Raw genomic sequence first — 69,183 nt, forward strand, 5'->3', positions numbered from 1 at the left:
CCTCCCCCTGGCAGCGTTAGTCATGGAGAGCCAGGGATGCCCTGTGGTGCTTTAGTCGTGCAGATGGCACTTGGTTCATGGAATTTGGTTGTCACTCTCATTCACCGTTTTGTACCCTGCGATGGTCTAATAAACCTCTGGAACCCTTGTTATGACGTGTCGCTTGGCCACCTGTGTCGAAGCAGTGGGGACTGCGTGGCGCTGTGTAGCTGCTCTAAGGGACCCTGGGCGGGTATCCAGATTCTTACCGCCATCATCCGTCTTATGTAGGAGTCGTCTTGACTTGTAAAAAGCATTGTATTGTCCTTTTGAAACATAGGGCTCCTCTGGAATCTCAGCTCCTCTGTAACAGACCAGTGCAGGGCAGCTTCGGCTTGGCACGTACTGCAGACAGCCAGGGCCACGCTTCACTTCCAGCCAGTGGGCAGCACATGGGACTCGGCAGCAGCTTCCTGCTGGTCTGGAATCATCCATCCTGATCGGCTCAGTGGCCAGTGTAAGCACAGAGATGAGAGGGCTCCTTAAAATGTATTTACTTAAACTGGGCATGGTGGCGTGTTTGTAATCCCAGCATTTGGGAGAGAGGCTAAGACAGGAGGATCAGGATTCACGGACAGCCTCAGCTATTTAGTAGGGCCCTTAGCAACTCAGTGAGACCCTGTTTCAAAATATAGAATAAAAAATAGGGCTGGGGCCGGGCATGGTGGCGCACGCTTGTAATCCCCACGCTTGGGAGGCTGAGACAGGAGGATCCCACGGGTTCGAAGCCAGCCTCAGCTACTTAGTGAGGCTCTTGGCAACTTAGTGAGACCCTGTTTCCAAATAAAATGTAAAAAAGGTCTGGGAGTATAGCCCGGAGGTAGAAAGCCTCTGGGTTCCACCCCAGTAGCACCAAAAAAAAAAAAAAAAAAATAGGGCTGGGGGTGTAGTTTGGAGGTAGAATGCCACTGGGCTCCATCCCCAGTACTGCCAAAAAAAAAACCCAAAAACGTGTTAACTTGAGCTGGATGTGGTGGCTTCAAGTTGTAATCCCAGTACTTGGGAGGCGAGGCAGGAAGATCTCAGATTTAAAGCTAGCTTCAGCAACCTAGTGAGACCCTGTTTCCAAATAAATAAGACTGGGCTGGGGATGTAGCTTAAAATGTATTTACTTAATAAGTGTGCAAATTCTAAGGACTTACAATCCCAGCATTTGGGAGGCCGAGACAGGAGGATCGCAGTTTGCAGACAGCCTCAGCTACTTAGTGAGGCCCTCTGCAACTCTGTGAAACCTGGATTCAAAATAAAGAATAAAAAGCCAGGATTATAAGCATGTGCCACCACGCCCGGCCCTTATTCTTTATTTTGAAACGGGGTTCACTAAGTTGTGGAGGGCCTCACTAAGTAGCCAAGGATGGAAGTGAACCTGTGATCCTCCTGTGTCAGCCTTCCAAGTACTGAGGCTCTATACTTATGCCGCCATGCCCGGCTGGATCCTTGCATTCTAAACTTGATGTGATGTCATTTCCTTAACCTCTCTACATCTTTGACCCACTTGCTGAAAGTTTGCCTGAGGGACCAATGCCATAATTTGCTCTCCTGAAGTGAGCCTGCTGCCCGCTGCTTCTCCATGACAACACCACAGCCCCTCGAGCGTGGCCTGGGGAGCCCCACACCCCAAGCTTTCCTTTCTGGCAGTCAGGGGCCTCGCCTCCGCAGACCCTTCAGCTCCTGGCTGAGGCTGTAAGGAGGCCAGGAATGCTGTGGGGGGTGTGTGAATGGGCCCTTTGAGCCACCCTGCAGGGAGCCAGCCGTTTCCCGGAGCTCTTGAATGAACATCTGCTGGGCTGCTCAGTCGCAGGAGGCCCCCTTGACCAGCAGGCCTTGTGACCATCAGTGGCACAGGCCCCGCCTGCAGCCTGGCACTGTTGAGGCCTGTACCCTGGAGGCAGGGCCTGCATCATCGCAGAGCTGCTTGTGAGCTTTTCTGAGTCCCTGCACTGTCTTGAAGATCACCCATCTTTTTTTCTTTTTGCAGTAGGAACCCAGGGACATTCTACCTTTGAGCTACATCCCCAGCCCTATTTTTTATTTTGAAATAGGGTCTTACTGAGTTGCAAAGGGCCTCCCTAAGTAGCTGAGGCTGGCTTTGAACCTGCGCGATCCTCCTGTCTCAGCCTCCCAAATGCTGGGATTACAAGCTTGTGCCACCATGCCACCACCATGCCCAGCTCCTCACTTATATATTTATTTTTATTTTATTTTATTTTTAGTGGTACTGGGGGTGGAACCCAGAGGCTTTCTACCTCCGGGCTATACTCCCAGCCCTATTTTATACTTTATTTGGAAACAGGGTCTCACTAAGTTGCCGAGAGCCTCACTAAGTAGCTGAGGCTGGCTTCGAACCTGTGTGATCCTCCTGTCTCAGCATCCCAAACGCAAGGATTACAGGCGTGTGCCACCACAACCGGCTTCACTTATGTATTTTTAAAGAGCAGTTAAGCAGGGCGTGGTGGTGCACTCCTGTGATCCCAGTACTTAAGAGAGGAGGATCACAGGTTTGAAGCCAGCATCAGGAACTTTGTGAGGCTATCAGCAACTTAGGAAAACTGTCTGTGGCCTGGAGGGAGATGGCCCATGGGTTCCATCCCCAGTACCACAAAAAAATAAAATAAGGCTGGATGGGCACGGTGGTGCACGTTTGTAATCCCAGCATTCGGGAAGCTGAGACCAGGTGCTCACAGTTCATGGACAGCCTCAGCTGCTTAGGCACTCCTCAACTTAGTGAGACACTGTTTCAAAATAAAGAATAAAAAATAGGGCAGAGAGTGTAGCTCGGAAGTCAAATGCCCCTGGATTCCATCCCCAAATCCTCAAAATAAATAAATAAATAAATAAATAAATAAGGCTGGGGATGTAGCTCAGAAGTAGAATAACCCTGAGTTCAATCCTCAGTGCCAAAAATAAAAAAAGCAGTTAAGCAAATAGTTTTAGGTACTCCTGACCCTACAACCTGGGGGTCATGTAAGAGAAAGTGGTCATATTACAAAGAATGAGCTGATTTGCTGTCCGTGGAGCTAGGTGGGCAATGTCCGTTGTCCCTGAGTGGTGGTGACTAGATGGGGTAATGTGGTGTGCTATAATGGCCCACGCGTGAGGGATGCGGCCTCCTTGGGACAGACTTTACTAGATGATCCTGCGGATGCCTGCCTGAAGGTAGATGTGAAGCCTGGAGGTGTTGCCTTGAGGGGCTCCAGATTGACGACTAAGTGGTCACAGGAGGGAGGTGAAAGAGATACAGGGAGAAAGGGGATAATGTCTGGATCAAACTGCTTAGCTGGCTGTGGGGGCCCACACTTGGAATCCCACCAATTTGGGAGGCTGAGACAGGAGGATTGCAGGTTTGCCAGCTTCAGCCACTTACTGAGACCTTATTTCAGAATAAAGAATAAAATAGGAGGTGTAGCTCAGAAGAATTCCCCTGGGTCAATCTCTAGTACCACCAAAAAAAAAAAAAAAACAACAACAACAAAACAAAACCCTGAAACCTATTTAACCTATGATTTTTTTTTCTTATTTCTTTGTGGTACTGCAGATGGAACCCACACCCCAGCCCTATTTTTTGTTCTTTATTTGAAACAGGGTCTCACTGAGTTGCAAGGGCTGAGGCTGGCCATGAACCCTGATTCTTCTGTCTCAGCCTCCCGAATGCTGGGATTATAAAGCGAGTGCCACCACGCCTAGCTAACCTATGAGTTTTTTTTAAGCCGTGGGACCGACTAAGTTCAGTTTTGGTTTAAACCTAATATCTTAGCTGTATTTTCTGACACTTGTACCGAGATTCTCAACTGTTGTCCTCCAGTGCTAGGATAAATAAGCTTTAGGGTTTGCCTGTTCTTCACAGGCAACCAGGCACCAGCTGCCCGCCGAGTCCGCTCACCTGGACTTGTGCTCCTGACCCGTGCCAACAGATTTCAGGAGCACCTGCAGACCACGCATCCAGGAGCCAGGAGGACGGGCCTCTGTGAGCGCCGCGGGCCCGGCTCGGGAGTGACCCCGGGACAGCAACACGTTCCTGTAGCCCCAGGGTCTCATCCTGCAAAGAACGCCCATAGCACGGGTACACGGGTTTGCCGCACGTCCCAGGCCTTTGTACTTTGTACTCTAGTGAACTGTGTGCATCTGTGGTGCTCTCCTTTTATTTAATTAATTGTATTTTGAGACATGATCTCGCCATGCTCCCCCAGCTAGCCTCCAACTCCTGGGCTCGAGTGGTCCTCCTGCCTCAGCCTCCCGAATGGCTGGAATCCAGGCAGGGTGCCGTGGCTCTGGGCTTGGAGCCCTCCCTTTTGATATAATCACTTGTTCACTCTTGGTGCCTTCATTGCAGTCCAACCACCTGAGCTGCCTCTCCAAGGAGAGGCTTGGCACTGCTGCCGACTTTGCTCACTCTGCTCCCAGATTCCACAGAGGGATGCTCTCATTCCCATCCTCCCATCCCCACCTTGCCCCAGCACATTCAGAGAGGGGGGGGGGAGTGTGTGTGTGTGTGTGTGTGTGTTCTACTGGGGATCTAACCCAGCGGCATTCTACTCTGAGCTACACCTTTGGCCTTATTTATTTATGTATTCATTTATTGTAGGACTGGGAATTGAACTCAGGGGCATTCTACCTCCAAGCTACTCCACACCTTATTTTTGGTTATTTTCAAACAGGGTCTTACTGACTCGCAAAGGGCCTCACTGAGTAGCTGAGGCTGTCCTTGAACCATGATCTTTCCTGTCACAGCCTCCCAAATGCTGGGATTACAAGCGTGCGCCACCATTGCCCGGCTTCTATTGTATTTTTTAATTTGGAAACAGGTCTCACTAAACTGGAGGACCTCGCTAAGTTGCTGAGGCTGCCCATGAACCTTTGATCATCCTGCCTCGGCCTCCCAAGTATGGGGACTAGAGGTTGGTGCCACCACGCCTGGCTGAGCCGACAGTCTCTACACTTGGGTTTCCTTCAGGTACTGCCTGACAAATACTCTGTGCTTGCTCACGGTCTCCATTCACTGGAGGCTCTCTGGGCCAGGACAGCATCTCTCTCTAGGGCTGGAGATGGAGTCTAGGGCTTCCATCCTTGAGCTGCATCCCCAGCCCTTCATCTTTCTTGCTCACTAGAGTAAAGCCCGGCCCGTTGTAGGTATATTAAATAAAGAGCTCTAGAGTTTGATGGAAGTAAAGAAACCAACATATATGCGTGGCTACTGAGGCTTCAGAGACAGCTCACCGACTCAAGCTATCGACATTCCTAGTTTTCAGAAGAGAAAAGCAGGGTCCTGAAAAGTTGGGCAGTTTTGCACCACAGAACCCCAGTTAGTGGGGAGCATGGCCCTGAAGCAGTCTTCAGCCGCGTGCCATCGAGGACACCGAGTTAACTCCCCTGCTAAGCTCAGGCCTTGGTGGGACGACACGGTGAAGTTCCGGGTGCTTACACTGAGTTAACTCCCCTGCTAAGCTCAGGCCTTGGTGGGACGACACGGCGAAGTTCCAGGTGCTTTGCAGGCTGCAAATGCCCTCGCTCCAGCCGCTGCTCACTGCGCATTCTCATGATCCAGATGTTTGGCATGTGGCACCCTGAGGTTCCAGAACAACTCCTCCAAGTGGGTATTTTTTTTCCAGCATTTGATTTTGCAGATAAGAAAAGGGTTTTAGAGAAACCAGGCATAGTAGTGCATACCTGTAGTCCCGGCTACTGGGAGACTGAGGCAGGAGGATCTCTTGAGCCTAGCAGTTCAAGGCCAGTCTGGGCAACAAAGAGAGACCCTGACTCAAAAACAAAAAAAAAGAAAAAATACCTCAAGTGATTTGTTCAAAGGTATAGAGCACAAATTTGAATCCTGGGTGGGCTGATGTAAGACAGTTAAGAGCTGGGAGCCAAGCATTGTGGTGCACACCTGTAATGCCAGTGCCTGGGACACTGAGACAGGAGATTGCGGGTTCCAGGCCAGTGCGTGGTAATTGAGCAAGGCTCTGCTTTAAAATAAGTAAAAAGGAGCCTGGTGTGGTGGCGCACGCTTGTAATCCCAGCATTTGGGAGGCTGAGACAGGAGGATCAGGGTTCACGGACAGCCTCAGCTACTTAGCGAGGACCTTTGCAACTCAGTTTCAAAATAAAGACTAAAAAATAGGACTGGGGATGTAGCTTGAGGTAGAATGCCCCTGGGTGCCATCTTCAGCACCTTGGGGAAAAAACAAAAAAGTAAAAAGGGTAAAAAGGTTGGAGGTGTCGCTCAGTACCAGAGCACTCCTGGGTTTAGTCCCCAGTTGAAAAAAAAAAAAGGAAGGCCTCAACTGGAGTAGTGTCATCCAGTCTCCCGAAGATGGACACCCAGGTGTGTCTAGCCTGCCGCTGCCCACACCCACATACCCCTGAACGAACATCCATGCATATGTGCCCTTCAAGGGCTGAATGTGCTTCTAGCCTGGCATGGTGGTATATGCCTACAATCCTCAAACTTGGGAAGCTGAGACAGGAGGATTGCAGGTTTGAGAACAGCCTCAGCAAGTAGTGAGTCTCAGTGGCCTAGGGAGAACCTGTTTCAAAACTAACAAAAAAGGGCTCGCGGGGTACTGTCACGTGGAGGTAGAATGCCCCGGTAACACACACAGGCACACACAGACACGTGTTTGAGGGGTCATAGGTCCTTGGACACTTGAGGCTCCAATCTGCTTCAGGTAAGTCTGGCTCCTGTCTCCCTTCTGTAGGTCAGGCCCACTCGGCCCACCTGGGAGCTGGAGCCAGGGCCCACTGCTCTGGAGTCACTAGAAAAGATGTCTTCCGCCAGGTGTGGTGGCGCACGCTTGTAATCCCGCTTGTAATCCCCACGCTTGGGAGGCGGAGACAGGAGGACCGCGCAGGTTCGAAGCCAGCCGCACGCACTGGCTTAGGAGACCCTGTTTCCAAAAAATAAAATAGGTCTGGGAGTGTAGCCCAGAGGTAGGAGGGCTTGCAGGAACCCCAGTACCACCAAAAAAAAGGATGTCTTCCAAGACAGAGTTTAAGATGGAAATAGCCTGTACCCCTTCCCATGTCTGCTGCTGCTGCTGCTTATGGAAAACCAGAATGCCATGGAATGTGAAGACTGCAGAGAAATCTCTAAGAACGTCCAGGCCACGTGGCCTCAGGAAATGAACAGCCGGTGAAGTCACTCAAGGCTTAGGACCCCCCGCCCCAGAGCTTGCTTTGGGGCCCTTTGCTGCTTCTCAGGCCCTGTACTTTTCTAGTCCCTTCCTTTTTTTTGGGGGGGGGGGGTGGAACCCAGGACCCAGGGGCTTTTCTACCTCCGGGCTATCCTCCCAGACCTGTTTATGCTTTATTTGGAAATAGGGTCTCACTAAATTGCTGAGCGCCTCACTGAGGTGGGATTCGAACCTGTGCGATCCTCCTGTCAGCCTTCCCCAAGTGCGGGGATTACAAGCGTGCGCCACCACACCCGGCATCCCTTCCCTTTTCTGGGACTGTCTCCCCCATAGACTGTAGAGTCATATCATCCCTTCCCTTTTCTGGGACTGTCTCCCCCATAGACTGTAAAGTCATATGCCACCATGCTTATGACTTAAACCATACAGCATCAGTCTTAAATGATGAACTATAGTTATAGCCCTGTGGGGTTCGAAGTTGGCTGATGGAGGCCGGCGGTAGAATTGGCCTGTCCTTCCTAATGCCATCAGAGAACTGGATCCAGATCCTGCCTCTGCCACAAGCTAGTTCTGGGAACTTAGGCATCTACTTGGAGACGCTCAGTCCCCATACTTGTAAAATAGGATTAATAAAAGTAAGTGTCTCATTACTAAAAGATTATACATGATGGTGAAACCAATTTGGAAAGCAGTTTGCCAGTTTCTCTAAAGGTTATTTATTTATTTATTTATTTATTTATTTATTTATTTATTGCGGTACTGGGGATGGAACCCAGAGCCATTCTACCTCTGAGCTGCACCCCCAGCCTGATTTTTTATTCTTTTTTTTTTTTTTTTTTTTTTTTTTCGGTTCTGGGGATGGAACCCAGGGGCATTCTAACTCCGAGTGACACCCCCAGCCCTATTTTTATATTCTTTATTTTAAAACAGGGTCTCATGCCGGGCGTGGTGGCGCATGCTTGTAATTCCCACGCTTGGGAGGCAGAGGCAGGAGGATCGAGGCCAGCCGTGCTGGTTTAAGAGACCCTGTTTCAAAAATACAGAAAATAGGTCTGGGAGTGTAGCCCAGAGGTAGAAGGGCTTCCAGGAACCCCAGTACCACCAAAAAAAAAAAAAAAAAAGATACCCTGTTTCCAAAAATAAAAAATAGGTCTGGGAGTGTGGCTTGGAGGTAGAAGGGCTTTCAGGAACCCCAGTACCACCAAAAAATAAAAATAAATAAATAAATAAATAAATAAAACAGGGTCTTACTGAGTCGCCTCACTAGGTAGGGCCACAAACCATGATCCTCCAGTCTCAGCCTCTCCCAATGCTGAAATTAGGGTGCCAGGCATCTCAAAAGGTTAAACAGTTACTATTATGACCCAGAAATGCCACTCAGGAAATTCCACCCAAGAGAAATGAAAATATAACTCTGATGAGTGCTACAATGTGGTTAAACCTTACAAACATTAAAGAGAAAGAAGCTGGAGCAAACACTACATAGTATATGATTCTTTTTTTTTTTTTTTTGCATGTATGTCTTCTATATATAGAATCATGTCATCTGCAAACAATTCTTTTGCTATTTGAATTTCTTTGATGTCATTCTCTTTTCTTGTTGCTCTGGCAAGAGTCTGAGGACTGTTGAAAAGGAGTGGCGATAGTGGGAATCCTCGTCTCTTCCGAATTTTAGAGGGAATTCTTGCAGTTTTTCCCTGTTCAATATGATGTTGGCTTTGGGTTAATTGTATATTGCCTTAATGATGTTGAGATACATTCTTTCTAGTCCTATTTTCTGCAATGTTTTTTTTTTAAACATGAATGGGTGTTGGATTTTGTTACTGGCTTATAAATCTGTAAGTGGAGAGTACATTAGTTCTTGCTAAGACAGAGGACGGGGAAAGACAGGATGACTGCTAGAGGACAGGAGCTTTTGTGTGTGTGTGTGTGTGTGTGTGTGTGTGTGTGTGTGTGTGTGTGTGGTACTGGGGATGGAACCCAGGGGCTTCTTTCTACCTCCGGGCTATACTCCCAGACCTATGTTACACTTTATTTGGAAACAGAGTCTCACTTAGTTGCTGAGAGCCTCACTAAGTAGCTGAGGCTGGCTTTGAACCTGTGTGATCCTCCTGCCTCAGCCTCCCAAGCGCAGGGATTACAAGCGTGCGCCACCACGCCTGGGTTGGACAGGAGTTTCTTTTTGGAAAAATGAAGATGTTCTCAATTTAAATTATGGTGATGAGGCCAGGCGTGGTGGCGCAGGCTTGTAATCCCCATGCTTGGGAGGCAGAGACAGGAGGATAGCGCTGGTTCGAAGCCATCCTTGCTGGCTTAAGAGACCCTGTTTCCAAATAAAAATATACAATAGGTCTGGGAGTGTAGCCCAGTGGTAGAAGGGCTTCCAGGAACCCCAGTACCACCAAAAAAAAAAAAAAATAGGGCTTGGGGTGTAGCTCAGAGGTCAGATGCCTCTGGGTTCCATCCCCAGACCTGCAAAAAAAAAAAAAAAAAAAAAAGAGAGGCCGGGTGTGGCGGCGCAGGTTTGTAATCCCTGTGCTTGGGAAGCGGAGTCAGCCGGGCTGGTTTAAGAGACTCTATTTCCAAATAAAAAGTATAAAATAAGCCGGGCGTGGTGGCGCACGCTTGTAATCCCCGCGCTTGGGAGGCAGAGACAGGAGGATCACGCAGGTTCGAAGCCAGCCGTGCGTGCTGGCTTAGGAGACCCTGTTTCTAAATAAAAATGTAAAAATAGGTCTGGGAGTGTAGCCCGGAGGTAGAAGGGCTTCCAGGGACCCCAGTACCACCAAAAAAAAAAAAAAAAAAAAAAAAAAAAAGTATAAAATAGGTATGGAAGTGTAGCCTGGAGGTAGAAGGGCTTCCAGGATCCCCAATACCACCAAAAAAGAAAAAGAAAAATAATAAAGAGAAAGTAGGTATTGTGTAGCTTAATAAATGTAAGTCATTATTATTATTTTTTGCAGTACTGGGGATGGAACCCAGGGACCTTCTACCTCCTAGATACACTCTCAACTTTATTTATTTATTTGTTTGTTTGTTTATTTATTTATTTATTTATATATTTATACATACTGGGGATGGAACCCAGGGCATTCTACCTCTGAGCTACACCCCCGGTCCCATATTTTAGTCTTTTTATTTTTTGAAACAGGGTCTCACTGAGTTTCGAAAGGAGTCACTAAGTAGCTGAGGCTGTCCGCAAACTGTAATCCTCTGGTCTCAGCCTCCTGAATGCTGGGATTACAAGCTTGCGCCACCACGCCCGGCCAGCCCAGTCTTTTATTTTATTTTATTTTATTTTATTTATTTTTATTTTTTGTGGGTCTGGGGATGGAACCCAGAAGCATTTGACCTCCGAGCTACACCCCCTGCCCTATTTTGAAACCGGGTCTCACTAAGTTGCAGAGGACCTCACTAAGTAGCTGAGGCTGTCAGCCAACTGCGACCCTCCGGCCTCAGCTTCCAGAATGCTGAGATTACAAGTGTGTGCCACCAACGCCGGCTTGTCTTTTTATTTTTGAAGCAGGGTCTCACTGAGTTGCAGAGGGCCTCACCAAGTAGCTGAGGCTGTCCACGAACGGTGATCCTCTGGTCTCAGACTCCAAATGCTGGGATGACAAGCGTGCGCCACCACGCCTGGCTCTATTTATTTTTTAATTTTGAAACAAGGCCTCACTAAGTTCCTAAAGTTAGAGATCTTCCAGTCTCAGCCTCCCAAGTACTGGGATTACAAGCGCGTCCGCCTATCATTCTTAATAAATAGGTCTCCCAAGAGCTTGTTTAAAGCCCCAGAAGCCGGCAAGCTGAGGGAAGGAGCTGCTAAACTGTCTCTGGGAGAGCCCCTGAATCCCTTTGGGTCTTCCCAAGAGATCTTCATAAATGACTCGGTGAAGCAGTCCCCACCCACGCCCCCGGGGTATCGCCAGAAGCGGGCCCCAGGATGCCGATGCGGGTTAGAATCCCGGGGTTAGAGCTGGGCCTTCCGCCCAGGGCGGCTGCAGGTGACAGGCCCAGCTCCGCCAACCCGGAAAGGCCAGAGGAACTCCTTCAGGTGAGTCCCGGTGATTGGCAGCCGGAGGGGCGGGCTCCTGGTGACGGCTGCCCCGCCCCCTCACGTTGGGCCTGTTGGCGCCCGCTGGGGAACAGGGGCGGGGCCCGGCGTCCGCGGCGCCCATTGGGCGTGGGGGGAGCTCCGCGGCGGGCCCAAGGCCCCGCCCCCGGCCCTGCGGCGGCCAATGGGCGCGGCGCGGGGGCGGGGCGGCGTCGGCGGAGGCCGGGCGGCGGGCGGCTGAGGTGGCCGCTGGAGCTCGGGCGGCGGGCGCGGCCGCGATGGCGAAGAGCAGCGGGGAGAACGGGCCGCGCGCGCCCGCGGCCGGCGGCGGCCTGTCGGGGACCCGGGAGAGCCTGGCCCCGGGCCCCGACGCCGCCACCGCCGACGAGCTCAGCTCCCTGGGCTCCGACTCGGAGGCCAACGGCTTCGCCGAGCGCCGCATCGACAAGTTCGGCTTCATCGTGGGCTCGCAGGGCGCCGAGGGCGCGTGAGTCGCGCGGGGCCCGCGGGGCGGGCGGGCGGGCGGGCGCGAGCACACCCCGTCCCCGGGCCGCCCCGCGCGGACCCCGCGTCCTCCTCCCAGCACGGCCTGCGGGGACCCCTGCCCCCAGCCCCCGCTGCCACCCTGGGCGAGGGCTGCTTGACTTTGCCAGCCCCCGACGGGCGCACAGATGGCGCTTCCCCCACACCAAAAAAATAGTCTCCATCCTTACCCCAAAGAGCCCTGTCTCACCACCCTACCACCCCCACCCCAGGAAGCCCTGGGCAGACTCCAGAAGGACCACTGCCCTGCCCCCATCCCCTTCCAGGACAGACTGCCTCTTTGCTTAAGATACACAGGCCCCTGGTGAACAGACACTGGCCAGCTCCCTCGCAGGCCCATCCTGGGACAGACAGTCCCTTCTCTCCATGGACGGGTCAGAGAGTGTGCCCCTCCCCTGCAGAGGCAGCCTTCTCCTGTGGCTGGCAACAGGTGGGCAGACACTCCCCCTTTCCAGTACCTACAGGATGACAGCACCTCACCTCCAGGACACTCCAGGAGCCAGTAGGCAGACTCCGTGGTTACTGTGGGCACCTGCACCTCCTCCCAGACCCCAGATCTGGGTGGGAGTAGGCAAGGAGAAAGCAGGGTCCCAGCTCGTGTAGCACACCCAGCTGCTCCACCCTAGGGCACCTAGGCACCCAGCTGGCAGGCGGAGAGAGGTGAGGAAGTGGAGCAGCACCCTCCCTTCAGGCTGGGCAGGCTGGGCAGCCACACTTTGCCCCACAGAACCCCGAGCCCAGTCCTCTCAGAGATGATACGTGCAGGCCGGCGGTCTCTGCTCCGTGTCCCACAAGACCAGTGCCATGCGTAGAGCTTACAGACCCCTCCTGATGGTGTGCCCACCACTCAGTAGAGACGGCCCTTCCTAGCCACCAGTGGGGCCCAGAGCTTACAGACCCTTCCTGATGGTGTAGAGACACCCACTCAGTAGAGACAGCCCTTCCTAGCCGCAGTGGCCCCGCTGCAGCCATGGCCTGCTCCAGTCGTCTCCCTTCTCTGACCGGCTGTGACTGCCCAAGACGCCTTAGCCTTTCTCATGCGTATGACGTGTCTCAGCTACCTAAACCCACCCACACAAACAACCCCATAAAGTCACTTCCTGGATTTTCCCCAGCCCCAGAACCTCTTATTGCCAGGCCTTCTCCCTAGGGAAAGTCCAGGCACCTCCCCAAAGGGGAGTTTGCCCCTACCCCTCGATGTCTCCTCTACCTCTTGTTCAGTTCCTCCCAACAAGCCAACCTGGTCCAGTCTAGGCCTCAGAGATTGCCCCTCATTCCCATCCCTCATCTTCACTTGATGGCCCGTTCCAGTTTCCCCAGAATTCGTCTATGAGACCCCAGAGGGACTTAGGGTGTGGTTCTGAGTTGGGTATCAGTTGCTAGGAATTGGGACTCAGGGAGGGGTAGGGTCTTGAGGTCTGGGAAAGAAGTTTGAATTTCATTTGTGGGGTCTTGGAAGGAAGAACTCGGATTTGTTGTTGAATTCTAGGGCATTGAGAATTATTCCTACTACCTGCTTACCAGACTATTACCAGATCTCAGGATACAGAGCAGTGTGACGTCATGGGGAATGCTGGACTTGGGAGCCGGCTGCGAGAACATAGCACCTACTTCCAGCATTACTGAGGGGATTAAACGAGAACCAAGTATACCAAGGTGCCTGGCACAGTGTCTGGTACAAGAAGGGCCTGGAAAATGTTTCCCTTTCCTTCTAAGGGTATGAGAAATGAAGAGAAAAATGAGGGCGTACCTCTGGTATTTGCGGGCAGAGAAAGGTCCCAGTGGGAGCACCTCCCTTTGGCTGTAGTCCCCAATGAGGCCGCCAGACATCTGTCTTCCCCACCCCCCAACCACAGGCCCGGGATGTGGCGCGGCAGACGCCCTCTGCATCTCTGGTGTCTGGGGTTGGGGCTGAGATCAGATCCCAGGTCTTTTCTCTCTCTGCCTTGCTTTTGCTTTTTGAACTTGTTGGTCAATAAAATTTCTGATATCAGAAACCTTGGCTGTTCCTTCTTTAGTTTATATTGTGATTCCAAAAAGCCAAGAGTTAAGACCTTGCCGTACCCCATGAGAGGGGAAGTTAGGGGAGTTTCAGGGTGAGCGCCCAGAACCGTCTCGTGGTTGAGGGCTAGGAGTCCATGTGCCGCCCCAGAGAAGTGAAACATTAGCACTGAGGGCCGCCGTGGAGATGGTGGAGACTCTGGCTCCAGATTAAAGGTCTGTTTCAGCCACTCTGGGCCAAAGGTTGTCTCAAGTCAGCTTTTGGTAGTTGCAGTGACTGAGGGGAATGGGGAGACAGCAGATGAGAGGCTACCTCGCTCAGGTGGCTGCTAGGCACCTGGCACGAGTACTTCACAGGAACTGTTTGAACTGGAAAGGATCGTAGAGATTAATCGGCTTAGCCCTCGCTGTTATGAAGAAGAGGAACCTGAGGCCCAGAGAGGAAAATAACAGGAATATTAATGGCAGAACCAGGACTTGAATCCAAGGCTTGTGATTCCTAAGAACAGTATCTATCCTGATTCAGCATCCATCAATGTGCCGGTGACACCAGCATGAAAACAGGTTTCAGACAGGTAGAACTGCAGGAAGCGGCCTGCCCTCACCCTTGACTCAGCTCAGCACTATTTCCTACATCAGTAGTGTGGGCTTATAGGAGGCTTATGGGATGGCCCTGAGGGTAAGAGTGCATCGTCATTATTAACCTGATTAACTTAGGGCTGGGATCCGGCTAGTCACCTTTTCCTCTCTGGACTGCAATGGAGTAAATGCTCAGTTTTTATTTACTGAATGATTTACTTGTAGATATTAAGTCATAAAGCTAAAAGCGAGCATGGAGATGGCCACCATCATATGGATAGGGAAACTGAGGTCTGAGAGAAGCCATCACTCTCTACTTCACCTTGTCTTTTGAGCCTCCTATGCAGGGAGCTTTTTTTATTTTTTGGTACTGGGGAATGAACCCAGGGCCATTCTACCTCTGAGCTGCACTCCCAGCCCTATGTTTTGTGTTTTTTTTTTTTTTTTTTTTGAAACAGGGTCTCACTAAGTGTTGAGAGTCTCATTAAGTTGAGGTGTTCCCAACTTCTCTCGAGCAGTTGCCAGAAGTAGGGAAGCAGCCAGCAGAGTGAGGGACCCTGTAGGTGCATAGGTGCAGACAGAGGTGCTGGGCAGTGTTAAGTCTTGTGGGTTGGCTGGGCATTGAAGCTGAGGAAGGACCCAAGTGTTCTCAGCAGGGAAAGGTAGGGGATGTTATCTTCCCTATCGTTTGGGAATGGGAAGGACAAACCTGTTTTGTGTCCTTTCCACAGCCTAGAGGAAGTGGTCAGGAATGGAAAGGACACAGATTGAATTACAGGTCTCCTGGCCTGAGGGAGAGGGCTTGAGAGGTGAGTCCATGGCTTTCCCTCCTTCCGGCTGGCGGAGGCTAGAGCTTCCTACCCAGCTTCAGCCTGCTCAGTCTGCAGGCCAGATGAAGTAAGAGCTGTGCTCTCTGGGATCCCGTGGGTGTTGGCTTCCTGTTAGGAGAGCAGGGGATCTGAGCTGGGCTCCGGGCGTAACATCTGGAGCAGCAGTGTTGCCTTCTTCAATTCCTCTGTTCCCTGGGCCCTCAATTGCTAGCCAGCTGTGGCAGGCTGCCATTTTGGAAATCATAGAACTGGCCTAACTGGCATCCCTATAGATTGGTCTGTGCCAGTTTTTGTTGAGGTGGGGCCAGGGCCCTCCTGGCAAGCCAGAGCCTGCCTCTCTGCCTTCCCTAGTTTGTAAGCCAGAGCAGCCATTTTTCTTGAACCTGGTCAGGTCCCAGAAGAGCATGGAGCTGGCACGAGTGGTCACTGGGTGGCCAGTCTGGAAGGAGGCAGCCACATCTGTGGGCCCTGAACCACAGACCTTCGCATTTTTTCTCCTTCCCTTCTGTAAGCCTCAAAAGAAAATCCGGTTTGGTGGCCCTGTGGGTGTTCCAGGGCCTCAGACAAGACCTGACTTGGTAAAGGAGGGGCCGGCCCACCAGCTGCTGCCCTGGGAAGGTGCCTGTGTGTCCGCCTGCAGGGAAACCTTAAGCTGTGGGAAAGAGATAAGGTGGTAGGGCCTGCTTGATGTTTTGTCCTACCAGCATCTGGTCTGAAACAGGACCTCCAAGGGGCAGCGAGTCCTGGCTCCGGCCCAGCCGCCCAGGCCATTTACTCTGAGGTGGGGAGACAGGTGCCGGCGCTACCTCCTCTCCCGTGCGCGGGAGCCTGGCTGGGTGACCTTGGACTTGCTGCCTCACTTCTGAGCCTCGTTTTCTCACCTGCAAAATGTTCCAGATATTGGCTTTGCAGGACTGTGGTGAGGTTTAAATGAACCGATAAGTTGGGCAAGAGCTGGTGATCAGTGAATGTTTTTACCCCTTTGAAAGACTCGAGTAGCAGGTGGTTCTGTGTTCTTTTTTTTTTTTTTTGTGGTACTGGGGGTGGAACCCAGAGGCTTTCTACCTCTGGGCTGTACTCCCAGACCTGTTTTATGCTTTATTTGGAAACAGGGTCTCACTAAGTTTCTGAGAGCCTCACTGAGTAGCTGAGGCTGGCTTTGAACCCGTGCGATCCTCCTATCTCAGCCTCCCAAGTGCAGGGATGACAAGCGTGCGCCACCACACCCGGCTGGTTCTGACTTTATTTTCTACTCTCCACCTCTGGTGTGATGACCAATGAGGCGCAGCTCCCAGTGGGCAGAAGTGAACCCAGATGGCCCCTTGCTTCCCTGAGAAGGGTTGGGAGCACACTGACCACCTGAGAAAAAGTGCCCACATCTGCCAGCTGATAAATAACAGAACTGGGACCAGAACCTGTTTCTTGAGACTAAGTTGTGCGACTAAACCTTGCTAAGATGGAAGGGTGGCGGGTCCTCTTCATCCCTGGTGGCAACCTCCCCACCCCATGGGCAGGGCAAGGCAGGCTTGGTGCAGTGAAAGTGCATGGTTATCCAAGCAGGAGGAAGGCCAAGAGAGGAAGAGCCCTGGGGAGCCCCAGAAGCGTGGCCCTGGGAGCCAGAGACCACACTGTATTGACCTCGACCCCCAGTGCTACAAAATGGCCCTATGACTTTGATATCCAGTCTGTTCCTTTGGAAGAAGTACCTATTGCTGGGCGTGGTGGCACATGTCTGTAATCCCAGCATTTGGGAGGCTAAGATAAGAGGATTGCAGGTTTGAGGCCAGTCTCAGCAGCTTAGTAGACCCTGTTTCAAAATAAAAAATAGAAAAAAGGTTGGGGGTATAGCTCAGAGGTTGAATGCCCCTGGGTTTAATTCCCATTATCCATCCTAAAAAAAAAAAAAAAAAAAAACTTGTAGGGAGAACCCTTACAATTAGTTAAGAGTGGAGCCAGATTAGAGAGGGGTCCCAGGGCTTCTCAGCCTCCACTGTCTTCCTCACTGTGGGGCCTGTTGAGCCTCCGGGGGCTGCATTACCACGAGAACAGGCTCTTCTGTGGTTTATCTGTTGTCAGTACCCTGGCTGATCACTTTCTCTATCCTGCGGCAGTACACCTGAGGAGGGGCAGGAGGCCTCCTGTAGCTGATTAGTCTGCCCTTGGCAAATCTGCTACTATTCTGGGCTCAGGGAGAAAACTGGCCTGGCTGCCCCACTGGCACTTCTGATACTTAGCCTGTCGTAGCAGGTTTGGGGGCAGCTGCCAGCTTTGGCTTCCTCTGTCTCATCTTCCCCTTCCCCGTCTCTCCTGCCCCCCACACCTACTCCATTCCATGCTGTGTGCAGCACCCCAGAGGCCCTTGAGCATACTCTTTGCGCCTTGTCCGGTGGGGAAGCAGGCAGCAGACGCAGCAGCCTGGGAGAGCAAGCCGAGGGTTACTTTGCTGCTTAGCCATTTCAGTGAGCTCACTTACCAACAGTTTTTGAGTGCTGATTCTGCCAGACCCTGTGACCAGGACAAGAACATACAGAACTGAACAAGACACCTCTGTCTTGTTGCCCTCAAGGACTTCACAGACTGGTTGGAGAACAGAACCACAAACAAATCTTTACAATGTGAGTGATAAAGGCTGTAATTGAGGTGTGTAGCTGCCTGGGAGTATATTGGAGGAAGCAGCCAGCTCCGCCTACAAGAGCCCAGAAAGAAGTGGTGGCTGATCCGGCCTTCAGAAGGGGCACGCCAGGGCAGTTCCCTGGATGGGAGGGAACCCACGTGCAGTGTCGTCCCATCTCCCCTAAAACTTGCAGTTCTAGAAGTGTAGTGTGCCAGGAGCAGGGGCACTGAGAGAGGGGCAGGCAGGCGGCTAGAAGCAGGAGGAGGCTAGGAAAGGAGGGGCGACAGATGAGGCTAGCCTTGAACGTCAGGCCGAGCTCTCCTGTGTTTCACCAAGGTTAGACTGGGTCTGGCATGGAAGATGGCACAGAAGAGGAGCTGGACTGACCGTAGGCAGTGAGCCCTGTTGGGAGAATTCAGGACAGAGCAGAAGAGCTCTGGTGAGACCTGGAAGAAGCCTGGCGCTATGGGGAGAAGAGGCTGGCAAATCCCCAGCTGGCTCCTTGCTGGCCTGTGGACTGGTGAGGGGGGGAAGCCTCCTGAAGAGCCCGTCCCGGAGTCTCCCGGTCTCGGGGAGACAAGGCCAGTTGCATCTTTCTCCCCAGTGGCCAGTGGGTTGCTGCTGACTCAGCTTTGTCACAGTACTGGGTTCCCCAAGGTGCCTGTCCTGGCTGGCCTGCCCAGGACACACCAAGGGGCTCTTTGTCTCCCTACAGCAGAATTGCTGGCTGACCTGGTTGGGAAGCTTTGTGGTCTCTACCTGGTAAACATATTGGATGGCAAGGAAAACTCCAAGGAGAGCCAGGCTCCTCAAGACGAGAGGCGGAAGGCCTGAGGACAGCGACAGCCTACTCAGGCCTGTGGGAATTGTGCCCCAGTCAGTGGCAGCATAGAACAGCTGCGGTCGGGCTTGACATCACCTAGCGTTCCCATTTCTGTCCCGGAGTCTGCCTTGGCTGGGACACGTAGAAGCAGGTTCCACAACCATGAGAAATTTAAAGTCCTTGGCACTCAGGGGCACCACCAGTGGCTCTGAGATGAGAGATTCTGTCTGGAAATACGGATTCAAGCTAAGATGTAGGGGGCGCTCTGTACTAGGCACAGGGGTCAGGGTGCCAGTGCCCACCCCCCACTCACCCTTTTGGTTTGTGACAGGCACATTTCCTCATCTGACCAAGGGGCTAATGCTCCCTGCTTTTCACCCAGCCCTTACCATGCTTGGAGCCCTCTGCCAGGCTCAGGATAGAGACCGGCCTGCTCCCTCAGGACTTCCAGCCCAGCAGGAAAGTCAGACAGTAGACCAGTAGTTACAGGCTGGCTGTGTCCCAAGGATCCTGAGGATCAAACAAGGTAACTGGATTAGGAGCAAGGTGTAAACATAGACTGCTGAGCAGGGATCAGGAGAGCCAGTGTTGGGACTGTGAGCCCTTAACTGGCCGTATGACCTTGAGAAGGTGCTTACTCTTTAAACCTCAGTTTCCCCACTGTAACGTAAGGCGTTGTTGGGGGATGGTATTGAAGATCGAGGCTGACCTTGAAGTGTATGGAAAGTGCTTTTAGCTGGGCATGGTCCACACACTTGTAATTCCAGTACTTGGGAAGCTAAGACAGAAATCACAGGTGTAAGACCAGCCTCAGCAACTTAATGAGGCTCTTCGTAACTCAGTGAGACCCTGTTTCCAAGTAAAAATAAAACAGGATTGGGAATGTATCTCAGAGGCAGAATGCCCTTCGATCCATTTTTAGTACTACAAAAAAACAGAAAAAGTGCTTTCCGAGTTCCTTCCGTGGTAGGCTCCCCAGTGCAAGGGGTCATCATAGCACATCCATAGAAACCAGTGCCTCCAGCATGCTCTGTTCCTCTGGGAAGAGGACCTCTCTTTCTGTGCAGAACCACTGTCCCTCTTGTCTTGGGAGGTATAATCAGATTGAAGACTGTCTTGACTTGTCTGGCTTCAATCCCATTGCCTTCCATGCCTCTGAATAGCCTTAGAGGAACAATGGGAAAAGGGTAGGTAAGGATTATTCTCACCTTGTTCACAGACAAGGAAATCAAGGGATGGAGCTGGGCCTGGAATTTGGACTCACCCTTCCCAAGCTGTGGCCACTGAAGGGCCTCTCCTCCCTCCCCGTCCCAGCCTTAAGTCCTCAGCCCAGCCACCTGCATCTGCACTTCCCCTGGCAGGCTTCTCGAGTTGTTTTTGTGGCTAAGTTGCTAGGAGAGGTGGCACAACTTCTGTCTTGGGTCTGCACACAGAGCCCCTTACACGGATCTCCAAATGAGGCCGGGAGGCTGGGTTGTGAGACGTAGTGTGGGAACTCTCATTCCTCCTCAGTGCACTCTGGGGCCTGGATCCTCTGTCCACAGTGGTCTTTCCTGGCCCACTGCCTTGGGAAGATGCTGCTGCTTCCCCTTCCCTTTCTGAGTTGACTTCATATGAACAGACTACCTAAGCCAGGTGTGGCGGTGCACTCCTGTGCTCCCAGTCCTTGGGAGCCTGAGGCAGGATAATCGCAGGCTCCAGGCCAGCATGTGGTAACTTAGCAAGACCTCAGCAACTTACTGAGACCCAGTTTTAAAACAAAAAGGTCCAGCTGGGTGTGGTGGTGCACGCTTGTAATCCCAGTACTTGGGAGGCTGAAACAGGAGGATCGCAGGTTCACAGCCAGTAAGACCGTGTTTGGAAGTACAGTAGGAGTGGGGGTATAGCTCAGAGGTAGAATGCCCCTGGGCACAAGCAATTCCCAGCAACCCCCCAAACACACACACCACCACCAACAACAACCACCACAACAAAAACAAACATCGGGGTTATGGCTTGGAGGCAAATGCCCCTGGGTGTGATCATGGAGGGAGGGAAGAGCTACCTAAACCAGCCTGGGAGAGCCCAGGTTTATGACACCAATGGATTCGGCTTTGCCGTCTTCAGGCACAAGACCACTCTGAGTAGAAAGGGGCCAGTGGTGGCACTGGGAGAAGGGGGCGTTAGGAAGATGAAGGGCGCTGGAGTTGGGAAAGCACCAGCACGGGGGGGCTGTGTCTGTGCACATGTGGCTCTCACACTGCAAGTGCACATCACCTCTGAGATTTCGCTTCAGGCCTGATGTAACTGAGAAACCAGGCAGCGTGGGAGTGGAGACCCGCCTCTACACGCACCTCCCCGAGGTCTTGGGCAGTGGGGCCAGTCCCATTGCCTGTGGCCAGGCGGTTGCTGGCCTGCCAGGACAGGGGGGCACACAGGGCCTCAGGCAGCCCTGACTCCGAGGCCCGCCCTCCCTTCACTGCTGTGAAGAGAAAGCAGAAGTGAGAGGGGAGCCCGCTGAGAGCCTCAGCCCCTGCTGCCACCACGGGGCTGCCTGCCCACCTGGGCAGTGGCAGCCACCTGGGGAAGAGTCAGGTCTACGTCACAGTTCTCACCCCCAGCCAGGCACCGTGGTGCAGACTGAAAGCCCAGCGACCTCAGAGGCTGAGGCAGGGAGGTCTCAGGTACGAGGCCAGCCTCAACAACTTAGTGAGACTGTCTCAAAAAAAAAAATTTAAAAGGACTGGGGATGTAGCTCAGTGGCAGAGTGCCCCTGGTTCAATCCTCAGTACTGTAAAAATAATAATGCAAATTACTGCCACCTTCTTTCTGTGTGCTATGCAAACCTTCATCCTGTGCTTCCTGTCCTTCCCCCAGTAACCCTCCTCTGTCCTCCCAGCGTGGTCATGGTGATGCCACTTCACAGAGGGGCCTGTTGGTGGTCTAGGTTCTACCTATCCCACCTCATTTTATCCTGTGAGATGTAGTTATCATCATCATCCCTATTTTGCAGAGGCAAAAGCCAAGTCCCAGAGAGGCAAAGTGACTTACCCAGCATCATGCAGCTTGTGGGTCTGAGCTGGGGAGCTCCGAGCTCCGGGACCAGGCTTGTGCACACAGCTGAGCAGACACCCCTCACTGCCAGAGTGGGCAACAGCCAGAGGAGAGCAGTACTCACCTCCCAGTGCCTCCCCTGCTCACTGTGGTCCTGAGGCAGTTACTGGCTTTCTAGAAACCTGGAATTCCTCATCTGCAAATGGGGCTTGATAATTAGAGGCTCTATCTCATGGCTCGTTGCCAGGATTCAATGAAATAATGTACGTTAAGTGCTGAGCAGTGTCTGGTGCATAGCAGCAAGTGCCTGGTGTTATAACAGACCTTCAGTTAAGGTAATTGACTGTTAGAATTGGAACATTGTAAAGGCATTGTCAAGCAGATCTGTGCTTAGCCCTGTGCTGGCCTTCGAGGAAGACTCAGAATTGGTATGAGGCCAGAGAGGGAGTGCCTTTCATCCAGCGACACTGAACTTGACGCACCTGATCTCCGGGTAGGGTGTAGGGTGCTGAGGACACCGAAACTAACAGACTTGGCCAACACACATTCACTGAGTGCCATCCAGGTACTGGGCACTGTTCTCAGCTGGGACGCACTACAGAGAATGAGACTGACAGCCCCCGCCTTGCAGGACCCCTGCTTTCCAGGCACACACCTCCCTGTGGAATGCCGCCTCAGCCGTGGGCCGATTGGCCAATGGGCCGGGGAAGCTGTGCCACTCCACTGGACGCTCACATCCCCGAACGAGCCAGGCCCTGCATAGTAACTTCACTTGCACGTACTGGGCCTTCTGCCTGGTGAGGCGTTTCTTCTTCTCAGGCTAGCCACTTCTGTCGCCCTTCAAATTGCAATTTAGAAGTCAGCTCCCCTGTGAGGCTCCTGAACACTCCTGCCTCCACCCTGGGGGCTTCGTGCAGACTCCTAGCTGGATTTTACCCACCCAGTGTCCCTTTGCCAGATTGGCCTCCTCAAGGGCGGGGCTGCGTTCTCGTCATCTTTGTAGATTCAGGGTCTGGAAGGAGGCTGTAGAGATGTGTGTGGAGTGTAATGAGGTGCTGATCGTGCAGTTCCCGGAGCAGCTGTAGAGATGAGAGGCAGTTCTCCGTGGAGTCTGCCTGGGTGAGTGCGACTGAAGTGGAGGCTAGGGCTCAGAGGGGCTGAGGGAAGGGTGGCTCGGGATCAGCCCCTAGAGGTAAGAGGCGAGGCGAAAGGAGTGTTGCCAGAGAGCTTGGACCCGAGGTTCGTATTGGAGAAGGAGGGCAGTAGGCAATCATGAAGGAGTTTAGGCAGAGGAGGGCCTTATATAAACGCTGAGTCAACACTAATTTGTTGAGATCTGTCAGTAAGAGCTAGCATCTGCCAGGCATGGTGGTGCGCTCCTAAAATCCCAGCACTTGGGAGGCTGAGACAGGAGAAGCACAGGTTTGAGGTCAGCTTCAGCAACTTAGTGTGACCCCTTGTCAAGATAAAAAATAAAATAGGGCCAGTGGTGTAGGTCAGAGGTAGAACACCCCTACGGTCAATCCCCAGTAAAAAATACACACACACACACACACACACACACACACACACACACCCCTTGGTGAGGATGGGTGAAGGGCCGTAATGGGTCTAGGTGGCCCGTGGCTCCCTGCGGGGAGACTGAGCTCTGAGGACCCAGACACGGGCAGGACTTTTAATCACTGTCCTGCACGGCAGGGTCGGGATTGGAGTTGGAGAAGGAGTGTCTTAATAGTCTCTGTAGCTTTCTGCTGTAGTCAAGGAGGACCGCCTTGGCCTTGGGGTTTCTGCTGTGGTCTATGCCTCTCCACAGCTAAGTAGGGCAGAAAAGGGAGGGATTCCTTGCGTTTTGGGAGCAGGAATGCTGGTGATTAAAAGAACCATTTTTTTTTTTCCATCTCACATGGAGCAGGGTGGAGCTGAGCAGAGTGGAGAGCTGGGCAGAGGCCCAGGGCACCAAGGCCAGTGGAGGGTGGAGAGAACCTGTTTACCATTGTGCACTGACCCAGGGCCGGAAGGAGCAGAGCCAGGGAGTGCCTCATGGGAAGAGAGGCAGGCCTTGCACCGCCTCCCTGGGAGGGAGGAAAGGTGAAGCCAGTCAGGCTCTCGGCAGACAGGGGCCTGGCCATGGCCGGCAAGATCCCACCGGCGGCCAGGTCACAGGAGGGAGTGCCGGACGCCTGACACCAGCATCCTTTTCCACACTACTGGCGTGGCCCTGGCCAGGTCACCTATCTTCTGGGCCTTCTGGAGGAAGGGGAGGGTGCACTGGATGAGCTCACGGGCCTGCCAGTCAGCCGTGTGCACACCGCCACACTACCTACTTTCACACTCAGGCTTCTGTTGTCATCACTTCTTACAGAACTGGCCTAAACGCTATTTATACTTTCAGTTGCTAACCACCCTCAGGGTTATGCGCTCCGGAGCCCGGAGCCCGTCACCAGCGCGTTTTGTTTCTCCTCACTTCTCTTTCCAGCTCTGGGTGTAGGCAGGGGCGCACCCCACCCGCATTGCCTCTGGATCTGCGGTTGGCTGTCTCCACAATCTACTTCCTGATCTTCCAAACTTTGCTGCCGCTTCCTCTGGTGCCTCTTCTCCATCCTGGAGACCCAGATGTGGAAGGCCACTGTCGTGTTCGCCACTCCTGCCCTTCCCGGCTCAGAGGGTGGAAGGGCAGAGGGAGAGAATGACGGGAGCAGGCTCTGTTGTGTGGGGCACTCTCAGCCCATTGTCTGGTTCAGTGGTCGGGTGGCAGCCTCCACTTCCAAGCTGTGTACCCATGTTCTAGTCTCCTGAATGGAGGTAGCGCAGCCTGCTTCCTTGGGGGCGTGTTCCTGTGTGGCGCTTGGTAGAATTGGTACACACATGGCCAGTGCTCAGATTCTGTCAGGTCTTACTACTGCATATCGTCTTTACCAACGCGCTCTGCCGAGGCGGCGTGACGCCTTTGTTAGATATGAGGAACGAGAAGCTCAGAGAAGGGAGAAACCCTTCCCCATTTTACACTACTACACAGTGGCAGAGCCGAGATCAGAACCCAGGAGTTCTAGTTTGTGTGTCATTGAGTAAATTATATACTTTCAGGGCCTAAACTGTTTCCTTAGTAAAGGGGGACATCCTTGCTCTACCTACGTCTAGGTGCTGTGTACAGGACCAGTCAGATGAGAAAAGGCATGTGGAAGTTCTCGCTAAATGGCAAATAGCAGTCGACTGGTAACTCCCATTTGATCCAGGTGCAGTGGCGCACGCTTGTCATCCCAGCATTCGGGAGGCCGAGACCGGAGGATCACAGTTCGCAGACAGCCTCAGCTACTTAGTGAGGCCCTCTGCAACTCAGTGAGACCTGTTTCAAAATAAAGAAAAAAAAAATAGGGCTGGGGGTGTAGCTTGGAGGTAGAATGTCCCTGAGTTCCATCCCCAGTCTCGCAAAACAAAACAAAACAAAAAAATAGCTCCCATTTGGTGGCCACTCACCAGGCTGGGCCCTTGTACACATTCTGCCCCGTTCCAGCCCTGTGAATGTGAGGTCTGCTCTATGGGCCTATGAGGGATGAAGCTGAAGTTCAGGAGGTCAAGTGTCTGTCCATGATCTCCCGGTAGTAGATGGAGAAACTGCAATAGATACCTGGACAGATTGACTTCCAGGGCCCCAGTTGGCTGCCATCCCTATTTTATTTTATTTTATTTTATTTTATTTTATTTTATTTTATTTTATTTTTTGCGCATCTGGAGATGGAACCCAGGGGCATTTGACCTCCAAGCTATACCCCCTGCCCTATTTTTTTATTCTTTACTTTGAAACAGGGTCTCACTAAGTTGCGAAGGGCCTCACTGAATAGCTGAGGCTGTCAGCGAACTGAGATCCTCTGGTCTCAGCCTCCCAAATGCTGGGATTACAAGCGTGCACCACCACGCCCGGCTTATTTTTTGTTTTCAAACAGCACGTTCATACATTGCTGATCCTGGAGGTCCCCTCTCTGTTCTATGTATCCTTCCCCTGCCCCCTTGGCCTCCCCTCGAGGGAGGCAAGAAGCATTTGCCCTGTGGTCTGTGAGTCAGGGTTTCTGTGTAGGCTGTTTCTCTTCATTTGGGCTAACTCAGGGAATGCGGCTTGGAGGAGGGGGTTAGACTGCTTCCATGGGACCAAGGGTTATCTTCTGCCATAGGGCATAGGGATCCTGGGCACGGGTGCCACCCTACTGAGTCTGCTAAACCAGAGTTGTTGAGAGCAGATGTCTAGAAGGACAAGGGGAGGAAAGGCCCCAGTCTCAGGAGAGGGTCCTGTCTCTTTAAGCTTTCAGAAACCTTCAGCCTCAGGGTTTGGGGAGAAGGTAGGCAGCCCGAGGCCTGTAGAGATGGGTCTGTGAAGTGTCGCTGCACCCTGCACCATGCATGGCTCCATGGCTGAGCCAGCTCTCAGTGTGGCAGCCTGATGGTTCTGTGACGAGATGCTGCTTTGTCTGTCTCCTCTGAGCCTTTCCTCCTCAGGAGATGGGGCTGCCTGCACATGGCAGAGTGCCCAGGCCAGTGATGCCCATCTGGCATATTGGCCTCACTAAGAATTGCTAAGGCGTGGGCCGGCCGCTCACTGGGGCGGTCAGAACACAGGAGGGGGTTAGACCGTCTCCAGGGGCGTGGGCCTCATCCAGCAGCATCTGGAGAAGGGCCGCAGCCTTCCCCGGGGAATCAGACGCAGCACACAAGTCTTCGTGGCAGAGGGGAGCCCTGGTTCAGCCACTTACTTGCTAGCTTTGAACCCAAGTCATGTAACCTTCCTAGTTGGGGCAAGTTTCTCATGAGCCAAATGAAAATAGTGGTTATTAATCTATGAGAGCTCCACCTCATTGGGCATTAGAAAGACACACTTGCTAGAGGCCAAAATGACTACCTGTAGTCCTAAATGCAGAACAGAGGAGAGTAAGGGTGTCAGCGGGCGCAGGGGCACACCTGTAATACAACACTTGGGATGCTGAGACGGGAGGGTTGCAGGTTTGAGGACAGCCTCCAGAGGTAGCAAAACGCTCTCATCAGACTAGTGAGACCCTGATTCAAAACATAAAAATAAAATTGGGCTAGGGATGGAGCTCGAAGGTAGGCTATCTCTAAGTTCAATTCCTAGTAACACACACACACACACACACACACACACACACACACGAAACAATACAATAGAATAATATAAAATTGAACTGAAAATATCAGAGTGCTTTGGCACATAAAGGCAACTTGTCTATATTTCAATTACACAATCAGCATGAAATGTTCTTTCTTGCATTTGGAATTGAACCCAGGGACATTAGGCCATTATGCTTCTGAGCTACAGCCCAGCCCCTTTTTTTGTTGTTGTTGTGAACAGGGCCTTGCTGGGTTGCAGAGAGTCTCGCTAAGCTGCTGAGATTGTCTCCAACCTGTGACCCTTCTGTCTCAACCAACCTTCTAAGTACTGGGTTTATAGGTATGTGTCATAGTACCCAGGTGTGTGTGTGTGGACCTCGGGATTAAACCCAGGGACAGTCTACCTCTAAGCTATACCCCAGCCCTATTTTATTTTTTATTTTGAAATAGGGTCTCACTAAGTTGAGAAGGGCCTCACCAAGATGCTGTGGCTGGCCATGAACCTGCAATGCTCCTGTCTCAGCCTCTCAAGTACTGGGGTTACAGGCATGTGCCACCATACCCAGCTACCTTTTTATTTTATTATTTATTTATTTATTTATTTATTTTTTGGTGGTACTGGGGTTCCTGGAAGCCCTTCTACCTCCAGGCTACACTCCCAGACCTATTTTTACATTTTTATTTGGAAACAGGGTCTCCTAAGCCAGCGCGCGGCTGGCTTCGAACCTGCGCGATCCTCCTGTCTCTGCCTCCCAAGCGCGGGGATGACAAGCGTGCGCCACCACGCCCAGCCTACCTTTTTATTTTTAATGCAACACCATGCCTGGCTAAAATGTATTTCTTATCATGAGTTTCAGTTTAAAAAGTATGAGAAATAGTGTTGTAAACCAGGATGAGGTATTTCGGCTGGAGGAAATTACCGACATCTGAAGAGTCAGGCATCTTCAGGCCGTGTGGAGGCTGAGGGTTTGGCTCTGGGCGCAGAGGAGTGTGGCACAAGGGTCAAGAGCATAGGCTGAGGAGTCAGACAGGCCTGGGTTTGGTCCCAGCTCTGCCAGTTATAGCTACATGGTCTTCAGAAAGCCACTTAATCTTAGTAAGTCTTGGATTCTACTGTGAAATGGGGAGAATTATATTATACTAGAGTTATTATGAAATAGTCAAGTGAGAGCTGGGTGCAGTGGCACACGCCTGTAATCCTAGTAGTTGGGAGACTCTGGGTTCAATCTTCAATACCATAAAAAACGTACATGGGATAAACATATGTAAGTTATTGATTTTTTTTTTTTTTTTTGTGGTACTGGGGGTGGAGCCCAGAGGCTTTCTACCTCTGGGCTATACTCCCAGACCTATTTTATTTTATTTTTTTTTTTGAAGATTTAAAGAAGTTTATTAAAAGATAGAAATACAGCCGGGCGTGGTAGCGCACGCTTGTATTCCCCGCGCTTGGGACAGAGACAGGAGGATCGCGCAGGTTCGAAGCCAGCCGTGCGCGCTGGCTTAGGAGACCCTGTTTCCAAATAAAAATATAAAAATAGGTCTGGGAGTATAGCTTGGGGGTAGAATGGCTTCCGGGAACCCCAGTACCACCAAAAAAAAAAAAAAAGATAGAAATACAGAAAATAGAAATATAGCCCCATGCCAAAATGGCATGAGGGGGTGACTCGAAATGAATACACCCCCCCAGACCTATTTTATATTTTATTTGGAAACAGGGTCTCACTAAATTGCCGAGAGCCTCACTAAGTAGCTGAGGCTGGCTTCGAACCTGTGTGATCCTCCTGTCTCAGCCTCCCAAGCGCAGGGATTACAAGCGTGCGCCACCACACCCGGCCTTATGTAAGTTATTGAAAAAGAAATTGGTAAGAAGTAAATGGCATACAAATGGGAATTCTTTTTTTTTTTTTTTTTTGGTGCTAGGGATGGAACCCAGAGGCTTTCTACCTCCGAGCTACACTCCCAGACCTATTTTGTATTTTATTTGGAAACAGAGTCTCACTAAGTTGCTGAGAGCCTCACTCAGTAGCCGAGGCTGGCTTTGAACCTGCGCGATCCTCCTGTCTCAGCCTCCCAAGCGCGGGGATTAGAAGCGCGCGCCACCACGCCCGGCTCAGATGGGAGTTCTTATTGTTGGTGCCATTGTTGTTGTTGCAGTGGAGTTGTAATGGCATTCGGGTCCTGAAGGGGTCCTGTGACTTGGAGAAGAGAGGATAAAGGGATGGGTGGCTGACAAGGGACAAGCACAGGTGTGCCTGGCAGAGGGGGATCAGAATTGCATGGCCTCAGGAGCGTGTCAAGATCATAGGCAGAAGATACCAGAACAAGTTTGGCATAACACAGAGAAGAAAGTTTTAGCAGTCGCACCTGTTCAGTGGTAGAGTGGCTTCCCCTGGAGGTAGAAGTCTCCCATCCCTGGCAGAGTTCCAGTAGAGGCCGCACCCAGACACTCTTATCAATATATTCCTAGGTTGCAGAAACTCCCTTGGGCCACGCTCAGGAAAGAGGGCATGCGAGGTCCTGAGCTGAGGTGTACCCTGTGGCCTTGGTCCCTCTGGGGGCCATCTCTTTCCCTAGCAGGTGGCTGAGCCTTCTCTCTGCTGTCAGGAGGAAGCCATCTCAGGGCCTTTACATGATCTAGTTATCATGCTGTTTGCAGGGATGCCCCCCAGCCACACATACATCCTAGGCAGATACATCCCAGTTCCTCTCTGGACATCTTTGAGGGCCAATTCATAATGCAGTCTTTCCAGTCATATAGGGAAACTGAGGCTCAGAGAGGGAGGGGGACTCGCCCATTGTAGAAGGTATTCCTGTATCAGACAGCAGGGGGATCAGATGCCTCCTGGGATCCTGACTCACTCAATTGAACCTTTGATTGTGTGTGTGTGTGGGGGGGGGGGGTACGGGGTGGAACCCAGGGGCTTTCTACCTCTTGGCTATACTCCCAGGCCTATTTTATACTTTATTTGGAAACAGAGCCTCACTAAGTTGCTGGTTGCTGAGAGCCTCACTCAGTAGCCGAGGCTGGCTTCGAACCTGTGCGATCCTCCTGTCTCAGCCTCCCAAGTGCGGGATTACAAGTGTGCGCCACCACGCCTGGCTTGATTTTTTTTTTTTAATGGATAGCTTGCACCTTTCCAGGAGTATGCCCTGTGCAGAAAGAGAGCCACCTGCGGTGAGTGCTGAGCTCTGACTGCCCGCAGAGCTCCAGTGTCTGATTTCCCACTATCCCAGGTAGCCCTTTTATTTTATTTTATTTTACTTTTTTTTTTTTTTTTTTTTGCAGTATTAAGGATGTTACCCAGGGGCATTCACCTCTGAGCTACACACCCAGCCCTATTTTTAAAAATTTATTTTGAAACAGGGTCTCACTGAGTTTTAAAGGACCTCACTAAGTAGCTGAGGCTGTCTGTGAACCAACCGCAGTCCTCCTGTTCAGCCTCCCAAATGCTGGGATTACAAGCGTGTGCCACCACACCCAGTAAAGAGAAGCCATTTAAATGGTCATATTTACTCCAAATTTTCCCATTTTGAGGTTTTTTTTTTTTGTGTGTGGTACTGAGGGTGGAACCCAGGGGCTTGCTACCTCCGGGCTATACTCCCAGACCTATTTTATCCTTTATTTGGAAACAGGGTCTCACTAAGTTGCCGAGAGCCTCACTAAGTAGCTGAGGCTGGCTTCGAGCCTGTGTGATCCTCCTGTCTCAGCCTCCCAAGCGCGGGGATTACATGCCACCACGCCCGGCTCTTGAGGTTTTTAAAAATCAAAGTATATTTTGGTTGACATGTACATTTAAAGCAGTAGTAGTTTTTATTGTTTGTCCCTGAGAATATCTTGCCAAATCAATGGCATAGCTTAAAGTCAGTGGTATCTTAGAACCCAGGAAATACAGTCACTTGTTTTGTACCCTGTTCAAATTCCGGTTTGAGGTTTGACACTGGGGCTTTGAAACGGCCGAAGCAGTTATCTGGCATCAGCTAACTCCCAGGATGCTCCTCTTTGTATCTGCAGTGGGGAGAAAGGGCATGGCTAAGCCCCTGTAGTCAGATTTTACCAACAAAACCAGACTTCAAGCTCGGCATGGTGGCACAGGCCTGTAATCCCAGTACTTGGGAGACTGAGATGGGAGGATTGCAAGTTTGAGGACAGCCTCAGCAAGTAGCGAGACTCTCGTCAACCTAGCGAGACTGTTTCAAATTAAAAATTAAAAAAAAGATAGGGCGGAGAGGGGGCTCAATCCACAGTACAAAAAAAAAAAAAAAAGAAGATATAGAAGTATCAAGTGGTCATGCATTTAATTCCGTGGAAATTCTCTGGAAACTTAGCAACCTCAGGAGAAAGCCCTCTGCTCTCTGGGCCTCAGTTTCTTCATTTGAGCAAGGAAGTGGGGGATTGGCTCAGATGTTACCTACATCCCTAACAGCCAGAACTCCCAGCTGACCCTGTGTGAGCGCGTCATTCAGTTAACCAGCAGGCTTATCCCCTGACTTGTTGCGTATGCGAGTGCGTTATGGGTGGTGGACTCACCCTGGCCTGGGGTCTGTGGGCCTTTGGTTTCTGCTCCCTGAGAGCTTGGGGCTGCCTGAAGATGCATGCCCCTTTGTAAATACCTGACCTAAGGGCTTGGACTCTGCCTTACTCTTACCAAGGAGAGGAAGGAACGTCCTGACTGCCTCTAGGTGGGGAGGGGGCCGCTGCAGGGAGGGTGACTTGGGTCAGTGAGTTAAGGGACCCCGTTTGCCTCAGGCTGTGTTCCCGCCTTAGCTGTTCAGCCCGAAGGCTACTTGCAGGCCTGGGCAGTTCCCCAGATGAAGTGTAAGGAAGACAGGTCCTGCCCTTTTGTGTCCCAGGGGCCTCAGCTCTGCCAGGGCCCCTCCCTCTGCTCTTGCAACCAGTCAAAGCCACAGCAGCACATTTCCTTCCGGCAGAGAGAGAACCAGAGACTCCAAGCCTGGGCCAGGCTCAGCCCTTCCACGTCCTTTCCTGAGGGCGCTGCAGTACTGCCTCGCGCACCCCCCCCCCCCTCTCTTTCTGGGAAGTCAGGCAGGAGTGAGTGCAGGCTGTGGGCTGTTTAACTGAGCAGGATACCTTCTCTGCGTATCTTCTCTCTGAATCTGGTCTCTACGATCAGTATTTTCTTAACTGGAAATAAAAACACAACAAAGAAATGTAAAATGTCTAGCTGGGTATAGTGGCACATGCCTAAACTCCCAGAATTTAGGAGGCTGAGACAGAAGGATCACAGGTTTGAGGCCAGCTGTTATTAAAACGCACGCACGCACGCGCGCGCACACGCACACGCACACACACACAACTGGGGATGTAACTAGGAGATAGAATGTCCTATGGTTCAATCCTCAGGACCAAAAAGAAAAAATAAAAAAAGAAATGAAAAATATCTGTAATCCACTACTTGGAACTGGAAATAATATTGGGAGAGGAGTGTGTGCATGGATCAGATGATGCACACATGCATTTTGTGTTCTTGTTTGTTCACCAGTATTAGTCTAGAGGCTAGAAAGAGAGCGCGTATAGAATGCCTAGACTTCACGTGTTAGCCCCGTCTTTTCTTCTGTGAATTCGTGAACTCCCAGCACTCCCAGCAAGTTGAGGCACCTCTGGCTAAGCAGGGTTCCCAGCAGCCCACCTCCACCTCCCAGCTCCAGAGGGTCAGGAGTGCGTTCTAGTCCCAAGAACACATCCTCACAGCGGCCCAGGCCCTGCTCCTAGACCAGCGCTTGACACGGTGGGGATGGCTGCGCAGTCAGGAGCTGTTGTCCAAATACAAGCGCTGGTGTTCGGAGGCCTTTGAAGTGTGTGTAAGGTTTTGAGAGGTAGAGACGACTTGAAGAACATTCTGGCCAGGGGCTGGCGTCAGGAAAGGGTGAGAGGTAGGAAGGGCCCGCGTAATTGGGGAAACTCTTGAGTAACTATTTTGCCTCAGGTGAGGAGGTAAGCATGTTATTTCTGTTCTTGTTTGACTAGTTTTACATCCAGCTTTGCTCCTAGCACAGGCCCTCGGAAGGCTTATTTACTGAGGCAGGCCCAAGACAGGAATGCTTGGCTTCAGCACACAGACACAGACACTCGGCCTCCGCCCCGCAGAGTGCAGTGACCCCTGGCCCTCCGACACCCAGCGGAGTAGGTGTCTGCACCTGGCTCCTCTCCCGCGTGCTGTCGAGGAGGGCAGCATTCCCTCTCATCTGCAGCAGGCTGCTCGTGAAGAGAAGGGGGCGGGGCAGGCCGGCGGCTGGGGCGGAAGCCAGGGCCTTTGCTTCTCCTGGCACATCTGATGGGCCTGCCCTCTGCTCCGCAGGCTGGAGGAAGTCCCCCTGGAGGTGCTGAGGCAGAGGGAGTCCAAGTGGCTGGACATGCTCAACAACTGGGACAAGTGGATGGCCAAGAAGCACAAAAAGGTGAGGCCTGGCCTGGGGCTTTGGCTGGGAGCTGGCAGCCTGGGGAGGAGAAGGGACCAGCTTAACCAGCCAGGAAGAGCGGAGCTTCTCCAGCTGCGGGGCTGCCTAGGTGTTCTCCACCATCAGCCAGAAACAGAAGCCGGCTGGAGAGGGAAGCTTGAGCCCTGGCAGAGGACTTCAGAATCATAGAATTTTGTCCTGGAGTTAAACTTCAAAGCTCTTGTAGCCAATAGATCTTCATGTTCCTTTTTTTTTTTTTTTTTTTTTTTTTTTTTTGTACTAGAGATTCAACCCCAGGGGTAGTCTACTTCAGAGCTATAATCTAGTCCTTTTTTTTTTTTTTTTTTTTTTTAAACAGGGTCTTGCTAAGTTGCTGAGGCTGGTCTCAAACCTGCAATCATCCTGTCTCAGCCTCCCAAGTACTCAGATTACAGGCATGTGCCACCTTGCCAGGCTCGGCCAATAGCTCTTCTAGGCACCTTTGCTCTGGCCTTGCTGGGAGAAGGCCTGAGCGCTTAGCCACCACCAGAGAAGACTTTGTAGTCCCCCTAATGGCCAGCTCGTGGGGGGCATTTGCCAGGTACTGGGCACTTGTCTCCAGTAATCCCTACAACACCCTGGTGAGGCTGTTGGTGGCAGTATCCACACTTTCTGGATGACCTACGGAATCAAGATTTGAACCTAGACCGCGTAACATTGGCACCTACTGTACTAAGCACCACAGTCGGGGCCTTCTTTACTCTCTAGGTGAACTTGATTTTCCTCTTGCCTCCAGGGCAGAGCAAAGAGAAAGTAACCTCACAGTTTACAAAGAGTCTTACAAAAATGAACTTCGCGTCAGCATCCTAGTCAGGTGTCTGAGGCACAAGCTCTCTCAAGCCGTGCTTGCCCGCTGCTCTGAACGACGTGGGTCGCTGTCCTTGGCCACCCGAGCAGGGTCTAGAGGAGGCTGCGCAGACATCGCGGCCGCTGTCTCTGCACTGGTTCCCGGTCCGCAGCGAGCCCTCTGTCATCAGCTGGACGCTGGTCTGGTTCTGCTGGCCCAGCTGGCAGCAGGGCTCAGCCACCGCTGCCCTCCCATGCCTGTCTAGCTGGGCAGCATTGGCACCTCCACCCTGTCGGCCTCCGCTTCCCCAGCCAAGTGGGAGTGACGCTGCTGCAGTGAGGCTCCCACGGGTGGGGCGGAAAGCCCCCCGCCCAGGCCTGGGCTCTTTCTTGCTATTCCTTTTGGTCTTTGGGAGACTCATTTTTTGCTTATTAAAAAAATCTTTCAAAGCCGGGCGTGGTGGCGCACACTGTGATCCCAGCATTTGGGAGGCCGAGACAGGAGGATCGTGGTTCACGGCCCTCTGCAACTCAGTGAGACCCTGTTTCAAAATAAAGAATAAAAATAGGACTGGGGGTATAGCTTGGAGGTAGAACGCCCCTGGGTTCCATCCCTGGTACCACACACACACACACAGACTTTTTCTCAAATGTCTTTCTCTCTTTTTAAATTTTCTTTTCTTTTTGCAGTGCTTTGAGTTGAACCCAAGGCTTCACAGATGATAAGCCAGTGGCCTACCACTGAGCCACATCCCCAACCTCTTTTTTTTTTTTTTTTTCAGCTCTAGGGATTGAACCCAGGGGCATTCTGTGGCCGAGCTATACCCCCAGCCCCATTTTTAAATTTTTTATTTTGAAGCAAGCTCTCACTGAGTTGCAGGGCCTCACTGAGTAGCTGAGGCTGGCCACGCACCGTGGTCCTCGGCCTCAGCCTCCCTGGGGTGACAGGCACACCACGCCCGGCTCCCAACCTTTGTTTTTCTTATTTATTTTTTGGTACTGCAGGTTGAACCTCAGGGGCTTTCTACCTCTAAGCGGCACCCACAACCATTTTTTTATTTTGAAACAGGGTCTCACTGAGTTGCTGAGACTGGCTTCAAGCCTGCAATCCTCCTCAATCCTCAGCCTCCTAAGTACTAGGATTACAGGTGTGTGCCACTGTGCCTGTATTTGTGTGTGTGTGTGTGTGTGTGTGTGTGTGTGTGTGTGTGTGTGTGTTTGTTAATACAAATTGAACCTGGGGGAATTATTCCTCTGAGCTATATCCCCAGCCCTATTTTTTTAAAATCTGAAACAGGGTTTTAATAAGTTGCTGAGGGCCTCACTAAGTTGCTAAGGCTGTCCTTGAACCTACAATCCTCCTGTCTCAGCCTCCCAAGTACTAGGATTACAGGCATGTGCCATCATGCCCAACTCTGGCTCCATTAATTAATTAATTTACTTTTTGGGGGTACCAGGGATTGAACTCAGGAGCATTCTATCTTTGAGCTATACCCACCAGCCCTAATTTATGTTTTATTTTGAAACAGGGTCTCACTAAGTTGCTAAGGCTGGCCTTGATCTTTTGTGCCTCCTGTCTCAGCCTCCCAAGTACTGAGAGTATAGGTGTGTGTCAGGACACCCAGCTTCCTTATTTTTACTTTGATACAAGGTTTTACTAAGTTGCTCAGGCTGGGCTCACACTTGGTATCCTCCCGACTCAGCCTCCTGAGTCACTGGAGTTATAGGAATGTACCACCACACCCAGTTTTCAAATACATCTATCTATGTACACATATAATTGTTTTTTGGCAGTACTAGGAACTAATGAACCCAGGGGTACGTCATCACTGTCAATGAGCTATATCCCTAGCCCTTTTTTGTTTTTTATTTTGAGGCAGGATCTTGCTAAATTCCAACATCTGTATTATAGGTGTGTGCCGTCACACCTGGCTCGACAAGTATTTTTAAGACGGGCACCCTCAGTTGTCTCCGGGCTGGCGCGAGGTGTGTTTTCCTGCCTTGGCCTCCGCGGGTCTCTCCCTGAGCGGCAGCTCGCTCTCCTGCTCCCTGCGTGGTGACTGGCCAGCGGCCGTCTTGCTCCAGCCTCCCTGTGAATAGGGACTCCTCAGGGGAGTTGTGGGGAAGCTCCAAGCAGGGCATTCCAGAGCACTTCCTCTTCTCCTTTGCTTCCCTGGAACTGTGGTTAGTTTGAGGGCTGTCCCTGCCCAGCAGAAGACCCCATGTGCACCTTCAAGGCGCCCCACCCAGAGGCCCTAGCCCACTGCCTGGCTTCAGGGCAGGACCGAGTGCTCTAGGGCGCAGCCCGCTGCCTCCCCTGCGGCCACCAGGCCCTCCCCAGAGCTCTTCCTGCCTGGCCGCGGAGGCATGGCTGATCGGGAAGTCGTGGCACAGGAAGCACAGTACCTGTTTTGGGAAGTGGGCTCAGACCCAGCAGTCCTCCTGGACTCATTTAGTTCTGCTAGGAGGCGCTGTCTTCCCCCTCCCAGCTGTGTCCAGGACAGAAATCTGTCAGGACTGTGGCCAGAACCCAGTCTTCCCCTGTAGGGCCCTGTGGTGTGGCCTCAGCTATCATCAGAGCCCTCTTTCCCAAGACTAGCCTCAGAGACCAGTGATCCTTGTGCTTTCTGGGACACTTCTTTCATGCTTCGTCTCATCCCACCCACCTGTGGCAGGCAGGCAGCAGATGGCCATCCCAGCACCTTTGTGCTAAAGGCGGGACAGGCCGAGCACCCTGGCCCTCCCTCTATCCCCAGTGCGCGCCCTCACGGGGTCCCTCAGGGCAGTCCTGCAGCAGGCCATATGTGACCGGGCTAAGCATGGTCTCTGTGGAATGAAAGCTCGAGGGCCTGTGGCTCTGGGCCATGCTCTGTGTTCTAAAGCCTGCCCAAAGTGGCTTCCTAAAGGTGACACTCGCCCCACAGCAGCAGGAAGCCCTTCTGAGTCTGGGGCTGCGCCCCTCCACTCCCTTCCTCTCCCCCACTTCCAGACACACCCTGAAGCTCTGGCCTGGCTCTGTGAGCAGCCAGCGGCCCGTCCCAGCACCCCGCGCTGCCTCCCTGGCTCCTTGCTGGTTCTCGACTCTCTGACCCTTGGAAAGTTTTCTCTTGTTTGTGCTAGTCACCAGGAAGGCCTGGTCTTCTGGGCTCCTTCCGAGGGCTTCCAGTGGGGCTGTTTGAGGGGGTTTCCAAGTGAAGAGAAGTTAGACCTGGGCTTCCGTGTCAAGCATCCTTCTGGGTGGAGGATGGAGAGGAGGTCTCACCTACTGAACCTTTGTGATCAGGCCTCACGCCAGCACGTTGGCCCCCCTTTGATGGAATCCTCTCAGCAACTCTGTGGAGTCATGAGGGACATCATTCAGATCCTAAGGTTGGTGAGAAGTGATGGGCCCGAAGCCAGCACAGGGTTCAGACCCACAGCAGCTGTTCTTCTTGTGCACTGAGCACCCATCTCTTCAGCCCAGGCCAGGGTGCTCACTGCATGGGGCTCAAGGAGCGTCAGTGCCCTCTGCAGTCTCCTCTGCCCGCGTCCCATTGGTGCCTCTGCTTTGACCTTGCCCTCCTTGATTGGTTGGCTACCTCTACTTTCTCTCTTTCTTTCTTTTTGATATTGGAGACTAACCCCAGGAGCATTCTACCTCCAAGCTAGAAACCCAGCCCTATTATTTAGTTTTTTAAATTAAAGGCCTTGTTAAGTTGCTGAGGCTGGCCTCGAACCTGCAATCCTGTCTCAGCCTCCCCAGTATTGTGATTACAGGCATGTACCTCGTTCAGTTTCCCTATTTTTTTTTTTTTTTTGTGGTACTGGAACCTGGTAGCCCTAGCTCTATGTTTATTTTTTGGAAAAAAGGTCTCACTAAGTTGTGGAGGGCCTCACACGGTTGCTGAGGCTGGCTGCAAACCTGCAACTGCAATCCTCTTGTCTCAGCCTCCGAAGTACTGGGATTACAGGCATTCACCACCATGCCCAGCATCAGTTTCCCTATGCTTAAAGACATGTCAAGCCAGGTGCGGTGGCATCTGCTTGTAACCCCAGTACTTTGGGTGGTGAAGAAGGAGGATCACAAGTTCACAGCCAGCCTCAGCCACTTAGTGAGGCACTCTACAACTTAGTGAGACACTGTTTAAAAATAAAGAATTGCCAGGCGTGGTGGCGCACGCTTGTAATCCCCGCGCTTGGGAGGCGGAGACAGGAGGATCACGCAGCTTAAGAGACCCTGTTTCCAAATAAAATATAAAAAATAGGTCTGGGAGTGTAGCCTGGAGGTAGAAGGGTTCCATCCCCAGGACCACCAAAAAAAAAAATTATAAAATAGGGCTGGGGGTGTAGTCCAGAGGTAGAATGTCCCTGGGTTCAATCCCCAATACAAAAAAAAAAAAAAAAAAAAAAGACGTGCCAGCCAGGTGTGCTAGTTTGCTGCATGTCTGTAAGTTCAGTTCTTGGGAGGCTAAGACAGGAGGATCATAGATTCAAGGACAGTTTCAGCAACATAGCAAGACCCTCAGCGACAAAAATGCAAAGGGCTGTGGATACGTGGATATAGCTGGAGGTAGAATGTCCTTGGGTTTAATTTCCAGTAACACACACACACACACACACACACACACACACACACACACACACAGATATATTTTTTCAAACTGGGTTTTGGCAGTGGAAGGCCTTTTCTAGTGCGTCACGAGCCACGTCAAACACTTCCTCCCCCACGTCTTCATTCTGTGAGTGGCAGGGAAGACCTAGGCCATTTTAGCAAGAGCTGGGATCAGAACTCACCCCCAGACCAGATGCCTCTGTTCCAAACCAGGGATCTCAGGAGGTCAGGGTCACGGAGAGAAGAGAGGGGCTTCCCGGATGAGGGAACCGGTTGAGATCCCTCATCTTCCTCTGCGTTCTGCGGCGATTTCTCCTCTCCAGGCTGACTGTGTCTGGACACACAGCTGCCTACCCAGAACCCTCCACGCACGTGGCTGGGCCAGCCCTGGACACGTTCTGGCGCATCTCCATAGCTGTACTTCCTCTGTGCCACCCCTCCTGCTGCCGCCGTCCCCGTGGCTGCAGCTGCGCCCTACACGGTGCAGGTGCAGATCCTTCCCCGCAACCAGCCATGGGGTGGCCCAACTCCACTTCTGATTTAGGAAGTACAGTTATCCTGTGCTGTCTTCTGTGGGGTCCACACCAGTGGGGTCTGCCAACCTCGGGTCGGAAATACAGCTAGGCCTCCAATGGTCGCATCTACTGAAAGTGTACAGGCCTTTTTTCTTGTTATTATTCCCTAAACAAAACAACTATTTACATGATATTTACATTGCATTAGGTATTCTTAAGATATACAGAGATGATTTAAAGTATACAGGGGGTTTATAGATTATATGAGGTTCCTGGAAGCCCTTCTACCTCTGGGCTACACTCCCAGACCTATTTTATACTTTTTTATTTGGAAACAGGGTCTCTTAACCCAGTGCAGCTGGATTCGAACCTGCACGATCCTGTCTCCGGCTCCCAAGCGCGGGGATTACAAGCAGGTGCCACCATGCCTGGCGTCTTTTTTTTTTTTTTTTTTTCGGTAGTGGGGATGGAACCCAGAAGCATTCTATCTCTGAGCTACACCCCCAGCCCTATTTTTTTTAATTCTTTATTTTGAAACAGGGTCCCACTAAGTTGCAAAGGGCTTCACTGAGTAGTAGCTGAGGCATCCTCAAACCACGAGCCTCCTGTCTCAGCCTTCTGAATGCTGGGCTTACAAGTGTGCTATGACTCTCTTTTATATACAGTACTTGAACATGAGCAGATTTTGGTATCCCCGGGGGTTTCTGAAACCAGTCTCCCATGGGTGACTGTAGTTGTGGGCACCCAGAATTCTGTGTAGACCTCAGGAATGCCTGCACTGTCCCTGGACCAGGGGATGAGCACCTGCCATCACGTGGTGGCAGCATGTCTGACTGCAGTCCCCCCAGTCCCCACCACAGAATCTGCATTAAAGCAACAATAAGAAAGTCTTCTTCCCCCCTCTCTGCTCTTTCTGATAAGCTCTCTGATGGGCCCCCAAGCTCTGGCTGAGGGGCCTGTTCAAGGAGCTGCTGGGGTGGCTGCGCAGACACAGGTGTCCTTCCGGCTTTCAGATCCGCCTGCGGTGCCAGAAGGGCATCCCACCTTCTCTGCGAGGCCGGGCGTGGCAGTACCTCTCAGGAGGCAAAGTGAAACTACAGCAGAACCCTGGGAAGTTCGAGGTGAGTCCCTTCCTTCCTCGATCTGCCCCTCCTTCCCTGGCTGTGGGCATCTTGCCTGCAATCCCCTGGGTGCTTACCTGGACCTCCGCTGGATGCTCAGTCAACAGAGCCTCCCATCTTGTGCCTGACTGTCAGGACCCAGGCCGGATTGGCTCTGTCCTGGGGACCCATGACTCCAGAGGCTCTGCTCACCCGAGGCCCCGTCTCTGAGCAGACCTCAATGGGATGGACAGATCTGCTACCCTCCACTCCAGCCCTTTGTCTTCCTGACCACTCAGGTTTGCTTTCTGGGGCCCAGTGTGCTACCGCCCAGCTCTGGGTCATCATAGTCATCAGGAGGGGACACTTAGACCACTTTCCTGACTGTCTGAGGCCTGTGCTCTGGGCCTTTTGGGGTGTGTCTAGCAGGACCACAAGACGCTTCACACTGCCTGGCCTGCCATCCTTTGCCTGCCAGACATGGTCCATCTGTGTTGCTTGCTGGAGGTGGCAGAGCCATTGTCCTTAGGGGTAAGGAACCTGTCAGGGGCCAGAGAGGGTGTCCTCTCTGGGTGTCTTATGGGTGTCTGCAGCCATGCCTCCCTCTGCCCCACTCTCCTGCTACCCCAGCCCGTGGCTGGTCAGAGTATGATGCCCCTCCATTCACTGAGCTGGGCAGCTCCTCCAGCCTGTTCCCTGGGGGAACTACCTCTCTGGGGTTGCCCTGGCTCACCTGCCGGTTCCTCCCAGGCCCTTGGGATTGATGCCAGGCGTGAGGCCGCTGCCAGCCAGCAGCTCTTTGTGACATCCTTCATGCTTCAGTGAGCACCTTCTCCGGCCCGACCTGCCCTCTGAGGAGGTGGGCGGGAGCAGAGCAGGGCAGCCGAGAGTTTCTGCTGTTGACTTAGAGAGAGCAAGAGCTATGTGCTGGCAGCACCTGGCCCTGGGGGCAGCGAGACTAGTGGGGCATCTGCTGGGGAAACTCCGAGTCAGTACCGTTGGACAGTCCTGCAGAGCACCGGTGTCAGTCTTCCTCCCAGTGGCCACAGCTCCATTCCAAATGGCTACATCCTGGGTACCGTGGGAGGCTGAGGGGGAGAGCCCTACCCCACAAGAAGCTGGGGGCCTGGCCAGCCCCCTGGGTGCACAGCTCAGCAGGTGAGCCGTCTGCAGTGTGCACGGCTGAGCGTGGAGCTCCGTGCGGGTGTGTGTGGAGTGGTGTGTCCAGAGAGGAACTGGCCACCCCGTGCTGTCTGGAAGGTGGCCGAGAAGGGCCTGCACAGTGTGCTGAAGCTGAGTGCCAGGTTCCTGCAGCGGGCCCGGGATCCTGAGAGTGGTGTGTCTGGCATACCTGGAAGGACTTGGCCAGTGGCTGACCCCGAGCACGCTTTCTGCACCCGGGCACACGAGCCGTGACGGGTACAGCGAGGGGCTGTGACGGCAGCGCATACTGCTCCTGTCTCCGGCGCCTTCCTGCAGTACCGAGGCCTACGTGGCCGAGCTGAGTCAGTGCACGTTCTGCAGGCCTGGTGCTCTCTTCTTTCCTGCCCTTGTTCCTCCTCCTCCTCCTCCTCCTCCTCCTCCTCCTCCTCCTCCTCTTCCTCCTCCTCCTCCTCTTCCTCCTCATGAACTCAGAGTCATTCTACCTTTGAGCTAAACCTCCAGACCTTTTTATTTTCTACTTTGAAACAGGGACTCACTAAGTTTCTGAGGACCTCACTAAGTTGCAGAGGCTGACCTCAAACCTGTGGTCCTCCTGTCTTTGCCTCCCAAGGACTCAGTTGCAGGCCTGGGCCACTGCACCTGGCATGCACTTACTCTTTCCGTCTCCTCCCTCAGGCAGGCATGGCCTTGCTGTCTTTTTCACCTGCCTTTCTTCTTGGCCTCCCATGATGGCACCTCACAGGCTCGAGGCCGCAGGGCCCGTGGCTGCAGGGCCAGGCCGTCCACCTGAGGCCCGCGCCTGCCTCTGACTCCCAGCGCCTTCTCCCGGAGCCCTGCACCCCCTTTTCCTTTCTCGCTAGGCTCTGTGGGCAGGTGCCTAGCGGGGCAGAGGTACCAGATGACTTCATCCTAGAAACTGAGTTTGGGGTTCTCAGGTCTCTACCTCATGGGGACCACTAGGAAAGTGGGGCCCCTCCCATTGTGAAAAGGCAAACCTGCAGTGTGCTCTCAAAGCATCCGGAGTGTGCAGGACACATGGGCCCCACCTGGAGAGTTTGTGGAGTCCTAGAGGGTGACACCTCCTCCCTCAGCAGGACACTGCGCCCTCCTCCGCTGTCCAGTCTTCAGTACTCTGGGAGCCTTTCCTCTTAGCCAAGTTCCAGGCACTTCCAATTCTGGGTTGTTTTTTCTTTGCGGTGCTTCAACCCAGGGGTATTCTGTCTCGAGCTACACTCCCAGCCCTATTCCTTTATTCTTTATTTTTCAGTGTTTTGCTAAGTTGAGGAGGGCCTAAGTAGCTGAGACTGGCTGCGAACCTGTGATCATCCTGACTCAGCCACATGGATTACAAGCATGTGCCGCCAGGCCCAGCTTTTTTCCTTCTCTATGTACTAGAGACTGAGTCCAGGGGCATTCCCTCTCCAAGCTACACCCCCAGACTTTTTATTTTGAAACAGGGTCCCACTAAGTTGCTGAGGGCTTACCTGCTAAGTTGTCAAGGCTGGCCTTGAACCTGTGATTTTCCTGTCTCAGCCTCGAAAATAGTGGGATTACAGGCGTGTACCACTGTGTCCGGCTGCCCTCATTCTTTAGTTTGAAGCTGGGACAGCCCTGCTGAGAGGGAACAGGGCTTGTTTGAGGTCACCTGCCAGCTCGGGCAGCACCTCTTGGTGTTCACTGAGACTCCTTCCTCCCTAGGACCCTCTCTGATGCTGCCCCTGCCCTGCCAGCAATTCGTACTTGCTAGCTTCCCTTCTCGGCCCTCTGGGTTTTCTGTGAATGCACATTTATTTTTTATTTTCTAAAAACTGAGGTATGAAGCTGGGCATGGTGGTACATGCTTGTAATCCCAGCATTCAGGAGGCTGAGACAGGAGGATCGCAGTTCGAAGACAGCCTCAGCTACTGAGTGAGGCCCTTTGCAACTTAGTGAGACCCTGTTTCAAAATAAAAAATAAAAAAATAGGGCTGGGGGTGTAGCTCAGAGGTAGAATGCCCCTGGGTTCCATCCCTAATACTGCAAAAATAAATAAATAAATATACAAACAAATAAATGTAAATAACGGAGGTATGAAATTACAGAGTAAAGTGCACATACGTTGTGCAGTCAGTGAGCTTTGACAAATAATTCACATCTTCATAACCAACACGCAAATCAAGATGAGAATGTTTCAGATGACTAAAAGCCGTAACAACCCATAATATTTTCTGTTACAACTTTGTTGTTTTTATAAAAGTACACTTACTAAAATGTTCAGGGAAGTTCAAAGATGAGGGTAAACTCTGTTGAAACCCCATCACCCAGAGAAACACCTGAGGCCGGCGGTTTGACAGATGCCACGTCCTCGTAGACACGCGCGCCTCCGGGATGGTGGCGTCACTGTGCGGGAGGTGAGCAGCAGAGCAGCCGGGCCAGCGAGTCCGAGCCACACCTGCCTTCCCCTTCCAGCTCCACCAGTTTCCTAGCCACAGGGCCTTGGACAAATGGCCCGTTTGGTCCTCGGCTTCGCCTGTGAGCAGGGTGTAATGATAAGAGCAGTTTGGGGGTTGAAAAGAGTGAGGCCCACAGGTGCTCTGCTCAGCCCGGGGCCTGGCGACAGGCCGTGGCTAATGCTTGCAGAGGTAGCCTTTCACCTAAGGGTGTGACGCCATCCTTGAGACGCGCAGCCATGGCTGAAGTGCTGAGAGGTATCGCAGCCACTGCTGGCACGGCTGCTCTCACCCTCGTGGGTCTTCCTGGAGCGAGGGCCGCCCTGCTGTCACCTCTCCGGCAAGCCTCCCTCTGCCTGCCCTGTTTACTTGGGCTTCCTCCACCTGTTTTCAGGAAGGCCGTGGACATCGTCCCTGATGGAGGGCTCTTCTGATACCTGGGGCTGGCCCCTGGGGTATCCCCTCTGCCTACCTCAGCCCCTCATGTGTGCCCTTGCTCTTATTCTAGGAGCTGGACATGTCTCCTGGGGACCCCAAGTGGCTGGACGTGATCGAGCGTGACCTGCACCGGCAGTTCCCTTTCCACGAGATGTTTGTGTCCCGGGGGGGCCATGGGTGAGCAGGCTGGGAGGAGGCTCTAGGGCTGGCCCTGAGGGGAGCGACAGTACAAGGAGTTTGTGGGTATCTTGGGGGCCCAGAAGCCGGTGCCACAGATGCCGCTCTTAGCGTTTCCCTTCTTTGGTGTTCTTGGCATCTCCTTTGGCCTCCGGGAAGTTTCCACCATTTATTCCCCAGACTGCCAGAGCTTTTGGGAAACATACTTATTGAGGACAGAGGGGCCGAGGCCCTGTGGGAGGGGCGCTGCGGCAGGCAGAAGGGACAGGTGGGCTGGGACGAGGTTGCTCAGTGAGGGTTCCCGCCTCTAGCTGCACACCTTGCCCCATAGCTGTCTGGCCTCCTGCCCTGTCCACGTCCTCCCCTGGCATGGGGGAGCGCCCCCGACTCCCTTCCTCTGTTCATGTGAGCGTCCACCTGCTGTAATGGGAAACTAACCCCTTGGTGACCACAAACGTCCCCTCCCATCTTCGGGGGAGTGCTGATTCCGAGGCAGGTCTGGCCCAGGGGGTCAGAGAGACAGTGGGCAGTAGAACCCACCTCTCATCGCTGCTCCTGCCTCTCCACAGCCAGCAGGACCTGTTTCGTGTGCTGAAGGCCTATACGCTGCACCGCCCCGAGGAGGGCTACTGCCAGGCCCAGGCACCCATCGCTGCCGTCCTGCTCATGCACATGCCTGCTGAGGTACCCAGCCCCAGGTGCGGGTGGGCAGGGGACTGAGCCCAGCACAAGCTTCATGTCTCTCTCGCCCACAGCAAGCCTTCTGGTGCCTGGTACAGATCTGTGAAAAGTACCTGCCTGGCTACTACAGTGAGAAACTGGTGAGTGCTGAGTGGGCCCAGGACCTGCCCCCGGCTGGACACCCTTGGTGGCCCCTCCAGGCTGAAGTGCTCAGGCCTGCCAGGGCCACGCCTCTGGGCCCCAGGGTTTCCGAGTCCATGCTGGCCTCCAGCCACTCAGGCCACTTGGCAGGGTGGAAGTTCCCCCAGAGAGCCACGTCCCTTCCTGGGGGCTGCTCACCCCTCTGCTGGCAGCTCCAGTCCTCCTTCCCCTCTGCTCCAGCTGTCGGGAGCTCCCCTTGACCTGCCCTGTCCCGGGCACACCCTTGTCCTCCCTCGCCCGCCTCTGCACACGTGCCTTCTCACTGTGAGCCCGAGGGCGGCAGCCGGCTGCTTGCTCACAGCTGGATGCCAGCACCTGCAGGTGGCTGCCTGATGAGTGTCTGCCCGGCGCTAGGAGCCCAGCAGACAGCGTCACGGCCTGTGGCCTGGCTGTCTTCCCAGGAGGCGATCCAACTGGACGGCGAGATCCTCTTCTCGCTGCTCCAGAAGGTGTCACCCGTGGCCCACAAGCACCTGAGCCGGCAGAAGATCGACCCTCTGCTCTACATGACGGAGTGGTTCATGTGCGCCTTCGCCCGCACCCTGCCCTGGAGCTCCGTGCTGCGCGTCTGGGACATGTTCTTCTGTGAAGGTAGCAGGCGGGGCCGGCGGCGGGGTGGGGGTAGCCAGCTCCAGAGGCCCCACGCTCACCACCTGCCCACACAGGAGTCAAGATCATCTTCCGGGTGGGGCTGGTGCTGCTGAAGCACGCGCTGGGCTCCCCCGAGAAGCTCAAAGCCTGCCAGGGCCAGTACGAGACCATCGAGCAGCTGCGGAGCCTCAGCCCCAAGATCCTGCAGGAGGCCTTCCTGGTCCAAGAGGTGGGGCCCACACTGCCCTCGCCATGGCGGGTCCTACCTGAGGATGGGCACCCCACACAGAGTGGGCGGCCTCACCCTCCAGGCTGGGTAGGGAGGTCCACGTGGAGAGGTGTAGGATTGCAGGGCCTCCTACCCAAGCGACTCGGGGACAAAGAGCAGGTGCCGCCCGCCCTGCCCCTGCTCCTCGTCCAGGGCCTTGACTTCGTCTCCCTTTCCTTTCTCTTATGGAAACCTCTCTCTCGGGCTTTGATGGGGTAACCTGTGCGTGGAGAGCGTCTCTTGGCCGAGGCCAGGGCTGGGCCGGGCCGGGGCTGCCAGTGCAGGGTGGCAGGCACAGAAGCAGAAGAGCAGCAGCCCGTGTTGCATCTGCTTCCACCACTTGCAGCTGCTGTAGCTGTGCATTACCTGCTCCACACAGGAGGGGGAGAGGCACACGGGCAGGGTCGCAGGGACCCCCAGTCACCAGCCAGAAGGTTGTTGGGGACAAGGAATGGGCTGTCTCAGGTGTTGGCTGAGAGTGGGTGTTGCTCTGAGCCTTGCCCCCTGCCCACTAGGAGGGTGAATGAAGCGTGTGCCGCAGGCAGTTTCTCTTTTGAGGTGGTGGGTCTCTGTCCAGCTCCCCTGGCCCTCAGCTTTGGGACCATGACCGTGGCTCGGGGCTAGTCTGCCATGCTTCCTGGGGTCATGCTTCCTCAAGCAGCCAGAGAGAGGGTCCAGGCTGAGAGGCAGAAGAGGGTGGGCCTTCTTCCCGGGGTTCACCCGCCCCTCACTGCCTGCAGGTGGTAGAGCTGCCCGTGACGGAGCGCCAGATTGAGCGCGAACACCTCATCCAGCTGCGGCGCTGGCAGGAGACCCGGGGTGAGCTGCAGTGCCGCTCCCTGCCCAGGCTGCACGGCGCCAAGGCCATTCTAGACGCAGAGCCCGGCCCTCGGCCTGCCCTGCAGCCATCACCGTCCATCCGCCTGCCTCCAGACGCACCCCTCCCTGGCTCCAAAGCCAAGACCAAGTCGTCCAAGCAGGTCCAGCAGGAGCAGCGGAAGCAGACAAAGGCGAGCGGGCAGCTGGACAAGCCCCAAGCCCCGAACCAAGCCACAGTGGTGACTGCTGCAGGAGACGCATGTCCCCCACAGGGTGTGCCTCCGAAGGACTTGGCCTCCCAGGACCCAGCCCCCCAGGACTCCGCTCCCCGGGACTCTGCCCTGCATCGCTCCCAGGAGAGCCTGACATCCCAGGAGAGTGAGGATACCTACTTGTAACCCCGGCAGCTCAGGCCTCTAGGGCGGGGTCTCCACACACCTACCTGGTTTGAAGACTGACAATCCAGGCCTGCGCGCCCAAGGGCCGGAGGCCCCGCTGCGTGGCCGCGGGGCTGGCGTGGTGTCTGCCTGGTCCTGCGTGGATTCTGCCTGAGCCTCCTTATTTATTTTCTCTAGAGTGGAGCTCAGACAGGCCCAGCCAGTGCAGGCAGAGCGAGGGCCAAGTGGGTGGGGCCTCACAAGCCCCTCCGGGGGCTGTGTCCCAGGGCGAGGGCGCTGGCATGAGGGGGCTGGGTGGGGTGCCCTTTGTGTAAAATAGAAACGTGGTTTTGTACAGAAATAAACAAGCTTGTGTAGAGAGCTGGTATGCAGCTAGGAGCCAGGAAGGGGTGCCACCCTGGAGCTGCTGAGTCCAGGGGCCAGCCCGTTCTTTGTCCCCCACTTTCCCTCGCGCCCTGGCTGCCTTCTGCCAGAGCTGGAGCCCACCGCTGAGGCAGAGCAGGCATGATGCCCGGCCTTGGTCCCTTCCCGTCATTGAGGGGGAGGGGCTCCCTGAGGAGGTGGCATTAAACTTTTTCCCCTCCAGGGCCAGTCTCAGATGCCACGCCAGGCTTCTGGCTTCCGAGCACTCACTCTAGGTTGCGGCTGGCACTAGGGCTGAGGCACCATCGAGTGTCCTCACGAGCTCAGCCTGGGTCTCTATAGGAGGCAGACGGCTGGGGGGAAAAGTCCAGGTCATTGAAGATACGCTACTTTATGTTTACTGAGCACTTACCATGTACCAGGCTTGGCTGGCTGGGCTGTAGGAAACAGGAGCTGAGGGCCGGCCCTCCACAGAGGGGCCCTGAGTGAGAGCCCCTCACTCTCACCCAGCTCCCTCCTCTGACCAGCGCTCCCGGCGACCTGGCTGCACCGAGGGGCCAGGCAGGCGCTTGGTCACAACCTGATGGCTGGCAGGGGTGAGGACAGGGTGTCCCTGGGAGAGGCCCCCCTTCTGCTGAGGAAGCAGCTTTTCCAGTCAAACAATAGCTGCTGTTCCTGGCAGGGGACCAAGCTGGGCCAGGCCACAGGGGGCGGGAGGAGCAGAGCCTCCCTGAGACCTTTCAGCTGTTGCCTGTCTCCAGAACATCTTGTCCTAGTACAGCTGGGGAGACTGAGGCCTAGGGAGGTGAGCCGTCACACAGACCCCCACTTCCTGCCCCTCTGCCCCGTGGGTCCCACCCTGTCTGCACCTTGGTTGGAGATGGGCTCAGGCTTTGAGCGACACTCCTTCCCCACCCTCCAGGGGACAGGCCAGGACGGGGTGGCCACAGTGTTCCACGGAATCCCGAGCCCAGGACCAGGGAGGCTCAGCCCAGCTTCCACTGGCGTGTCGTGAAAGTTCTGGAGCAGGCCTGCTCTAAACCTGCTGGGTTCTGACCCTCAGATCAGGGCGGAGGAGCCTGGGCCTGCAGGTGGCGTGGGGCATGCTCAACCTGCGGGCCGGGGAGGGCCAGTGAGACCTGCGGCGCGTGCCAGTGCTGTGGGCGCCTCGGGCCTGGGGCACGCTTAGATGTACTCAGGCCGGTTGGGTTCTGTTAGTGGCCACAGCCTTTGGAGAGGCCTCTGCCTGGCTCAAGGCTCTGGCATGAGGTCTGAGCACCCACCAGTGAGGCCTGACTGCATGGGCCTGCCCCGCAAAGTCAGGCACTTCTGGGCTGGTTTATACAGGGCCACCTTCAGTGCCCTGCCCCACAGGATGCTGCCCAGAGGTGGCTGGGACGCCCCTTATCTCCCCCAACCCCGGCAGGGGCTTCTGCTCTGGAAGGTGGGTGAGGAAAACAGGGCCAACCAGGACTGGTCAGCCCACTTGCAAAGTGGGAGGGGTAACTACCAACAGCAGTCCTGGGCAGCCCTGGCTTTGGGCCCCCTACAGTCCCACTGTGGGGGCGAGTCATAGGACCACGGTCGCCGCACCACAACCTCCGCTCCTCCCTGTTCCGGGGCCTGAGGAGCGGCGTTCGGGTCCCAGCCAGGCTCCGGTTCGCCTCGAGGCCTTCCTCATCGTGATGGCCTCAATCACTGCGCCCACGTGCGTGCCCGATGGACAGAAAGCCCCCCGGCGCCCGGCACCCCTCCAAGCCGCCGTCCTGCGGAAGGGGCGAGGCCCGGAGGGCTCGGAGGGCGTGGCCAGGCGGCGGCCCACCCCCGATGGCGGAGGGGTGGGGCATCCGGGGCGGGCTCCGTGCCGGGAGGGTGGGCGTGGCCAGCCGGGCCGCGCGTCCCGGGGGGCGTGGCCATCCGCTGGGGCGGGCCGGGCCGGGAGAGGTGGGCGTGGCCAGTCGGGCCGCGCCTCCCGTGGGGCGTGGCCATCCGCCGTGGGCCGGGCCGGGCTCGGCGGCTCCTTTAAGCGGCGAGCGCCGCCCCGCGCCCCGCCTCCGGCCCGGTCCGGCGCGGCGGGCCCGCGATGGAGCTGCACATCCTGGAGCACCGGGTGCGGGTGCTGAGCCTCGCGCGCCCGGGGCTCTGGCTCTACACGCACCCGCTCATCAAGCTGCTCTTCCTGCCGCGCCGCAGCCGGTGCGCCGGGCCGGGCCGGGGTCGCGGGGAGCGGGCGGCGGAGCTGCGGGCCTGGCCTCCCCGGGGCCCCGCCCGGCCCCGCCCCAGGGACGCCGGGCCCCGGCCGGGAGCGGCGTCTGGCCCGATGGTTGCGTGGGCATCCCTGCCTGGCCCGGGCGCGCGTCTTCGGCCCCCTGGAATGGAGGGGCCGGGCTCCCGGGGGGCTGGGAACAGCCCGGGACGGGAACCGCGGGCGGCGGGTCCTGGGCGGGGGAGGCGAGGCCACCGCCCTCCGCGCCCTGGCTGAGAGCCTCCCCGCCCCGCCAGGTGCAAATTCTTCAGCCTGACGGAGACTCCCGAGGACTACACGCTCATGGTGGACGAGGAGGGCTTCAAAGGTGGGCGCAGTGCCGCCGGGGCCGGGACCCAGGGCCCGTGCTGGGGCGGGCGGCAGGTGGACCTGGGTTGGAGCCCGCCGCTTCGCACACTCCCCGCCGAGCCGCCTTGTGTGAGATGGCCGTGGCGGTGATGTGACAGGGTCCCCCGGGGTAGAATAAGCTCAAAGCCCACCGGGGGCTGCGTGTGACGGAGGGGTACTTAGCAGTCTTTGGCCAGTACGGGGGTCGCAGTTCCAGTTCCAGGCAGGAGCCGGGAGTTCCTGCAGCTGTTTCAGTCCCCTGGCATTATTACTTCTTGGCCTTATCTTCCCCGGGCCCATCAGCTCCGCCCCTGCTGGTCTAGGCCTCCGGGAGTCTGAGGTTGGGAAGGATTGTGGGAAGCAGGCGGCCAGGCCGGCCGGGGGGACTCCTGGCCGTGCTCCCGGGAACAGCAGCCAGCCCGCCCCTGGCCCTGCGCCTGCTCAGGCATGGACGCCAGCCTGGGTTCTGGAGCTGACCTCGGGTTCCCACTCCTGCTGGTCAGTCCCATCCGTACAGGCCTGGGATCTCAGGCCCACCAGCTGCTTGGCTGTCGCCTCTCTGCTCCACCTCAGGCCTTAGTTTCCTGATTTGAGCTTGCCCCAGGAAACTCTGTAAAAGAGCGCATCCTGCCGGGCTAACCTGAGCCGATGGCGGCCCCTGGTGGCGCCGCGTACTGTGAGGCCTCTGTCTGTACTCTCCCATTTTCCAGATAAAAGGAGTCTCAGCTGAGGAAAGGGCTCAAATTGCTCTCTCCTTGCGATGCCCCAAGTAAATGGCAGAGCTGGGTTTGAAGCTAGTTTTCCGTCTGAACCTCTGCTCTTTAAAGGGAAGGTCAGCCCCCAGCCCACCAGCATCTGGAACACTTAGTGCAGACATCAGGAGCAGAACCGGCAGGAGCCAGCCCCAGTCTCCGGACCCGCCTTTGCCTGCTAGAACCCTCCAAAGCACAGACAGGGAAACTGAGGCTCAGAGGGGCAGGGCCTGCCCCGCAGGCCCTCACCACGCACGTGCCTCCTGCTCGCAGAGCTGCCCCCGTCTGAATTCCTGCAAGTGGCTGAGGCCACCTGGCTGGTCATGAACGTGCCTTCGCACAGCGGCGCGGCGGCGCAGGCCGCCGGGGTCACCAAGATCGCCCGCTCGGTCATCGCGCCGCTGGCCGAGCACCACGTGTCTGTGCTGATGCTGTCCACTTACCAGACGGACTTCATCCTGGTGAGTTCCCCGCAGGTGCCGGTGCAAGGCGGGCTGGGCGGGGGTCCGGAGAGCCAGGTGATGTGCCCTCTGCCTGTGGCCCAGGTGCGGGAGCAGGACCTGTCTGTGGTGGTCCACACGCTGGCCCAGGAGTTCGCCATTTACCGCGAGGTGGGCGGGGAGCCTGTTCCCGTTGCCAGGGACGAGTCCAGCAATGGCTTTCCCCGTGCCCAACATGGTAAGCGCCTCCCTTTGGCACCCAAGCTTGGGAGGGCCCCCCTTTTCCCTCTGGGGATCTTCCCTCGTGCAGGTGGGTCTGTGGGAACCTCAGACACTGAACATCTGTCTCACAAGATAGTGGCATGCATCTGTCATCCCAGTATGTAGGAGGCTGAGACAGGAGGGTCTCAGTTTTGAGGCCAGCCTTAGCAACCTAGCAAGGCCCTGTTTCAAAATAAAAAGTAGAAAGGGCTGGGGCTTTAGCTCTAAGGTAGAAAGCCCCTGGTTCCAGTCTCCAATACCAAATGAAAAAGAAAAGGGGCCGGAGGCACCTGTCTGGTTCCTAGAGAGCAGGACACAGCCTTTGCCGACTGGCCACCAGGGGTCGCCCCAGCCCACAGCTGTCTTCACTGCCGCCCGGCCGCCCCACGCAGGGCCCAGTCCTACCGTGCACCCCATTCAGAGCCCACAAAACCGCTTCTGCGTCCTCACCCTGGACCCCGAGACGCTGCCAGCCATCGCCACCACCCTCATCGACGTCCTGTTCTACTCACACAGGTGGGCCCGGCGTGTACTTCCGCGTCCTCGGATCGTGGCCCCCTCCACTCTGGCCCACCAGCCTCTGTCCCCTCCCTTGCTTCTGCGCTCTGCCCGGTGTCTTGGGCTCCTGGAAGCCGTGATGCCCCCGTGCCCTTCACTCATGGCTAAAGAGAGTCCAGGTCCTCTCCTAGGGTGGCCCACACACCCCGCTGCGCCGTGCTCAGACCCTCTGACCCTGGGGCCCCTCACCTCTACCGCCCCATCCTGCCAGCACCTTCCCCAGAGGCTGACGCCGGGAGCTGGAGCGGGCCGAGTGCCCCGCAAGGCCCTGACCCTGCGTCCTCCCCCAGCACCCCCAAGGAGGCATTCCCAGGGGCCCCTGAGCCCAGCTCCATCCAGTTCTTTGCCTTCTCCCTCATCGAGGGCTACATCTCCATCGTCATGGACGCAGAGACACAGAAAAAGTACGTGGCCCCTGCCCCGGGGTGGGCCTCAGAGCCCAGAGCTGCCCGGGAGGGAGGAGACGGGTGCTGGTCTGTGAGGACCTGCCCGGGGCTCACGGCGGGGCTGGGTGGGGTCCCTGCCCGCCCCTCCCGCCCCCCCCCCTCAGGTTCCCCAGTGACCTGCTGCTGACCAGCTCCTCTGGGGAGCTGTGGAGGATGGTGCGGATTGGCGGACAGCCGCTGGGCTTCGGTGAGGGCCCTGCCTGTGCCGGGGGCGGGAGGGGCCGGTGGGGTGTCGGGGCGGCCAGCCCGAGCCACCACGTCCCTCCTCAACCTTCAGACGAGTGCGGGATTGTGGCCCAGATCGCAGGTCCCCTGGCCGCCGCCGACATCTCTGCCTACTACATCAGCACCTTCAACTTTGACCATGCCCTGGTGAGCTCAGGGCTGCTCAGGCCCCAGGGGGGATCTGGGCCCCAAGCGGGGGATCCGCCCAGATGGTGGTCATTCTAGCGGGCCGGGGGAATCTGGGCGGCTCTGATCCTCCCTCCCGCCCAACTGTCCCCAGGTGCCCGAGGACGGCATCAACAGCGTCATCACTGTCCTGCAGCGACGGCCGGAGGGTCTGGCCCCCCAGGGCCTGTAGGGGTCAGAGCAGGCCCCGCTCTGGCTCGCCTCGGGCTTCCAAAGACAGCTCTAAGCTATTTCTCCCAGATCTGGGATGAGCTGCGTGCAGACGCGGGCTCTCCTGGACACGCGTGCGCAGCCCCGGGTGGAGGGCAGGTGGAGGCCCCCACCCTGTGTCTGCGCACGCAGGGAAATGTGGTGCTCCCTCAGGCCCCAGCCCATCACTCCCGGATTGGCCTCGGCTTGGCCCGGTCCCTGCCTGAGGCCCACGCCCCGCGGCTGGCCGCCCCCCTGCGCTGGCCCGGCCTCCTCTTCACGCCCTGCTGGGGTGCCTCTCCGGCCAGGCGGCTGGTTCTGACAGTGCCTTCCCCTTCTGGGGTCTCCAAGAAAGTATTCTCACATCTCTGTCTTTTTAAAATCGACCGTGAATAAAGGACTTTTATATTGACCAGGCTGAGCCATGGTATTTGGGGCGCAGCAGGTCTGACGGCTCGGCCTCGGTGCAGTGGTGTGCGAGCCATCACTGCGTGACGGGACCCTGCGAGGCTCACGGGACCCCGCCCGGGGCTGGCGGCCTCTCAGGTCCGGCTATTCATACCTCCCGGCCTTGAGACCAGCCCGAAGGGTTCCGTGCCTGGGCGGCCTCTGGCCTCGGAGTGCCCTCAGGCTCTGGAACCGCCTGGGCACTACAGAGCCCGTCGAGAAGGGCGGGCGCCTTTCTTGGAGGCTGCCTTCTGCCTCGTGTCCACGAGTTTTGCCAAACCTGCAGGACGCCTGTCTTACAGGTGCGTGCTGCCGCGCCCGGCTGATAGTCGGTTCTCGCTGCCAGGGCTTTCTTAGGTGGCAGGGCCCCTGCGCTCCGGACCGCTCTCTACGCTTGGGGGACACAGCAGGGCTACAGCCTGCCCTGTCGTGGAGGGAGGGCACTCGCCTGGCACATCTGGGCCTGGGTTTTCCTGCCATGGGCGCCGCCCCCTGCTCCGCGAGGCCTCACAGATGCGCTGGGGAGGTTATCGGGTGCCCTCAGCCCAGACCCGCCCGTGCTCAGGAAGGCCAGAAGGGCGTGACTTCTGCGTACTGGAGGACATGGCGGCTCCCGGGGGCCCGGCCTCTGGCACCGTGCCCGCCCTGCCCTGGGGACCCCACAGTCGGGGCCTCGAGTTACAGTCAAGGCGAGAACCGAGAGCGCAGCCCTGGCCTGGTGAGTGAGCGGAGGGCACCTGGGCCACCCCCTGCCCGCCAGCCTCAGTTTCCCCGTGTGCACGGAGTCTAGGAAGCAGCTCCTTTGGGATTTCTTTGGGGCTTGTCTGTGGTGAGTAGGGTGGGGAGGTCCCGGTTCCTCTCCCTGGAGGCCCGGTGTGGGCGCTGGCGGGCCTGAGGCGGAGGTCTCGACCTCCCACGTACTGGGGTTACAGGCGTGTGCCACTACGCCCGGCAATGAGTATTTTCCCCTTTTTTTTTCATAGTAATGGAGAGTGAGTCCAGGGGCGCTCTGCCACTGAATTACATCCCTAGTCCTATTTTTTTTGTTTTGAGGCAGGGCCTTGCTAAGTTGCTGAGCTGGCCTCAAACGTGATCCTCCTGTCTCAGCCTCCCAAGTACTAAGATTACAGGCGTGCGCCACCAAGCTCCGCTGAGGGTTTTTAACTCTGAGGACGCCGGCGTCCTTGAGTGCTGTACACCGGATCTCAGCTGCCCCACAGGCCACAGAGAGCCCTCAGCGAGGCTGAGGAGACCAGATCCATCTGGGGTCAGAGGCACAGGGCTTGGGCTGGGGAGGCCTTCCAGGGATGTGGCCTGCACCTCACCCCGGGCAGAGGAAGCTAGCGTGGTCAGCCTGGGCCTGGATTTGGGCTTAGCGAGGGTCATTCGTACATAGCCCGCACCAGGACACTGGGAACAGCCCCCTGCCCCCCAAGTCCTGGGCGCCCTGCCCGCCATCCACGTCTGCACGGCCATTCTCAGAAGGACGGCAGCCTGCCGCCTGGCCCGGAGGCTTGCAGCCCCCAGGGACGAGGAAGTTGCTCTCGGTCCTCCTGTGGCCAGCCCGGCCCAGGTCCCACTTCTGCGGAGGATGTGGGTGGAGAGGAGTTCCCAGCCAGAGAGGCAGCCCCACGTCCACCTCTGCCCGTCTCCTGCCCATGCCAGAGGAAGCAGCCTCTGTCCCCTTCCTTAAAGATACAGGAGCCGAGGTGGGGGTGGCGGCACCTGGGGCCCCAGCACTCAGAGGCTGACACCGGAGGATCTCAGGTATGAGGCTAGCCTCAGCAATTAAGCGAGACCCTCTTTCAAAATAAAAAAGAAAAAGGGCAAGGTGTATATCTTAGAGGTAGAATTCCCTGGGTTCAATCCCCAGTACCCCAAAATAAAGATATGGAAGCAGAACCGTGGAGGTTAACTATCTTATCTCTTGCAGGGCGTGGTGGCCCACGCTTGCAATCCTCGTTCCTGGAAGGCTGAGAGAAGGATCTCAGGTTTGCCGCCAGCCTCAGCAACTTGCCAGGCCCTCTGCAGCCTAGTGAGACCCTGTTTCAAAATAAAGAGTAAAATAGAGCTGTGGGTGTAGCTTGGAGATAGACTGCCTCTGGGTTCAGTCCCCAGTACCAAAAAAAAAAGAAAAAAAGAAAAAGAAAAAAAGGGTTACTAAGGAGTCTCCCTGGGGCGTGTGGGGCATGAACCCTGCAGGGTGGGGAAGGTTTCACGAGTGGGCGGGGCCTGTTGGGCGGGGCCTGTTGGGCGGGGCCTGGCGGGCTGGCAGGCGGTGGGACACGCTGCGGTCTGTCTCACTTTCCCAGGTGGCCTGGGCGGCTGTCGTGGGGCGTCCTGTGGCTGCGTGTGCTGTGGGTGAGGGCGTGTGTACTCCAGGGGACTGCGTGCTCCTGGTGCGTTTGCAGTATGGTGTACCCGCCTTTGGTGTGTCTTTTCTTTTCCTTTTTTCTTTTTTCTTTTTTTTTTGGTGGTACTGGGGTTCCTGGAAGCCCTTCTACCTCCGGGCTACACTCCCAGACCTATTTTATATTTTTATTTGGAAACAGGGTCTCTGAAGCCAGCGCGGCTGGCTTTGAACCTGCGCGATCCTCCTGTCTCCGCCTCCCAGGCGCAGGGGATTACAAGCATGCGCCACCACGCCCGGCTTCTTCTTCTTCTTCTTTTTTTTTTTAAACCAAGGCGTGTTCTACCTCTGAGCTACACCTCATCCAATTTTTTTTAATTTTTTATTGTGTGTGTGTGGTGTGTTATACTGGGGATTGAACCTGTAGGATATTCTACTTTTAAGCTCCACCCCCGGCCCTACTTTTTTTTTTTTTTTGCAATACTGTGGCTGGAACCCAGAAGCATTCAACCTCCCAGCTATACCCCCAGCGCTATTTTTATTCTTTATTTTGAAACAGGGTCTCACTGAGTTGCAAAGGGTCTCACTAAGTAGCTGAGGCTGTCCGCGAACCGTGATCCTCCTGTCTCAGCCTCCCAAATGCTGGGATTACAAGTTTAAGCCACCATGCCCGGCCCCTACTTTTTAATTTTTATTTTGAAACAGGGTCTCACGAGGTTAACGAGAGTCTCACTACTTGCTGAAGCTGTTCTCGAACCTGCGACCTGCCTGTCTCAGCCTCCCAAGTCCTGGGATTACAGGTGTGTACCAGTATGCCTGGCCTTAAATTTTATTTTGAGACAGGGTCTCAAGTTGCCGAGAGTCTTGCTAAATTGCTGAGGCTGGCCTCAAATCTGTGATTCTCCTGTCTTAGCCTCCCAAGTACTGAAATTACCGGCACGTGCCACCACACCCGCCTTCTGTGAGTGTCTCTACAAATGAGTGTGTGTGAGCAGGAGTGTGTGTGTGTGTGTGTGTGTGTGTGATAATCACACCTGTGCAGAGGGACATTGCACCCTGGTGTGGCTGTCGCTGGGTCTTTCTGGTGGACGGCTGGCAGCCACACTGTGCGTGGGCCCGTGTGTGTGCAGATGTGAGCTGTGGGCCTGGCTCTCTCTGTGTGTGTGTGTCAGTGTATGCACGTGTACTCACGTGACTGGCGGTGGGGGCTGGCCTGTGTGTTTGTGACAGCGGTGTGTGTGCGTGTTTCCTGCTCCCACATCCACCCCCGTGCCGTGCGCACCTCCGTGTCCCTCGCTTCCCTGACCCTCCCGCGTCTCCTCTCCGGCTCCCTGCCCACCTCTCTGCCAGCTCCCCGGCCCGTCCACAGCCCAGAGCACGCCCGCGCTGCCTCCTGCCCGGTCAGCTCCGGCCCCCAGAAGCCCACACTCCTCCCAGCCGGGCCCCCACGCTGCCCAGGACCCCGGCCAGCCAGGTGCCCCGTGGCCCTTTCACTTGGCTGCTTGCCCGCCATGGCAGCCTCGCTCCCGAAGTCTGCTCTGGAGCCGCCGCCCCGATACTCCCCTCTCGCTGGCTTGCCCTCCCCCAAAGCCAGGGGCTCCCTCCTGCAGCCCGCCGCCCGCACCCCGGCCTCGGCCCTCTCTAAGGCTGCGGTGAGAGCCGTGGACTGCAGCCTGGCGGCCGGGCCAGGGACTCCGACTTCTCTTCCCTCCTTGCAGCGTAACTTCCTGCCTCCGGCCCTTTGGTTTTCCCGGAGTTGCTGTGTTTTTTGTTTGGTTTTGTGGTACTGGGAATCGAACCCGCGAACACTGCCAGTGAGCTACATTCCCAGCCTTTTTACTTTATTTTTATTTTGATTTTTTTGCGGGTCTGGGGATGGAACCCAGGGGCATTCGACCTCCAAGCTACACCCTCTGCCCTTTTTTTTTTTTTTTTTTTTTTGGTGGTACTGGGGTTCCTGGAAGCCCTTCTACCTCCGGGCTACACTCCCAGACCTATTTTTTATATATATTTTTTGAAACAGGGTCATTTACGCCAGCGTGGCTGGCTTCGAACCAGCGCGATCCTCCTGTCTCCGCCTCCCAAGCACGGGGATTACAAGCGTGCGCCACCACGCCCGGCCTGTGCCCTATTTTTTTTATAAACTGGGTTTCACTGAGTTGCAAAGGGCCTCACTAAGTAGCTGAGGCTGTCTGCGAACCGTGATCCTCTGGTCTCAGCCTCCCGAATGCTGGGATTACAAGTGTGCGCCACCACGCCCGGCTTCTTTTTACTTTATTTTTATTTATTTATTTATTTTTGGTGGTACTGGGGGTGGAACCCAGAGGCTTTCTACCTCCGGGCTATACTCCCAGACCTATTTTATATTTTATTAGGAAACAGGGTCTCATGAAGTTGCTGAGAGCCTCACTAAGGAGCTGAGGTTGGTCTGGAACCTGGAATCTTCCTGTCTCAACCTCCCAGGCACTGGGACTACAGGTGTGCACCACCCTGCCTGGCTTATTCCTTGCTTTTGAAAGACATTTAGTTCCTTCCCCACTCTCTGCTAATCAGCTCTGCCTTTTAGACTCCTGGAGGGGCGGCTCCATCTTCCTTCCTTCCAGCCTTGCTCAATGGACAGACAACCTGGCCTTGGCCACTCATACCCCATCGCACGCTGACCGGCGTCCAGGAGCCCCGGGGATACAGAACGCTCTGATGGCCTTCTCTCTCCTTGGCCCTGCAGGGCCCCTGTCCCTCCTCCTCCTCCTCCTCCTCCTCCTCCTCCTCCTCCTCCTCCTCCTCCTCCTCCTCCTCCTCTTCTTCTTCTTCTTCTTCTTCTTCTTCTTCTTCTTCTACTTACTATCTATCTATCTATCTATCATCTATCTATCTATCTTTCAGTACTGGGGATTGAACTCAGGAACATTCCACCTCCAAGCGACACCCCAGCCCTATTTTTTATTCTTTATTTTGAAACAGGGTCTCACTCCTCCGAGGCCGGGATCGGAGCCAGCCGAGGGGCTAGACCGGTGTGGGGGCCAGCGAGGATGGGATTGGAGCCTGCCGTGAGGCAAGGCCGGTGCTGGAGCCTCCGAGGCCAGGAGAGGAGTCTCTCGAGGAGTTAGGCTGGTGCCAGGGTCAGCAAGGCTGGAACAGAGCCTGCCTTGAGGCTAGGCTGGTGCTGTGGCCATCGAGGCCGGGATCAGAGCCAGCTGAGGGGTTAGGCCGGTGTGGGGGCCAGCGAGGCCAGAATCGGGGCCTCCCATGAGGCAAGGAAGCTGCTTGAGCCAGCGAGGTCTGGATCAGTTCAACGGGTAGCCAGACCACTACTGGGTCCGTCAAGAGTGGGATCGGTACTTGCAACGCGGCATGCATGGAGAAATATCACAGAAAAGTAAAACCAGATGCTTCCCCTAATTAGCAATAACTAGGAGGAAAGGGGCAACAGGAAGAGGTCGAGCTATAGAAAGGGCCCTATAGTGAAGCAACTAAGGTGACCAATCAGAGGGTATGGAATAGGGGAGGATGGAGCCTCTTTAAAATACAGGAGGTACATAAACAAACGTATCAAAGTTAATCACCAAACAAGCATGGGATCGAGGGAGGGGGAGGGAATGGGATGGGGGCTGGATGAGGGCTAATTGGATGATGTGTGCTTATATATCCTCTCAAGTCTTGTATTCCAATGTGATGTATGATTACCATGCACCAATAAAAAAAGAAAAGAAACAGGGTCTCACTGAGTTGCAGAGGGCCTCACTAAGTAGCTGAGGCTGTCCTTGAACCACAATCCTCCGGTCTCAGCCTCCCGAATGCTGGGATTACAAGCGTGCGCCACCATACCTGGCTATTTCTCTCTTTTCTCTCAAGAAAAACCCAAGGGCTTCCCCAGGAACCAGAGGGGAAGCAGCCGCTCCGCAGGGACCCCGAGGTGTTTCCCGGGGCAGCCATGGGCGCCCCCGAGCGCCCCCACCCGACCTGGCCTCTCCCCCCAGTGTTCAGTCCCAGCACCACCCACACCGTAGGCTTGTTCCTTCTCTTGAAGACTGGCCTCACACCCTGTGTGCCACTTATGTGAAAATTTGTCCCAGAGTGAATTCTTCAAAGGAAGCAGGAGAAATGCTTTGGCTTTTCCTTTTTTTAATTTGTTTTTCCAGGAAAGTGTTGCAATGTGCAGTGTGGGGGCAGCAAGAGCAGATTTTGAATTTGCTTTTTTTTTTAAGAGGAAAAAAAAGTTATTGTACAGGAACAAGTCAGCATCTTTAAAAACTGAGGCTGAAAGCCGGGCGTGGTGGCGCGCACTTGTAATCCCCGCGTGTGGGAGGCTGAGAAAGGAGGATCGTGCAGGTTCGAAGCCAGCCTCAGCTACTTACTGAGGCTCTCAGCAACTTAGTGAGACCCTGTTTCCAAATAAAATATAAAATGGGTCTGGGAGTATAGCCCGGAGGTAGAAAGCCCCTGGGTTCCACCCCCAGTACCACCAAAAAAAAAAATAAATAAATAAATAAAAATTGAGGCTGAAACCGGGCGTGGTGGCGCAAGCTTTTAACCTCAGCATTTGGGAGGCTGAGACAGGAGGATCACGGTTCGCAGACAGCCTCAGCTACTTAGTGAGGCCCACTGCAACTTAGTGAGACCCAGTTTCAAAATAAAGAATAAAAAGTTGGGCTGGGGGTGTAGTTCGGAGGTAGAATGCCCTGGGTTCCATCCCCAGTACCGAAAAAACAAAAAGAAAATAAAAAACAAAAACAAAAAACCTGAGGCTGCTCAGAAACAGGACCACACTGGAGGACCGGAGACGTGAGTGGCGGACGGGATGTCCACAGGAGAGGGACCCGGAGCGCGGCCGCTGCAGGCGCAGCAGACGTGGGGGCCGCGCTCGCCCTTCCCGGGGCTTCTGCAGGTGGCACATGTGGACGGCCGCGCAGCAGGCGTCCTCCGCCTCGGTTCCGTGTTGGGCGTGGTGACACGCCTGTTATTCCAGTCCTTGGGAGCTAAGTCAGGAGGATCTCAGGTTCAAGGTCAACCTCAGCAACTTAGTGAGACTCTCGGTAACCTAGCGAGACCCTGTTTCAAAACCAAAAGATACAGAAAGGCTGGGGAGTAGCTCAGAGGTGGGATGCCTGGGTCCCCGCTCCAGCACCACGGCACTGTGGCCTTTGCTGCGCCCCGGGAGGCGGTGGGGGCAGCACAGCGGCTGGCAGCTTCCCGGCTGGCTGCGCACCGCCGAGGGGCACTAACCGGGTCACATCGGCTCTAGGGGAGTCCAGGGGCCCAGAACCAGCCCTGCAGGAGAAACTGGGACTGGACCTTGATGTGTGAGTGGCCATGCAGGAAATGGAAAAGCGTGTGTGCAGGCCCCGAGGTGCGAGCTCACCCCACCCCAGGGACCGAGGAAGGGCAGAGGGTGGCGGGCGAGCGTGTGGACGGGGCGGGCGGCGGCATGGAAGTCAGAGTGTTAACGTGTGTGTGTCTTGTGTGTGTGTCTGTCTGTGTATGTGCGCGCACGCGTACTGGGGATGGAACCCAGGGGCATTCTACCTCTGGGCTACACCCCCAGCCTTTTTTGTTTTTTATTTTGAAACAGGGTCTCACTGACTTGCTGAAGGCCTCGTTAAGTGGCCGAGGTGGTCCTTGAACCTACGAGCCTCCTGTCTCTGCCCCCAAAGCACTGGGATTGTAGGCACGCACCACCACACTCAGCTTTTTTATTTTGAAGCAGTCTCTCAGTAAATTGCTGAGGACCTTACTGAGTCTCTGAGCCGGCCTCACGTCTGTGATCCTCCTGCCTCGGCCTCCTGAGCACCAGAATTGCAGGTATTAGGGCTGCTTTTATTATTTATTTATTTATTTATTTATTTATTTATTTATTTATTCATTCATGTGGTACTGGGGGGTGGAACCCAGGGGCTTTTCTACCTCCAGCCTATACTCCCAGCCCTATTTTTTAAAAAATATACTTTATTTGGAAACAGGGTCTCACTAAGTTGCTGAGAGCCTCACTAAATAGCCCAGGCTGGCTTTGAACCTGCGCGATCCTCCTGTCTCCGCCTCCCAAGCGCGGGGATGACAAGCGTGCGCCACCACGCCCGGCTGGACTGCTTTTACTTAGTGCGGTGCACTAAGGGACTCCCCCGGGCTCTGTGGGGCTGCAGGCCCTCTGTGGCCTTCTCGACTGTCCCCTCGCCTCACAGATGGAGCCGGGGCTCAGGGAGGTGGGGCGTGTCCCAGGCAAGGGAGAGCAAGCGTGCAGGGCAGCGCGCGTCTCCTGCACCCGGTCTCCCCACTTCCCCTAACCTGGGGCGCCTGCTGTGGGGCATGGCCTGAGGAGCTGTGGGCACAGCGGGCGTGAGGGGCAGTAAAAGCTGAAGGGAGGTCACACACACACACACACACACACACACACACACACACACACGCACGCCCTGCTTGGCGAGCCAGGGAGAACGTCGTTTCTTGCACCAGCGGGCAGGCCCGGCCCCAGAAGCCAGGGATCCAGGCCCGGGCCGACCCGCTGACCTCAGTCCGGAGCTTATGTAACTCAGCCTTTCCCAACCGCCCTCCGCGCCACCCACAACGTAGGCAAACGTGCGGCGCGTCTGCCCCTGTGGGCGAGTGTTTGCCCACACCTGCCGGGCCAGGGCGGCCTGCTGAATGACACCCCGTCCTACCCGCATCATGACGATTGCAGGGTGCCGGCCACGGTGCATATGCTGTCATCCTGGTACTTGGGAGGCTGAGGCAGGAGGACCACAGGTTGGAAGCCAGCCTCAGAAATTTAGTGAGGCCCTCAGCAACATTAGACTATGTTTCTGAATAAAGAATAAAATAGGGCTGGGCATGTAGCTTGGAGGTAGAATGTTCCTGGGACGACAGCATCTTGTTTATACATTTTTTACTTCCTTCTTTCCTTTCATTTTCTTTCTTTCTTTCTTTCTTCTTCTTTTTTTTTTTTTTTTTTTTGGTGGTACTGGGGTTCCCGGAAGCCCTTCTACCTCTGGGCTAAACTCCCAGACCTATTTTATATTTTTTTATATTTGGAACCAGGCTCTGAACCAGAGATCCTCCTGTCTCCGCCTCCCAAGCGCGGGGATTGCAAGCGTGCACCACCACGCCCGGCTTTCTTTTTTCTTTTTTTGTGTGTGGTACTGAGTGCTAAACCCAGGAACGTTCTACCTCTGAGTTATACCTTCAGCCCTTTAACATTTTTGTTGTTGTTGTTGTTTTGAAGAGCCAGGGGTGGGTGTTGGCGCATGCCTGTAATTCCAGGAACTGGGAGGCCATCTCAGGAGGGTCTCAGAAGTGGAGTCTGTCTATCCCATCTCTGTCTCTTTCTCTCTCTCCTCTCTCCTCTCTCCCCTCTCCCCTCTCCCCTCTTCTCTCTCTCTCTCTCTCTTCTCTCTTCTCTCTCTGGGGAATCAAAGCCCCGCTGCATGACGTATGCCAGGCAGGCACTTACCACTGAGCTACACCCCCAGCCCTGTCTATTTTCTGTCAACAGACATTTGAATTATTTATTCTATTTGGCAATTAGAAATTATTGTTCCAAGCCGGGCGTGGTGGCGCACGCTTGTCATCCCAGCATTCGGGAGGCTGAGACCGGAGGATCACGGTTCACGGACAGCCTCGGCTACTTAGTGAGGCCCTCCGCAACTCAGTGAGACCCGGTTTCAAAATAAAGAAAAAATAGGGCAGGGGGTGTAGCTCGGAGGTCGAATGCCCCTGGGTTCCATCCCCAGACCCGCAAAAAAAAAAAAAAAAAAGAAAAAGAAAAAGAAAAAGAAAGAAATTATTGTTCCAATGCTGCCTCTACATTTAACCATTGAGAACATTGAGAAACTGCCAGGCTTTCCCAGGGAGCGCCTCCAGCAGCCCGCCGCGTTTCCCACGGCCTCGTGTGTGTGTGTGTGTGTGTGTGTGTGTGTGTGTGTGTGTGTGTGTGGGCGCCTGCGGCCGCCGCGCCCTCCCGTCGGCTCGAGTCGCATTTTCCTATGGGCCACTGATGCCGGCACTGCTTCATCTTCTTCTTGGCCATTTGTATAGAGTGTGCGTGTGTGCGTGCATGTGTGCGTGTGTGCGTGCGTGTGTGCGTGCGTGCGTGTGTGTGTGCGTGCGTGTATGTGTGCGTGTGTGCGTGCATGTGTGTGTATGTGTGTGTGCGTGCTTGTGTGCGTGCGTGTATGTGTGCGTGTGTGTGCGTGCGTTTGTGTATGTGTGTGCGTGTGTGTGCGTGTGCGTGCGTGTGTGTATGTGTGCGTGCGTGCGTGCGTGTGTGCGTGTGTGTGCATGTGTGTGCGTGCATGTGCGTGCGTGCGTGTGCGTGTGTGTGTGCGTGCATGCGTGTGTGCGTACGTGTGTGTGGCTGGTGCTTGAACCCAGCGGTGGCCTACTTCTGAGCTACACTCCCGGCACGATGTAGCTCTCTATTTGGAAACCAGCCCCCAATTCGTTGCTGAGGTTGGCCTCAAACCTACAATCCTCCTGACTCAGCCTTCCGAATACTTGGTTACAGGAGTGACCATTATGGCCACCATCTGTATTATCTTATTTTGGAGAAATGTCTATTCAAACCCCCCCCCCATTTTCTCCTTTTCTATTATACTAGGGATTGAACCAGATCTCTGAGCTACTTTTTTTCTTTCCTTCCTTCCTTCCTTTTTCTTTTCTTTTTTCTTTTTCTTTTTCCTTTTCTCTTCTTTACTGGAAATTGAACTCAGGGGCATTCTACCTCCAAGCTACACCCCCTGCTTTATTTTTTATTCTTTCTTTTCTTTTCTTTTCTTCCTTCCTTCCTTTCTTTCTTTCTTTCTTTCTTTCTTTCTTTCTCTTTCTTTCTTTCTTTCTTTCCTTTTGGTGGTACTGGGGATGAAACCCAGAGGCTTTCTACCTCCGGGCTATACTCCCAGCCCTATTTTCTACTTTATTTCACTAAGTTTCTAAGAGCCTCACTAAGTAGCTGAGGCTGGCTGTGAACCTGCGATCCTCCCGTCTCAGCCTCCCAAGTCCTGGATTACAAGCGTGCCCACCACGCCCGGCTGTCGTGTTCTCTTCTGAGGCAGGGGCTCTCCAGGTCGCCGAGGCTGGCCTCCGACTTGGGTCCCCCTGCTTCGGCCTCCAGAGTTGCTGGAACCGTGGGCCGTGCGGCCAGGCCGGCTTCCTTTGCTCGCTCTCAAATCGGGCCGTTTTCCTTTTTGTCGCCTTGAATCGTGTCACTGAAGTTGGTGGTGAGAAAGCCGGGAATGTGCCTGGGCCAAGAGGGCGGGGGCGACGTGCTCATGAGCTTGGCCTTGGTTTTGCTCTAGCCTGCCTTTCTCCAACTCTGTCTCCTTCTGGGGCTTGAACCCAGGGCATTCTACCTCCAAGCTACACCCCCAGCCCTATTAGATTTTTTTTTGAAATGGTCTCACTAGGTTGATGAGTCACAACTTGCTGGGGCTGTCCTTGAACCTGCGATCCTCCTGTCTCAGCCTCCTAAGTACGAGGATTACAGGTGGGTGCCACCACACTTGCCGGCTGAGTTGGTATCCACCTTCTACTGGGCAGGTGGGGCTGCCTTCTCCCTACCCAGAGCCCCTGCGCCCTGTTGAGACCGACCCCCGCGGGGCGCCGTTCCTTTACAGGGGCAGGCCCGGCAGGCCCGGCAGCTGGGGGGGGGCCGGGAAGCAGCAGTTCTGAGGAACCCAGCGGTCCTCTCTTCCTCTCCAAATCACGCGGCCCTAACTGACGTGGCCCAGGAAGAGGGACAGCCCGGGCCCTGTGGTCGAGATCCTATTTATACTGGCTGGGCCGTGTTGCAAGCTTTTCCTGCTGGCGACAGGGACGTCACTGGGCGCTGACCTCATCAGAAACGCCGCCGCTGACGCGCCTTCCCTCGCGCCTCCAGCCGTGGTCCTGGGCCGCTCCGGGCCTGTGCGTCACCCAGTCCCTGCAGCCTGCTGAGCATGCCTCCTGCCGCAAGCTGGTGTGGGCCGAAACATGTCCCCCTGCGTGTGTGAGTCCCGGTCCCTCTCAGTGTCTTGGGACGTAACACATTTAGACACTGGGCCTTTATGTTTTGTGATGCAGGGGATTTGACCAGAGACATTCTATCTCCAAGATAGACCCCCAGCCATTTAACTTATTTATTTATTTATTTATTTAATTAATTTATTTTTTTGGTGGTACTGGGGTTCCTGGAAGCCCTTCTACCTCCGGGCTACACTCCCAGACCTATTTTTACATTTTCATTTTTGGAAACAGGGTCTCCTAAGCCAGCGCGCGCGGCTGGCTTCGAACCTGCGCGATCCTCCTGTCTCTGCCTCCCAAGCGCGGGGATTACAAGCGTGCGCCACCACGCCCGGCTAACTTATTTATTTTGAAACAGGGTCTTACTAAGTTGCTGCAGCTGACCGTGAACCCGTGAGCTTCCTGGCTCAGCCTCCCAGGTCCCGGGATTGCCGGAGTGAGCCACTGCGCCCAGCTTGGGCCCTTTATTTATTTGTTTATTTTTGGCACTGGGGATGGAACCCAGGGGCATTCTACTTCTGAGCTGCACCCCCAGCCCTCTTTTTTACTTTGAAACAGTCTCGCTGAATTGCAAAGGGCCTCACCAAGTAGCTGAAGCTGTCTACAGACCGCGATCCTCCTGTCTCAGCCTCCCGAATGCTGGGATTACAAGCGTGCGCCACCACGCCCGGCTCATTTTTTATTTTGAAACAAGGTCTTGTTCCATCGCTAAAGATCTCGCTAAGTTGCCGAGGCTGGCCTCCATCCTTCTGTCTTTGCCTTCCAAGTGGCGGAGTGCCACCACGCCCAGCTAATACACATGTGCGCACACACACACACACACACTTTTTTTAGTACTAGAGATAGAACAAGGATTCTTAGCTATACTCCCCTGCCCTTTTTATTTTTTGTTTTGAAACAGAGTCGCACTGCTGCTGAGTCTGACCTTGAACCTGCGGTCCTCAGAGTCACTGGAATTGCGGCTTGCGCCACCACACCCAGCTGTCTTATTTAAAGCTAGAGTCGTGCCAGATACCTCAGGCTGGCCTTGAACCCGCAATCGTCCTGCCTCAGCCTTCCAAGTCTCTGGGATCGCAGGTGTATGCCACCATGCCAGGACTGGAGGTGGGACTTTAAAAGAGGCAGTCAAGGTGAAATGAGGTCACTGGGGAAGCCCTAATCTGATGTGACCGTTTTCCTTATAAAAGGAGGAAATCAGGCCCCAGACAACACTCAGACCAACAGATGACCGTGTAAGGACGCAGCGAGAAGGCAGCCCCCCACCCACAGGCCAAGGAGACCCAGGCTTCAGAGGAACCAACCCGCGCGCACCTTGGCCCGCGGTTCCCCCGCCAGCCTCCGAGAAAGCAAGAGCTTCCTGTCAGCCGCCCAGGCGCGGTGCACCCGCGGTCCAGACCCCGGGCTTGGCAGCCACCGCTTTGACCAGCTGCAGGTGGTAACTGGGAGGGGGCCTAGAAGGCCGACCGATCGATCGATCAATCAGTCGGGATGGACTTTTTGGTCTTATCTTCATTCCCTAAGCAACACAAGGTGACTGTTTGCATAGTATTTGCATTGCATTAGGTATTACAGGTCCTCAAGAATTATTAAAGCTGGACCCAGTGGCGCACTCCTGAAATCCCAGAATTTGGGAGGCTGAGACAGGAGGACTGTAGGTTCAAGGTCAGCCTCAACCACCGAGACCCTTTTTCAAAATAGAAAAATTGAGCTGGGCGTGGTGGCACACACTTGTAATCCCAGCGCTTGGGAGGCTGAGACAGGAGGATCATATGTTCAAGGCCAGCCTCAGCTACTTAGTGAGGCCCTCCGCAACCTAGTGAGACCCTGTTTCAAAATAAAGAAGAAAAAAATAGGACTAGAAGTGTAGCTCAGAGGCAGAATGCCCCCGGGTTCAATCTCTAGTACAACACACACACATACAAATAAAAAAGGGGCTGCAGGTGTAGCTTGGAGGTAGAATGCCCCTGGGTTCCATCTCCAGCACCCAAAGGAACACGATCTTCTACTAGACAGGCCTGCTCTGAACGCCCTCTGGATTTTGCAGGCCGCCTGGGGCCGGGCCACCTCCCTCTGCCCCTCAGGGACGGACGCTATGGCCTCCTGGACTGTGGCGAGTGGCGGAGCGTGAGGGGCAGCGGGCTCTGGCGCTCCTCCTGTGGAGAAGAGGGCGTCCCCAGCCAGGCTGTCGGAGATCGGAGATCGGGGATGTGAAACGGAGAAGGGTCCCGCTTGGCGGGGGCCCCAGGAAATGGCACCGCGGGGGTGCGCTGAGGCCAGGAATTCAGAGGAAGCCACAGTGCCTGGATGAGGCTCCAGAAGCGCCCGCGGGGGCGGCGAGGCCGGGCATCGGCCGCGGGGGCCTGGGGAAGAAGTTGCCGGTGTTTGTTTTGTCTGGCCTTGCTGACGAAACCCAGGGCCGTTCTGATTCCACCCCCGGCCCTGTTTTATTTTTTATTTGGAACTAGGGTCCTGCTAAGTTCCTCGCTACGTTACTCAGGCTGGCTGCGAACCCGCGACCCTCCTCTCTCAGTCGCCCAAGTACTGGGGCTGCGTGTGTGCGCCGCCGCCCCGGCCGGTTTCCTGCTTCTGCTGGACCCTCGGTACCTGGGAGCGGCCGGCACAAAGCGGAACCAGGTTCACGTTTGTTGAATGAATGCGAGGGTGTCCGGCCGTGCAGGTGCGCAGGTCCCCGCCCTGCAGCTCAGGGGCCCCACCCCGGCTCCCCAGCCTTCGAAGGCCCCTGAGGGTGCAGGCCAAGCACCTGCTTCCAGGCGTGGCAGGTGAGCAGGGCCACAGGCATGGCCCTGGGCCTCAGTTTACCCCGCAGGGAATCAGCAGGTGACGGAGAGGCGCTGTCTCCGGGGCACCTTCCGCGGGGTTCGGACGCCTTCCAGAAGCAGGGGACCAACCCATGATCGCTATCTTTCAGAGAAAGTGAAACCTGGTCCCAACTGCCTCCGCAGCCCCCCCCAGCTTCCCCTCCACGCCCAACGCTTCCCCATCTCCTCCACCCGCAT

General features: G+C 55.0%; 2 protein-coding genes across 3 annotated transcripts; both read left to right on the forward strand.

Moving 5' to 3' along the window:
* Positions 1-11,480: 11,480 nt before the first annotated feature.
* On the forward strand, positions 11,481-47,369 carry TBC1D10A (TBC1 domain family member 10A; the record flags this gene model as incomplete). 2 transcript variants are annotated; one of them, XM_080717503.1, is made up of 9 exons in its annotated part: positions 11,481-11,704; positions 33,073-33,172; positions 40,117-40,224; positions 44,305-44,411; positions 44,981-45,095; positions 45,167-45,232; positions 45,695-45,884; positions 45,959-46,113; positions 46,893-47,369. In XM_080717503.1, the coding sequence occupies 9 exons, from the start codon at positions 11,496-11,498 to the stop codon at positions 47,367-47,369; spliced, it is 1,527 nt and encodes a 508-aa protein (XP_080573629.1). The 2 variants fall into 2 exon arrangements, with proteins under 2 accessions (XP_080573629.1, XP_080573630.1); XM_080717504.1 differs by having other exon boundaries at positions 11,496-11,704; positions 33,052-33,172.
* Positions 47,370-49,815: 2,446 nt separating this feature from the next.
* CASTOR1 (cytosolic arginine sensor for mTORC1 subunit 1) lies at positions 49,816-53,365 on the forward strand (the record flags this gene model as incomplete). Its single annotated transcript, XM_080717787.1, is given in 10 exon segments — positions 49,816-49,995; positions 49,997-50,055; positions 50,235-50,305; positions 51,351-51,538; positions 51,623-51,755; positions 52,171-52,294; positions 52,627-52,740; positions 52,887-52,969; positions 53,060-53,154; positions 53,288-53,365. Coding segments are annotated over 10 exon segments (1,125 nt in total).
* Positions 53,366-69,183: the final 15,818 nt, after the last annotated feature.

Source organism: Muscardinus avellanarius (genome assembly GCF_963383645.1).
Source record: "Muscardinus avellanarius genome assembly, chromosome: 21".
Taxonomy (NCBI): domain Eukaryota; kingdom Metazoa; phylum Chordata; class Mammalia; order Rodentia; family Gliridae; genus Muscardinus; species Muscardinus avellanarius.